Genomic DNA, 60,948 nt, shown 5'->3' with positions numbered 1-60,948 from the left:
GTCGTATTTTTAATTTGATTGGTTAATATGGTGAGTTACATTGATAGAATTTTTAGTTGTTGAACCATTGTTGAATGTCTGATGTAAATGTGGTCTGGGTATATTTTTTAGTATGCTGTTTGATTCAATTTGTTGATATAGTATATTTATACCCATGCTTAAAAGTGAGATTTGGCTATAATCTTTTTCATTGACTTTGTATGGCTTCGTGAATACTGAATAGTTTCCTCTTTTTTTAAAAGTAATGTTTTCAACAGTTTGTATAAGACAGTGATTAGTTGTTCCTTGAAAGTTTATTAGAATTACTTTAAACCTACCTAGAAATTTCATCTTTATTGCAGAGAGAAGAAATTTGAATACTGATTATGACTCTTGAGTGATTATTTGACCAGATTTTTTAAGCTTGTTTGATTTATATTTTTCTAGAAAATAATATATTTCATGTAGCTTTTATAAATTTATGGAATATAGCCATTCAATTTATTCTTCTAGGACTTTTAGCTCCATTATAGCTATGTTTTTTTTTCATTTGATCCTTTATCTTTGCCCCTCCTCTCTTTCTCTACATTTTCATATGGATCTATTTATTATATTTCAGAAACCTTCTGATGGTATTATTTTTTCTCTTGTCTTGTTAAATAATTAAATCCCACTTTCATGTTTATTATTTTCTTCTATATTATCTGGGTTTACTCTGTATTATTTTTAGCTTTGTGAATTAAGTGTTCACTGTATTTATTTCTTGTGTTCTAATATGTAAAGACCATAAATTTCCCTCTAAGCTCCTCTTTAACTAGCTGCATCTCACTGTTTATTTATAAGTAGTGATTTCATTTCCATTCTGATTTCTTATTTGGACCCTGGGTTGTTTAGAAGTGAGGATTTTGTTTTCCAAATTAATTTTTAAACTATCTTTTTGCATTGATTTCTAATTTCACTTCATGTTGGTCAGAGAACATTGTTTCCATATTATTAGTTTTTAAATTGTTTGTTGAAGATTCTGTTGTGTCTCAATATATAATTTTTGTAAATATTTTGTACATGCTTGAAAAGAATATATTTTCTATGTTGGATTCAAAGTATTACATATATTTATTTAAATTTACATACAAATTTAGATCAGCATTTTTATAACCTTTTTTTTTTTCTGGCTGAGCAATCAGTTTCTGAAACAGAGTATGTTAAATCTATCCGTGGTTTGAAATTGCCTATTCTGCCCCTTAATTACATCAGTTTTTCTACATGCATGTGGAGTTAGAAGGCTGGACAAAGCAAAGGTCATGATTTTGATGATGGATTATTACATGTATCATTAAGAAATTATTTCTCTTGTTAATAATTTCACATTAAACTATATTTTGTCTGATACTATCTTTTGCTAGACTAGGTCTCTGGTATATTTGTTATTATTTCTTCACATTTAATCTTTCATTATGGTTGTTTTTTCAGATGTCCTTATAAACAGAATAAAGCTGATTTTAAAAAATTAAATCTGCCTCTTTTCACTTAATAACTATCCTTAATTATCAGACACTTTATTAAGCTTATTCCTTTTTCTATCATGCCTAGAGCTCATCAATATTTATTTCATTCTCCCAAAATGACAAAAAACATATCATGCTTTTACTTATAGAGTACCTACCACACTGGCTATTTCAGTTGCTATGACTGTGAAAAACTTACCCCAGAACATAATGTTATAAAACAACACATTTTTATGTTTATGATTTTTGTGGTTCAGAAATTCAGACAGGACACAGAGGGGATGGTTTGCCTCTGCTCTATAATGTCTCATGTCTCAGTTGGAAGACTCAAAGGCTGGGCACTAGAATCATCTCATGGTTAATTTATTTAGAAGTCTGGTGGCGTATGCTGGCTGGGAGGTGCACTGACCTGCCTTTGCATATTGGCTTCTCCATACAACCTCTCTCTGTAAACTAGTTTGGGCTTCCTCGCTGCATGGTGGCTGGTTTTGCCAAAGCAAACTTCCCAAAAAGAGAGAGCAAGGATAATGCTCTATCCTTATGACCTACTCTCAGAAGTCACAGAGCATTATTTCTGTGCACTCTATTGGTCAGAGCAGTCACAAGCCTGCCCACCTTCAAAGGGAGGGGAAGTAAATTACACCTCTGGATGAAGAGTGACAAGTTTCTGGAAAAGCATGTGGAACTGAAAGCATTCCTACGCCCATTTTTGGAAAATACAATGTGACATCCATATCATTTAGAGTATATATGCCGAGTACTACTGAGAAGCATTTTACAAATAATATTTGCTTAACAATAAATTTTACCAATTATATGTCCACCTCTTTTCTTGTATTTCACTGCCTTCTCTTTGTAGAAGTGCTCCTTTGGCAGTTTGCTCAGAGAGGATCTGTGGGTGATCAATTTTTGAGTTGTTGAGATGTCTTAAAATATTCTTTTTTAACCAATGAATTTGGAAGAAGCTTTGGGTAACTATAGAATTCTGGGTTCAAAATTCTTTTTCTTAACATTTTCAAGATATTCTTTTTTTTTTCTTGATTTCAGTATTGCTGATGAAAATCTGACTTCAATGATTCTCATCCCTTTTGTAGGTTATCTCTGATAACTTTTTCTTTTCCAAGATTTACTGAGGTATAATTGACAAATCAAATTGTATACAGTGTACAACATGATGGTTTTTATATATGTATACATTGTGAATTGTTTACTACAAAGAAGCTGATTAACAACTCTATCATCCCAAATAATAGTTACCTTTTTTTTTTTCCTGCAAGCACAGTTAAGATCTACTCTCTCAGGATTGTTTTTTCACTCTTGAGTCTCTAAAATTTCACTACAATTTGTTCAAGCTTCACCATACAATGTTCAAGTCTCTCATTTATTCTACTAGGAAGGATGCTTTCGATTTAAGGATCTGTGTCTTTCATCTATTTTTTCCCCTCTAGTCCCTGTATTCTCTCCTCCCGGAATTCATGGATGTTAATGCTTTTGGACTGATCCTTTATGTGTCTCAATATTTCATTTAAACATTCCATCATCTCAGTATAGCCTAGTACTTAAAAGACTCTGGAACCAGCCCCTGGGTTCAAAGCCTGGCTCTCCTAATTATTAGATGTGTGACACTGGGTGAGTTATAATCCTTTCTGTGCCATATGTTTCTCATCAGTACGATGGGAATAATCCTACTGCGTTCCTGACAGGCTTGTTATGAGAATTATATGAGTTGTTTTAGATCTGTAAATAGCTTGGAACAATGCTTTGAAGACAGTAAGCACTATATATAGTAAGCTCTTCTTCTTATCTTATTATCATTCCCTCCTGCTGCCCAATGGACCAGCTCACTACACCAATCTTCAGCTGTGTCTACTCTACTGTTCAGCCCATGTACCAAGCTTTTATTCTCAGCAATTATATTTTTCATTTCTAAAAATCTTTAAGTATTTTTTGAAAAGTCATTTGTTCTTGCTTTATATATCCAATGCCCTCTTATCTGAAAATATTAATTTTACTTTATTAGCTATTAGTTGTTTCACTGAGTGTAAGTTTTCCTATTTGGTTTTTCTTTCAGAGTTTACAGTCCTTAAGTAGCTAGTGATAATTTAGTATGAACTTATCCTTGTGGTTATGATTTCCTGCTAGTTTTCAGTGTAGCCTTCTTGGTAGGAGAGATGAAAGCAAGTTGCTCAGGGTTATTGTCTGTGTTATACAAAGGGCCGTGGGGTGAAGATGGGCTGCCAGTTTTGGTGTCTGAGCTCCCTATGTCTGTTTGCTCCTCACTCTTAACCAGTAACATCAGACATTTCCTTCATCTCAAGACCTGCTCCTGGAGAGTAAACACCCGTACTGTAGCACCTGGCTTTTCACTGTATTTTATTACTCCATACTGTATCTGTTCCCCATTCTGTACCCAGGGTCAAACACAGTAGTTGGCACATAGTAAATGCTCAGCTCGTGTTTTTTAAATGTACAAAGGAAAAACAGAAATTTAACTAAATTTTAAAAGCTGCCATGGCTTGTTTTGAGACTTTAGGGCAAGTTACTCTAGCACACATTTATTACATGCCTCTGCTAAATATTTTATATACGTCATCTAGTTTAATAATATTCACCACAATTCAAGAAGTGAATTGTATTCATTAGGGTATAAGTTCAGATTCTGTTAGAGACCCAGGATACAGCAGCCTATACTTGACAGGAATTTATTTTCCCCTTATGGAACAACCTAGATTTAAGCAACCTAGGATTGGTATGGTGACTTACAGTGTTAGGGAACTAAACTCCTTCTGTCTCATTGCTCAGTCATTTTGAGTTTGCTACCCTTGGTTTATGGCCTAACATGACTCATCACTATACCTTAATTCTAATCAGTAAGGATGGGAGAGGGAGAAGGATAGGGCACTACTTTTCCTTTTAAAGGCATGACTTGAGATCTGCACACATCTCTTATGCTCATGTGTCATTGGCCAGAACTAAGTTACATGATCTAACTGCAAGGGAAGCTGAATCTTTATTTTAGGCAGTCTTGTGCCCTACTATATTTGAGAGTTCTGTTACTATAGAAGATAGTAAGAATGAAGATTTGAGACCATTATTGTTTATATTTTAAATGAATGTAAGAATACAAAAAAAACACTTCCAATTAAATTGTGACTATACTTTCTTATCATATAGAATTGTTATTGTGTATTTATTGAAATATAACTTTTTTATTAATTTAGACATGAACCGAATTAGATATTACTTCTGTCCATATATAAAAAGGGATATGTAAGCAAAATAAATCATTTAAGATATTTAAATTTTTTCTTCACATTCAGAGTCTATTTTCAATCCCCTTAACTCAGAAGTATAAATATCTGAATTTTTCTACACAGTGTTATTCTCTATACCATAAAGAATGCTTGTGACGTAGCATTTCTTTAAAAAGGGCCTCACTATTTGGGGCGCCTGGGTGGCTCAGTCGGTTAAGTGTCTGACTCTTGATTTCAGATCACGTCTGGATCTCAAGGTCGTGAATGCAAGCCCTGCATTGGGCTCTGTGCTGGGTGTGGATCCTAATTAAAAAAAAAAAATGTGCCTCACTACTATCTCTAGTATTGTCTTGACAGGCAACACCCATTCCATAGCGTTTGATGCCGACTACGACTAAGAGAAGCTAGTAACTTAGTACTCTTTCTGGACAGCCATGGATCTAACTAAAAATTGGGGTCTTATGAATATAGAAAAAGGGAAGAATGGATATTAGGAGACAACTAGCAGTCTCAGCAACAGGGTTATCGCTTCCACACAATATATACAAGGTAAATGAAACCCAGGGAGTGGACTAATTTGCCCAATGACACACAATTACTAAGTCACGGAGCCAGAGTCAAGCCCAGGCGTATCCACCTTTACAAAACTATTCTAAAACAAAAATATGGAATTGATGCAGCTTTAAGGAAATTGGTATACTTGTATACTGTGTTGTGGGAGTGTAAATCACTATCACATCTTAGGGAATGTGATTTAGTGAAAAAAATAAAAATTTTAAAAAAATTAAATGAAAATAAAAATTTTTTAAAAAATTAAAAAATTACATGTGTTCTGTTTAAACCCAACACTTCCAGGAATTTAGTTAAAGAAATATCAGTACAAATGTGCAAAGATACATACATAAGGTCTACATTAGTGGGTCAATTCTATAGGCTTTAAATTAAACACTGGTACTGCAAATAAGGATAGGGTATTGGTGGCAGGGAAGTTTAAATTTCAGAGCCAGCAGTGGTTAACACAGTGTCTGCAACCAGCAGTCACAGCAGCAAAGGCCCCACTAGACCAGTTCTATGGTGGGATTTTGGGAGTTCATCTGACCAGATAGTCTCTGAGATAGCTTCTCTCGCCATCCCAGAGAGTCTGTGAGTTGCCCAGTATTTTTCAGTGAATTCCTTTTCTCCTTAAACTGTTACACTTGTTTCTACTGCGTGTAACTAAGAACTGTAACTGATACAATGGCCTCATTTCTTTTCCTGTAAATTGCCAAGTTGTTATTGCCTTCGGACCTATGCTCCTGGTATTCCCACTGCCATGATCTCACAAGGCTGGTTCCTTTGTATCCCTCAGGATTTAGGTCATATATCACCCTGTAGAAACAGCTGAGATTCCCCCATCTAAAGAAGTTCTACACCCACACTTTTCATTCTTTATCAAATATCCATGTTTAATTTTCTTCACAGAACTTACTGCTAGGTGAATTATTTAGTTCACATGTATTTGTTTTCTTGTTTATTTTTTCTCCTCCCCATAAAAAGAAACTGCAGAAATTACCTTGCCCAGAAAAGTGCCTGGCACATAGTATGGGAACAATAATATCTGCAAAACGAATGAAATAATTTTATATCTTTGTCTTGTAATACTTACAAAATTGGGAACATCCTTTGAATAAACTGGGGCACACCATGCAATAGAATATTATATACCTATTTTTTAAAAAGATTTTATTTATTTATTTGACAGAGATAGAGACAGCCAGCGAGAGAAGGAACACAAGCAGGGGGAGTGGGAGAGGAAGAAGCAGGCTTCCAACAGAGGAGCCTGATGTGGGGCTCAATCCCAGAACTCTGGGATCATGCCCTGAGACGAAGGCAGACACTTAATGACTGAGCCACCCAGGCGCCCCAAATATTATATACCTATTAAAAAGATGATATTTTCTCTATCTTACATGGAAAGAATTCCACAACACTGCTAAATAAAACAGTCAGATATAAATGAAAGTAAATATAAGTTGGTATTTCATATGTGTAAAATACCTAGAAATAATCTGGGAAGATACTAAACCAATTGTTAAGAATAGTTAACTCAGTGTAATGGGAATTCTAAGGTGGAAAGAGAACCCCGCCCCCCCGCTTAGTTAATTATTGCAACATTCGTGCATGCATTGAGTCTTTCTTTTGGTTTCAAACAAACTGTCTGAAAAAATAGATTTATTAGAAAAATATTAAGGTTTGATATCCTTTGTAATGAAAGGAAAAGTTGAACACATAACCACTGACAGGACAGAAATGATACTGGGTCTCCCAGAAACTCCCAGAAACAGAGAGGTAAAAATTTTCAGATCTCTTTCCACAGTCTCTTACCTTAGCTTCTCTAAGTATCTCAGCTTCACTCTATCTCACTGCTATACTTCTGCTCCCCGAGTCTCAAGCTGGGGATGGTGGTTAAACATTAGAGAAAGCTGCCCCTTTCAGCTTTATAGAAGACTTCTTAGAACCATCATAGAGCCTGTGCACTTACCTGCAAGTTTGTCCTAGGTGAAAGAGGGAGTAGTAAGGGAGATGGTTTGTAAAAAACCACCTATATGATATTCAAACTGGTGCTCTGAATTCTCTTGCCTCCACAGAATATATTTAGAATAATGTAAATGATGCAAGATTCCAGTGTTGGACATACATGGTGAGAACTTTTACATTGTCAGTAGGGTAACTGACTCTGTCTTCTGGGTCACCCATGTCTTTATCTTCACAAAATCTATAAGCAACAGCATCTTTAAGCATTGCTGAGAAGCCCTCCACAGATAATTTGGGAGTCATATGTAACTCTGAATAGGGACTGCCAATAGCTGCAGTACTATATCATTTCTTATAAACCTTGGTTAAATCCTAACCACATTTATTTAGATTGTTGATATTTTCACAAAATATTTTTGCCCAAATCAGTCAGTCCTATCAAAATTCATAAGGTAATGTTTTAAAACTGTTGATGTATTAGAATAGATTACCTGCTGGTTTGTTTTTATTTCAGTGTCTTAAAAAGAATAAAGGAGTATTGCTTTCTCAAAGCAACTCAAATGTCAATCAACTGATGAATGGATAAACAATATGGGCATATCCATACAATGGAATATTATTTGGCCATAAAAAGGAATGAAGTACTAATACATGCCACCTTAAAAACATTATGTGAAGTGAAAGAAGCTAGGCACAAAGGAGCACATATTGTATGATTTCATTAATATCAAAAGTCTAGAATAGGTAAATCTATAGAAACGGAAAGTAATTAGTAGTTGCCTAGGTCTTGGGTGGGGGGCAGAAATGGGGAATTCAAGGACAACAGCTAAGTGGTGTGGGTTTCTTTTCATGGCAATGAAAATGTTCTAAATTGATTTGGGAGCTAGATGAATGATTCTGTGAAGATACTGAAAACCAATGAATTGTACACTTCAAATGACTTAATTTTATAGTATGGGAATTATGCATCAATAAAGCTGTTTTAAAAAATATATCCATACAAAATATAGAAAGAATGTATAAAACTCAACACCCAAAAAACAAATAATCCCATTAAAGAATGCAGAGCACATGAGCAGACATTTCTCCAAAGAAGATATACAAATGGCCAAAAAACACATGAAAATGTGCTGATCATCACTCATCATCAGGGAAATGCAAATTAAACTACAGTGGGACATCACCTCACACCTGTCGGAAGAGCTAAAATCAACACAAGAAACAAGGTGTTGGCGAGGGTGTGAGAAAAAGGAACCCTCGTGCAGACCCTTGGTGGGAATGCAAACTGGTGCAGCCACTGTGGAAAACAGTATGGCAGTCCCTCAGAAAGTTAAAAATAGAACTACCTTATGATCCAGCAATCGCACTACTGGGTATTTACCCAAAGAATACAAGAACAGTAATTCAAAAGGATACATGCACCCCTATGTTTACTGCAGCATTATTTACAATAGCCAAGATATGGAAGCAGCCCAAGTGTCCATCAATTAATGAATGGAAAAAGAAGATGTGAGACACACACACACACACACACACATATACAACAGAATATTATTCAGCCATTAAAAAGAATGAAATCTTGCCCTTTGCAATGACATGGATGGAGCTGGAGAGTATAATGCTAAGTGAAATAAGTCAGTCAGAGAAAGACAAATACCATATGATTTCACACATATGTGGAATTTAAGAAACAAAAGAAGAGCATGGGAGGAAAAAAGAGAGCCAAACCAAGGAACAGACAGTTTAACTATGGAGAACAAACTGATGGTTACCAGAAGGGAGGTTAGTGGGGGGATGGGTAAAAGGTGAAAGGCACTAAGAGTACATTTATTTTGATGAGCACTGAGTAATATACTGAATTTTTAAATCACTATATTGTAAACCTGAAACTAATATAACCTGTCTGTTAACTACCCTGGGATTAAAATTTAAAAATATACAGAGTGTTTAAACAAAAAACATGTATCCATAGACAATAGGTAAAATTGGCAGAACTGTGCTTCAATAAAATTTTATTTATAAAAATAGGTGGCTGGCCCATAGGCCATAGTTTGCTGATCTCTGTTCTAGAGTAGTAAAATCTCATTAATTTTAGCTGGCTACTGACCTACTAGGAAAAAAGGTATTGCCTTTCCCAGTCTCTCTTGTAGAAGCTTGTGTACAACTTTCGGGAATTGTCCTTAAACGGAAAAGATGTGCTATTCTTTACATATCTCCATCCTTCTGTTCACTAGAAGGCTAGAGCTCTAGCAGCCATCTTGGACCAGGAAATGACTTTGGAAAATAGAAATCACACACAGTGGGGCAACAAGGTAGTAGGAGCATGGAATCCTCACCCCATGAATCACCATTCTAACCCCAAGTTAATTTTACCAGATATCTTGAAAGAAAAAAATAAATTTATATCATATAAAAAACGTAATAAATAACTTATTTTGGTGCTTTCTTTACTCTGTGCTCACAGCTAAACCTAGTTCCTACTACTAAAGCTTTAAGGAATTAAAAACCAATTCTGCTTCCTAAACAGATCCAAGTAGATATTAGGGACATCCAATATCCAATTTTATGAACATTATCATCCAATTCTATGTGTGTGTTTTTTAAACAACATTTCATTCCTACATGTGCTCTTAGCCTAGAGGCTAAGAATTGATTATAGCACTTCATTCTGATTTTACTGGCCTTTGATGTACTGTCTTGCAACTATTTGGGTTCATATCTGTCAGAAAGATACAAGAAGATATATTCTCTGATTAACCAATCCTTTGTAACTTTTTAAAAAATGTCAAATATCATAAATACAGGCAGCACCATATAGAATAGTTCCATTGTTTATTAAATCCCTGTTTCATCCAAGTCCTGATTTTGGTGTACACAGGCTATTGTGGGTTTCTCTATGGGTCCAGTAATGTGAACATTATCTTGGCATTTCCTCTGCTCTACAGGACGGAAAAAAAACAAAAAAACAAAAAATACCACCACAGGCCTCTTGTGGGTTCAGCTTTACCTTGACATAATTAAGATAATGTCTGAAGAGCTCTAAAAGTGTCACAAATGATCTCTAAATACAATATAATGTTTACTTTTGTTCATAAAAAGATAAAGGGCTTCAGAGTCACTATAGCTTATCTTCTCCATAAGGGTATGAGGCATGAAACAGACCTAATATTTCAGACCTAATATTTTCATGATCCCCCCCCAAAACCCCTTTGAAAAGTATCTCTGTGTTCCAGAGTTACCCTGGTATGAACTGAATGTTTGTATCCCCTTAAAATTCCTATGTTGAAGCCCTCACCCCTCAAATGTTGCTATATTTGGAGATAAGGTTAAATAAGGTCACAAGGGTGGGGCCCTGATCCTATAGAATTAGTGTCTTTGTAAGAAAAAGCACCAGAGATACCTCTGACCCCCTCCTCTCTCCTCACGCAGACACTGAGGAAAGGTCATGTGAGGATATGGGAAGAATATGGCCATCTGCAAGCTGGGAAAAGAGTTCTCACCAGAACTTGAATTGGCCAGACCCTTGATCTTGGACTTGTAAGAAAATAAAGTTTTGTAGTTTAAGCTACCCCATCTGTGATATTTTGTTATGGCAGCCTGAGCACACTATACACACTCCGTAAAAATGGTGTGGAAAAGAAGGTCCTGCTCTAGCATCATTTTCCCATTACCTCCTGATAAAATCCACTTTAATACTGACATAATCATAAGCTGGCTTCACATATTCTGAACCTGATTGATATTTCAACTTGACTCTTATTCTCATGGGTGACTTGGCAGATTTTGGAGGTTCCCTGCTGGAGTGCCTTCTGACTACAACTCCTGTGACATGCAGAATGACCAATCACCCTAAGTTGCCTGGGACTGAGGGATTCCTGAGACTCAGGACTTTTGGGAGAGTTAACAGGGAGAGTTCCAAGCAAACTCGAACAAGCTGGTCATCCTATATGGGCAACATTCTATTTCCCCAGTTACTGCTCCTTCTACAGCTACAGATTTTCTAATCATCCACACCACACAGACTCTCTTGGTTGGAGCCCCATTTCCCTTCTGGGAAGTCCTGTTGGACAAGAGTCAAAAGAGCTCCAGGCCAGCTCTTTCTCTTATGTGGTACACATCTGGTGCACAAGAAACACTCGAACATCATTTGCTCTGACAAACTATGGGAGTCATAGCTGATCTCAATATAGCAAGCAACTCTCCTTTACTCCTCTGCCCAAACTTCTCACTGGCCTATTTCATCTACCCTGGGATTTCTCAGATGGGGGTTGGGCACTATTGTACTTCTGAAAACCCAAGGGACACATATCAAGCTCCCTGAGTAGTGGCATTGAAGCCCCACTCAGTAGACTTAAAGGGGCCTAAGGAAGCATAACAATAAGCAACATAAAATCCTCCTCGTGAAATCACCTCTTTTATAATCTTCTTCTAAGCCTTGAAACTGGTGAAAAGCTCCAATAATTGAAAAGCCAGTTTTTGGACTGTGGTTACCAAATATAGGGAGAAAAACTGCCCAAGGGCCCCAGATGCTGCTGCACTCTAAAATCTGCTGCCACGTTTGCACCAAGGATCAAGCTTTCCACGGGCTGCTCCGACCAGTGACTTGAGTGCAGCACAGATAAGGCAAGCTCCTTCCTAGGAGGACTCCTCTGATGCCAATTTTGGTTTGAGCATTCCCAACAGCCCTGCCAAATCTTCCTTAGACTGTACAGCAGTCTAGGACACTTCCACCAACCTCTCTCCACCTCCTTCACTGCGTCTGACTTCCATCAGTCTGATGGCTCTCCCAACCTTCCCTGGCTCCCTCCCCATTCTCTTTCACAAGTATTTCTTCTAATAAAATTCTTGCACATTTAATGTCATCTTAACAACTCATTTTTAGAGGGCCCAGACTAACATGATGATATTTCCTTTGAAAACAAGCATCTTGTCAGGACCTCATTTGGTGTTCATAGTTGTTGTATTATAATGCAGCAGGCAACACTTCCGGTTCCATATCCACTTATGCTACTAATCCTAGGATGAATGAATGATATGGTAAGAGGGAACACCAGGGAAAACTATGGGATTTTACTTTACAGTTCTTGTTGTTCAATCCACTTTAGGTTTTGTCAAAATATAGGTCTAATTTGTATGAGCATAAAGCTGAAATTTTGGTAAGAATTATCATAGTGGGTGCTCAATGTGTGAGTGGGGACATTGTATATGCAAATCTGTTTGAGTGGGCAACTGGCCTGGTGCCAGGACTTGGATGAAAGGGTTGTTACATGCTACCTTGGAATTTCAAAGCAACCTCAACCCCAATATCAGCATTTTCCTTTACTCCTTTACATTTTCTTCCTCCCCAATCCCTTCTCATTTTTCTCTTCTATCTTTTCACTATATTTCTTATAGTGCCACTGCTTGAGAGGTTGCTAAAAAGCAATAGTGGAAGTAGAATACAGAAATAGAATAGAGAAGCCTTCATTTTGCTTTTATCTGAACCTGATAAGTTATTTAAAGCTGTACCCCAAAGAAGGCAGAATAAAAGTAGCTTTTTATACTTGTTCTCCAGAATTTCAAGTGTCCCAAAACCTACTCTCCTCTTTTTTTTTTAAAGAAAAACTTCTGATCGTAGTATTTTTTTTACACAAAAGAATGTGAAAAACATCAATACCAAAACTGTATTTTGATAATATCCTGACAAAAAACAAAACAAAAAAACAACCAATGCTTTTCAAGCAAAAGAATTCCCCTCTGTAATTTGTATCAAGGACTGTCAATTGTCAAAATGTGACAACATGCCTTTGTCTTCATTATAATAGCAGGCAATTAGGAAGGTTTACTGTGGTCAATTTGTTCATTTCCCTATCTTAAAAAGAACTGTAGCAGATACGGAAAATAAAGAGAAGAGAGAAGAAACTAAAATAATTAAACGATCACTCTTCAAACATTATCATTCTTCATTCTGATGTATTTTTTTCTACGCATAATTTGTTTTTACAAAAATATTACCTTGCCACCATGGTCTCTAGCACTGGGCTCTGACCTACCCTGAGGATGGGGTGTCCCTGGGACTCCGACACCTAGGGATCTGAGAGGTCCTGTTCTATGCAGGTGCTGGGGGGTGTGGCTATTTCCCCACCCGAAGGCCTCTGTGAAAAACAAAAAAACAAAAACAAAAAACAGAAAAAAGAAAAAATGACCTGAGGGGCTATTCGCACTTTTTTATTTGAGAGCTGGTTATAGCTAACGCTGAATTAAGATCGAAGCATTGGTTCCTCAGTCATATTCTAAAGGAACGGAAACCAGGAGAAACAGCTGATTTCGTGGAAAGTCCCAAGATAATAGCTGTCAGGCCTTTATTATGGCTGGAGACTATTCGTCAATGATGACAGGCCTCGAGCCGTCTGAGCAGTCTTGACTTTACAAGTGCCTGACAGGAGTTAAAATGTTTCCCAGCGCCCAACAGTCAGTGCCAGTTTCCTCAGCTAACCGGCGGTCGAGGGCAGCAAGAACCCTCCATGAGCAGAGTCAAGGGGCAGGAGACCAAGTGAAAGCACAAGACATTGGGTTAGCGAAGGTGACCCTGGCACACGGTCCGGCCTTGTGTCCACCGCAAAGACCACGGTGGCTGCTGCTTGGTCCTACTCCATGGGCAACAATGCTGAGCTGAAGGTGAACGCCCTTGCAGAGTGTCCTGCCAGGATGCAAGCACCAGGGATTTGAGGTTTTTCGAAATGGAAGCATTACCGAGGAAATTTAAAGCACTGTCTCCACAGACAAACTGAGGAGTTAGGCCAGCTCCAATACGAGCTGTATTATCTTAGACAATCACTCGCCCTCTCCTAGCCCTAATTTCCCCGTAATGGAAACTATACCATTTCTTCCTCCTGGACCTGTTGTGAAGAGAGAACTTAAATGGCACGGCAATGCTGGTGTTGCGTACAACACGACACGTAAAACCCGTTACGAAAAAGTGGTGGTAAATAAGACCCTCAAACCTTCCCCGCCACCGCCTGCGTCTCTACCGGACCCGCTTCCGGAGCCCCTTCACCTCAGCCCAACGCAAATCCCTCCGCGCTTGCGTCACTTCCGGAAGACTCAGGTCGCGACTCCTCGAAATACCCGGATGTGACTACCATGGCTGCCATCAGTGAGGGACCGCAGTAGAGATCGAGTGAAGAGCTGCCCGGAAAGCGCTCAGAGTTGGGGCTTCAAGGAGGCCTGTCAAAGGACAAAAGATGAGATTACTGGGCGGCAGGGTGCCCCAAACGTCCTAGGAACTGCGCCTCCGCGCTTCCTGTTAGCTTGCCGCCAAGTTTTTCTAGAGGAGTAGCTCCTTTTGGCAGGGTGGGGCCTCGCTTCTTTCTTGGGCCTTCCTTGTGTGCGGGGCTTTTGGTTTCTGTCACTCGGCTTAGCCCTGGAGTTGGCGCGGGCAATGCGAGCCCTGGCAGTGCGGGCGCTTGCCGAGGAGGAAGGGGCGGGGCAGAGCCTAGGACGGAGAGAGGTGGGGCGCTGTGGGAAATTTGGGGCAGCAGAGTTTTGGAGCGCCCCACTAAGTGCAGGCAGCCTCGAGCTGCTGCCCGCATTAGAGTCTCGTTTCTGTCGTTTTGGCTGACGTGCACCTTGCCGTGGGGCTCTCACATTTGGCCATAGGGCTCTTCCCTGCTGACCCAGCTATGCTCAGCATTAGACTTTGATCCTCAGATAATATCCAGGATGTGTATAGTGAAGTATGCGATTGGTTTAAAAGTCCCAAACATAAGCAAACTAATAATGTTAGCTTTAAGTTTCAGAATTAATAGGGCAACTATACATGTTGATTATTGGGTTGGTTTTCTTTAAAGTTTTAAATTTGGATAACATGTTACTGCTTGTGAGATTTTTTAAAACAAATGCATTCTTAAAATAACTGTTATGAGAAAATATGCTAATGTTTAAAATACTTAGAAAATTGTTGCACTTTGCTACTGTGCAATTGTCACGATGAAACACGAAGACACCAGAATTGTACCTCATGATAAGACTTTAATTGTGAGAGGCTTCTGCAAATACAGTAATTCTAAATATAGATATATTTATTTCAAGTTAATTCTCTTTGCAGAGTGGCCTATAGGTATTTGTCTTCAGGTGAAACAGGAACAAATGTGAGTTGATTGGTTAACATTTCCTAATAGTTAGAACGACTTTTTAAGTGCTTAACTGTGTATCTGTTGCATTCAGAATCTCAGTTGAAACCATTTTTATTTGTCTGAAATATGTAATGAACTCATAATGTAAAATATACATATAGACTGTTATTTTTATTTAAAAAAATACAGAAACTAATATGTAAAGTTGACCCTATAAGCACGGTGTGCTAAAATTTGGATTTTCACTTAAACTCCCAAAATTAAAAGAGCTGACCAGAAAGACTTAAAAAAGAAATGTAGACATTTACCCCTTCTCTAAACATGCCATTGTTTGAACAGAAAACAAAATGACATTGGAAAGCCCCTGGGATTTACTTTTACAGTTATACTGTATGCAAGGCACTGAGTTGCTAATGGATGAGAAGGTGCTTTACAACATGTAAAGTAATATACTGATCATGAACAGTTAGTACTCTCACTTCTGACCAAATCATGTCTCCTTATGGTACATTTTAACCTCCAAAACTTGTGGTTCTTGTACAAGTATTAATATACATGATTGTAATCGTATTTTATAGAAAACAAAAATAAATTAACTGTTTACATTTTGAATATTTTTTCTTGTTTATTTGTTTCAGATTGTATTTATGCATTTGTACACAGTAGAGTCCTTAGTAACTTGATAATCATAGTTGGTGTCAATTCTTATTTTTTGTATGGTTTTTATTGCAGGTAGGTCTACTGGGTTCTTGGCACAGTACCATATGGACCTGGACAAAGCATTGTTAAGGTGGAAATTTTTATTGTATTAATCAGCTCAAACATTTGACCAGTCTATTTATTTTCCAGTATTTTAATCAATAACTAGATGTGGGCTTCATATAGTGAGCAATGTTTGTAGGATAGTAGGTCACTTTAAATTTCCTACCAAATGTAAAGTTTGATCTCAAATAGTTAAGTTTTACAGAGCACTAACTATATGCCAAACTCTGTGTTAAGTCCTATATATACATTATCTTGCTTAATACAGTATCATGAGTTAGGTCTGTTAAACTCCTTTTTTTACAGATGGAGAAGCTGAGGCAAAGAGGGATTAAGTTCCTTGTCCATGGTTCCAAAACTAGAGCCATATTCTAGAGGCTTTCTTGCCATATATTTGAAGACTTTTGTAGAAGAATAAGAATAGAAGTTAGAACCTGGACTCTGGTACTACCTACCCTGCTTTGTACATCAGGGCAAGTCATTTAACCTCTCTGAATTTCATTTTCCTCTCCTACAAGAAATGAACACTTTCAACTATTACATTTTACTGAATCTTGAATCATCAAGAATCCTTAAGAGTGCTTTCACCATTGTCTTGCATATTTTCTTCCAAGCCTCTGACACTGTTCCATGAGTTTTGATGCACATGCGCAGTCAGTGACATCCTTCCCTTGAGTGCAGCCTGGTCTGACCACATTGTAAGATGTGGCTGATTTCACAGTGTCAAAATGTAAAATAATGTCCATCTTGGAATTGATAACATATAGTATGTGATCTCTGAGCTCCTTTCAACCCCAATTCTATGACATTTGTGACTATCTAACTTATTGCTGGTTTATGTCTTTTTTAATGTGAATGATTCAAGATAAAACAAGCTTCTTGGTAGTGTAAAAGTTGGAACCATTCCTGTCTTTTTTATTTCTAAATCTTCAGTACCCAGAACAATGCCTGGCATGTAGTAAATGCTCAGTAAATATCTGCTGAATGAATTCAGCAAATCTTCATTTTGCATTACAAATACAACTTCTTAAAAAATTGTGTTTGACTTGAATTTGACATAAAACAGAATAGTATCAACACTACAAAAATATTTTGCTAACATTTTTTGCATTCAGGAGTGTATTGTTACAAAACAGTCATCTTTGTTTCCAAACATCTTTTCTGTGTTATTATTTGTCATCGAGTGTGTGGTACATTTTGTTCCTTGAAGAGGTATAGTAAAAATTGAAATGCTGGCATAGACTTTTTAACAAGGCATCAAACTTTTTTTTTTAACTAGCAAAAGTATAGGAACACTGATTAATATGCAGAGATTTTCATTTTAACAAAAGTTGGGAAAATGTTATTTGATATCTTTATTAAATTTTTATGTGTATTCTGGAGGTGATTAAACATGCCATCCTTCCAAATTTACAAATAATATTAAATATGTCTGAGTTATCAATGATGAAAATAAACTATAATTGAAAGATATTTTGAAACTCCGTGAATGGACAGAAAACTGTTCAAGTTTTGGGGTGGCTAAGTGTAAGATAATGTAACTAAAGAGATTATCCCAACTATATTTATAGTATGTCTGATGAGGTCTGTACTTTAAGGGGAAACAGTAATTATTATAGAGTTCTAGACTGTTTTCTGGTGATAATCAGCTACGTGTTCTGCCGTGGCCAGAAAAGCTAACAACATTTGAAGTATCATCCAAAAGGATTTGGGAAAATCAACAAAAAATATCTTACCCTGAAGCAACAGAATGGTCTATCTAAACATGAAGGTGTAGGCAGTTATTTTATATTCATGATAGAACTAGAATGTTCAAAATCCTTTTAATCCTTAAATATGACTATAGATATTATTTTCCTCACATAATTCTGAAAAGGCTATATGCCTATATACCAACTTTTAAAGACTAAAATACATAGCCGCTAAAATTTCTGCCACTAAATAAAGCTCTGTATCACATTACAGCATATTATTATTGAATGAACATTAATCACTAACTTCTCTGAATTTCCACTCTTAGTTTGCTTTTCTCAGGGCATCTTTTCATAGAAAACACAATTTTTATTCTTTATAAGTCACAGCTTGTGCAATAATGAGGAGGGAGTAGTGTTCACTTCTCTTAGTACTTACTCCCTTGCACAGGCTGTGTAAATGTATCCTTTCCCAAAGCCCCAAACTCAAAGGAGAATAAGGCCAAGGGCCCACAAGACATTATGAGTTCAGATGAAATAATTCATTTTATGAGGTTTTTACAGAAGTTTATGTGTATTGATTAAAGGCTTATTCCTGTACAGTTTTGGAGAAGTGAAGGAGTGATATTTATCACTAAATTTGGAACAAATATGTTCATTGAGTTCAATAGCTAAAGAATTTTTTTAAAGTACCTAGTGGTAGTGCTTTGTACCACCTCAAAAAACTTTTTCTTTAAAACTTCTACTGGGGCGTCTGGGTGGCACAGCGGTTAAGCGTCTGCCTTCGGCTCAGGGCGTGATCCCAGCGTTATGGGATCGAGCCCCACATCAGGCTCTTCCGCTATGAGCCTGCTTTTTCCTCTCCCACTTCCCCTGCTTGTGTTCCCTCTCTCCCTGGCTGTCTCTCTCTGTCGAATAAATAAATAAAATCTTTAAAAAAAAATAAAATAAAACTTCTATTTTCACATCTTTTTTTCTCCATCTTTTTGTTTCCCTATAAATAAATCACAGTAAACCCCCTCCCCCTTCCTGGTCTGTTAGCCTCCCCCACCCCCCACCAGTTGTAACTTCATATGACTTCATCTAGGATAAAATCCTAGGATACATTCATTTTGTTTTGTATACTTTTTCCACATGTTTAAGAATTTATATCAAGTATGTATGATTTGGAAAATCCGAGATTTGGGTAAAACAAATATAAATCAAAATAATAAAATCAGAAGGGAATGGAATACTTGAAAGTAAACCAGAAACAAAGTTTTAAAACCTTCTCTGGTTATTTACCTACAGCAAAAGTGAATTTGTAAGTATCACATTTAAACTCTAGGGCAAGTAGATCCCTCAAGTTTTTAGAAAAGGAATACAAATGCAATGTTGCTAATTCATTATTGTTGGTAGTTTGGTATGTTGAAGGTAAAGGATTTTACAAGTTCACTTAGCAACCTTATTCAAATCCTGTTTTTTTCCCTTTGAGGTCTCAACCATGACTTCTTTTAATAGACGTTGTTTAGAAGTGTTATGCTGCAAGTTGGTGAAGAAATATTGTATCTCCTTTCTAATATTTATTTTTAAATCTTTTTTTTTTGGAGGAGGGTAGGGGGATGGGGTAACTGGGTGATGGACATTAAGGAGGGTATGTGTTGTAATGAGCACTGGATATTAAATAAGACCGATGAATCACAGACCTGTACCCCTGAAACAAACAATACATTATATGTCAAAAAAAAGTCATTTTTTAAAAAAGTAATCTCTACACTCATCACAGGGCTTGAACTCACGACCCCAAGATCAAGAGGCAGATGCTCCACTGACTGACCCAGCCAGGTGCCCCAGAAAATCATTCTTTATAGTCAGAACTTAAAGGCCTGATGACCCATTTTCATAGGTAGAAAATTCTTTTTATGCTCTGCCTTCTAATTTGGTGACTGTGCGAAGTCTCTTGTTTAACAAATAACATTTATGAATGCATGCCTACACAGGGTTGAGAGACAGACATGAAAAGATCACTACACTTTGCTACAACCCTGGAAATACCTATATGAGAGTGACATTTGAACACATAAGCACGTGGAAGGATGACCTGTACTGTGACGAAAGTATGTACATGGTAGAGGAAGACACAGGTGATCTTTCTGAGGTCTGGAGAGCATGTTAAAAGGGGGAGAGGACCTGCATAGAACTGTGATACTTAGGATAGCCATGCTCCTTTGAGGAAGCACTCTAAATAATTTGGTGGCTGTGTTTCTTAACAGGGACAGTATTAACATAGGATAGGACAGTTTATCACTATACTGGACTCCTAAGCGATATGAAATATTTAGCATCCTTGGCTGTATGGTCTTTTCTCACCAACCAGCCTCAGTTTGCATCATGAGGAGCAGTTGGCTTCCTCGCTTTTCAGTTCTGGCCTTTATGCATGTTCACACAGTCAGACTGCATCGCTTTCCGATGCTTTCCATCCATGTGTGTCATTCTCATTCGTTGCATACATTCTCCAATGACTTTGGTACCTGACTTACAGTTTCTCTCCCCCTTCCCCGAGTCCCACCTTTAAGCCAAGGTTACATAAAATTCCATGTGGGTAACCCAGCCGATATCCTGGTCTCTTGATTGCTTGAACTTCTCAAATCAGTGACCTGCACCTTTTCCATAAAGCCACCCACTCCCTGGACCTTGTCATCACTTACGTCAACTTCACCCTTAAAAGCTTAAAATAAACTCTTCTACTTTCTGCCCATTTTCCCAGCTTCCTAACTGAATGACTTCCAGTGCATCTATACTTCAAGAACTCCAGGCCTTTGACTGTGTTACTCTGTCTCCCCCATCAGTTTCTTCCCCTTTTCGCTTCACATCACTTCAACCACTGCACTCTTGCACTCTTTCCTTTTGTTAAACCTGTTCAAGAAAACCCAACCGTAGGTCAGAAATGATGATAGTAGCTAACATACATGTGTGCCTATTACATTCCAAACACTTCTCTAAGTTGACCCGGATTGTCTCCTTTAATCTTCATAATAGCCCTTTAAGATAGGCATTATCATTATTTTCATTTTGAAGATGAGGAAACTAAAACACAGTTTCTGTCTACTAAGTAGTATCTCTAGAATATGAACCCAAGCAGTTTGCCCCCAGAAACTGCGCTTTTCATGACCACTTTAGACTACCTTCCAAACCAGCTGTCTTCTGTGCTGCCATTCTTGGACTGCTGAGCTGTTCTAGAGCAGAGTGGGTTTGGCTAGATGGAGAGTGTTGAAAGTACTAACCTTAGCCCTTGGTTCAGTAACTACCCCTCAGGGTAAGTTTCAAGCCAAGCGGGGAGCATAGAGGGAAGTAGCAGTGATTAGGTATTTAATGCCCTCAGCTACTTCTGAGTGTCTTTAGCCAGAGGGAGGGGAAAACTAAAGAGATCCATCAGTTTGGGAGTTGGACATGACATGTCACCTCTGCTTGATGACCAGGTAACTACTGAACTTGAGAGACTGGGCTTAGCTTTATCTGCAATGGAGTAGACAGGAGAGAGTCCTCCATCAGTTTTTGTTGGGGGGGGAATAGTCACTCTCATCAGTTTTTCCTCTGGATTTCTTTCTCTAGATGTCCCTCTTTTTGTCATGGATTTGTTGACCCTGACATTATCACTTTAAGTGACAGGATAAAGCTCTTGAGAGCTGATTGCTCCAGTTAATGGGCTTACCTGTGTAGCCTTCTAACTAGTTATTTTAGGGCTTTGGTTTTGACGGTGATTTTTGGTTCCCTGTACAAAAAAACCTTGCCTCTTGCCATCCTTAGGTTCTTGAAAGGCAAACTTTTATTTTCTATGTATTTAAAATAATACCAATGACTTCTTACCTTTAATATTAAATACACCATAATTTATGTATGTATTACATACAGAAATTTTATCTTCACCACAATTCTGAATCGGAATCTTATTTACTCAGTTTCAAGAGAGAAGGCAGCCTCTAGTGAGGTAGGGATTTTTCTTAGAAACCCCTTTCTGCTTCAAAGACTTTTGGAGAAAAACCACACATCGGAGAACATTAAATCCACTCTGGCCATTTAATGATGAGTAAAAACAGATAAAACCCCTTCCATGACTTTGCCTGGCAATTCTTCCCTGTTTCCCATTCTCCACAGGAGCTATTTTAAACTTCTGCTCACCCAAGACCTTCCCTGTTGTGTCTACCAACCCGTGTACTCCTTCACTCAACAGATTATTTTACTTCTCATTTTCTCAGAGAAAATAGAAACCATAAGATGGAATCTTTCTCAAATTAGTATCACCAAACCTTCAAACTTACTTGATTGGTACCCATTCTTTTTCCTTCCTTCCTTTTGCAATGAAGAGGTAGCCCTCTTCTGATGCAAGGCTCTGGATCCTTTCCCAGTCCTGCTTCCTAGTACCTCTGTCCCTTTACCTATCTGGGGCTCCTTTGCATTGGCATTTAGGTAGTTTCAAGTCTTTTCTAACCTTCCTATAGGAACTCCTCATTCTCCATTCTGTTTCTTATGTCTTTACAGATATGGTTTATGAAAGAGTTGTCTCTATCCACTGTTCCTTACTTTGTATTTGTATTATTCCCAACCAACTGCAGTATTTTACCCCAACTGAAATTATCAGTTTTAAAGTTCTCTAACTACCACTCTGTTTCTAAATCCACTATGCACTTTTCAGACCTTATCTGACTTGACCTTTCTTCAACAATGTTAAACAGCTTAACAATAACCCACAACCCTCCAACCAACTATGACTTTTCTTCAACAAATGACAGTTGAACCACTCTCTTTTCTTGAAATCTTCTCTTCCTTGGCTTCTGTGACACCATTGTTTTCCTGGTATCAAATAACTTACCTCTCCAGCCATTCCTTCTCAGTGTCTTTAAGGGCATCTATTCATTCATTCTCGTTGTCTTACTCATATATTTATTAAGCATCTGTTACATGCCAGGCACTGTACCAGGTGCTGGTGACAGAATCTGACATAAACTCTGGAGTCTTTCTCCAGAAAAATGCACTCCCAAACATATACCAGAATTTAGCATATATTTTCAAGGGTTTCATGATCACTAAATACCTTTTTATCATTGTATAGTAAGAGACCTTGCTTTGGAACTTCCAATTTCCTTAGTAGAAGCTTTTACAAAAACATTAAAAAACAAAACAACCTGATTAAATTTTTAAAATTTAATCAGAAAATGAAAACGAAGGCAGTTTTTCCCAGAAGAAAGATTTTGTAACTATTGGATATCTCCTCTAAGATGTTAGGATTAAACCAGTTCCTCCAACCTAACATTTGTGGACAAACTGTTTCCCTGCCCTCCAACCCCCCACTCCTATATGCCTTGATTGGTGTTACAAGAATAAAATCCAGGAAAGAGTCTTAACTCATCCTTGAAAAGGAGAAAATGAAGTGATAGAGCTGGCATTACTTTGAAATTAGATTGAATAGGATTCTAGTTTCTACTAGGGTTCAAATGATGCATAGGATGTCAGCTTCAGACAATGGGGGCAAGCAAGAGGCTAAGTAATTCCTCACTTGATGAAGCTATTTCTAGTGACAAGAAAAGGAAAGGGTGCTGGTGTTGATATCTTGTGGTCACAAGTAATAGGACATTTGCCTTCTGGGCACTATCTTTTTATGCCATCCACAGTCTCCCACCAGCCTCCAAAATGTGTGGGTGCTGAGAAGATAGCTCTGTCTTCTCATTACATGTTTTTAAAGGAAGAATCTTTTAGTCACAGATTCCATAGTGGAGTTCTTTGATCACAGGAAACAACCAGGAAAAACAAACAAATGGTAAGATTCACATTTCTTTTGGGACTATTGTGTATGAGACAAAATGTTTGCCAACATTTTTTTTTCATACAACACATATATTGAGCATCCATTGCTGTGCTCCACTCTGGCCATGTAATGACGAGTAAAAACAGATAAAACCCCTGCTCATAAAGCTGTAGTTTAGTGTAACAGATCACCGTTAACCATATAACTACACAGAAATATAAAAATGCAAGTTTAACGGGTAGTGAAAAGAATTACAAGGTTATCTGAGAGTCTATATAACAAGAGAAGTTGACTATGTTAGCGAAGTCTTAAAGTGATGCTCGGCTGAAGATGAATGTTATGTAGGTGAAGAGGGAAGGAAAGTGTTCCCCAGAAAAGGGGCTGGAATGTGCAAGAATCTCTGATAGGAGAGAACATTCAGGAAAGAGGTAGAAGAAAGGCTGGGTGGCTTCAGGGGAGAGAATGAGGAAGAGATGAGGCTTGAGGTCGCACTTGAGTTTTGAGAGGACTTCCTTGGCTGAGGTTGAAGAAAGGATGAGAGCAGGGCAGAGTGCTGGTGAGAAGATGAGTCACCCAGGTGTGAGATGATGGATGGTGGGGGTGGAAGTGTAAGGGAAGAAGTTGATTTGTATTTGGTGATTCATCTTGAATAAGAATACTGGATTAGATTGGATATATATTTTGTTAATAGTTTAGCAGAAGCTAAATTTTGATTATTCCTTTTGGCAGTGAAATAAGAATTACTGTTTAAAACATATATATATATATATATATATATATGCTTTTAAAAAATTAGGGAAGACCACACTGGGATACAGGTTAGGCCCTCCTTGAAGCTTATTATGTACACTGAATATGAACAACTAAAGCCTCAAATTGGAGAAAATTGAGTCATGGGCCTTTGAGATGCAGCCTCCAGATTGAAAAATATCTCTATAATTTTAAGAATAAAACTATTTATGTATGTATGTGTGTGTGTATGTATTTGAGAGAGAGGGAGAGAGAGTGTGAGGGGAAGTGGGGAGTAGGGAGTGGGAGAAGGAGGAAGTAGGTCCCCCACTGAGCATATTAATACCTTGGGCTCCATCTCAAGACCCTGAGATCCAGACCGGAGCCAAAATCAAGAGCCGAACACTCAACTGACTGAGCCACCTACGTGCGCCAAGAGTAAAACTAATTTTTATAACGAAGTTTGAGATTATTTAGTTTGTTTAGATGGCCTAATAGAACATTCGTTTGTTAATATTTTAAGTGGTTCTTTTATCCCACCCCACCCCTTCTGTAACTGTTCTTATCTGTAATTTAATGTATTTGACTTAAATGCAAATTTAGACTTGATTCCTAAAAGAAAAATACCTGTGGTAAAACTGCAAGGAGAGAGTGTCTATCTTCCTAGCCATTGTCCGTGATAGTGAAGGTTTGTTGCATTTCTCACTTGAGGGCAGCCAGCGAGTGAGATGTACAGTTGCTGTGTACTAATTGCTATAGGACAGCCCTAGATTACAGCACTGGGTCGGGTGGTATAATTAGTGGAATTTTTTGGGGGGGGGGTCCAGCTGCAGGGCAGTTTTCAGGTTTGGTTGCCTCTGCTCTTCGGCCCAATGATGTCATCAAGGACATAGGCTCTTTCCAGCTCTTTCTGCCATCTTTTGTGTTGTATTGCGTGGGAAAGTGTATAATTATGATGTCAACATCAAGCTGGAGCAAGACGCTTCCATAATTCACAACATTCCGCAAATTTATCTGGCTTCTTACAAGCTTTGCACTTTCTCCTCTGAAATGGTCTGTGACACCACTTTTGGGGTTCCTGCTCTGACCCTGCCCATTGCATACTGCCAGGGGTCTCCACAACCTCTTTTTTTGATTATGAACGAATTTATTCGTTGTTGGCTACTTTTAAGGACTTGCCCCAGGTCCTGAAACCCTCCCCGGTAGAATTCTAGACTGAACAGATTCAGTTTATAGCTTTATAAATTCCATTCTCTTCTGCAGTTGTGTGTCTCCCAAGAGGCTTTACATTAAGGCCCTTTTCTTCTTTCCTACCACCCACTGATCACCGATAAGGGTCCCACGCTTTATCCTGGACTCGCATAATTGGCTCAAAGAACCTAGATCAAATATAAATTTCCCCATTGTTCCCATTTTCCCAAGTACCATTTCTTTGAAGGTGTTTTCCTTACCTGTCTCATTGTCTCAGGACTAGAGTCTTTATATTCTTTTTTTTTTAAGATTTTTTTATTTACTAGCGCATGAAAGAGAGAGTGCGCACACACGCGAGAGTGGAAAAGAGCAGGGGCAGAGGAAGGAGAAGCAGACTCTCTGCTGAGCTGGGAGCCTGATTTTGGGGCTCCATTCCAGGACCCTGGGATCATGACCTGAGCCGAAAGCAGACACTTAACTGACTGAGCCACCCAGGTGCCCCTAGAGTCCTTATATTCTATTGTGATTTCTCTCAGGGATTTATCTTAGTTGTTATTTGAAACTAGTATTTAAAAAAGTAAAATTTTTTGAAATTCTAACTCCACTGAGAGGCAAAATGAAGTGGCCTTCCCTCTCTCTGCTCTGGTAAGGCTTATAAAAACAGATTGCTTTGTTTCCTGAATCCCTCCTTGGCTCCCTCAACAATCCTCATCTCCTGGGTATTGCTTCAGGCTTCCTGTGGAAGGAGACTCAGAGAAGCTTTTCTGTTATTACATAAGAACTGTCCGCTCCATCTGCCATCCCCAGATAAAACCATTCTGCCTCCATCTCCACATAACTTCCTTGGCCAGGGCACAACCTCCCCATCATCCATGTTTTACCTCAAAGGAGAATGCAGATGCTGATTTTATCGAACTTTGTGCCTATGCCTCAGATTGGCTGGAATGTTACTCTTTCAACTCTGAGCAACTATGTTTCTTATGAGGAAGGATGACCACTTTGATTTAGCAGGAGACTAAAGGCGACTTAATTGCGAGCAACTACATCCTGAACTTCCAACTGATTAGGTCCAGTTACCTTGGTGGATCAGGTTTCCTGCAGGGATTTAGATCAAACCAACTGACTTCATTTTTGGTGCTGGTAAATGTGTTTCTTTTGCCAGTTGAAGAATCCAAGTGGGCAACTTGCTGATTGGTACCTTCAGAGGAACTGAATAAGATGGTATGCATGATTTTTATTCAGTTTAAAGAAATCCAGAGGTCCAAGTATTAAAGGCCTCACTTCCAGGAGCTTTGCCCTTGATGTAGGACAAAAGTTGGGCCTCCCCTGGCTCAAAGATGCCCCATGGCAAGGAGCCTACAAAGAGGGCTTTGTTCGAGACCACTTCCTTGTAGGATCAGAAAAATCTGTCTGGCAAGTAAGCTTTTCATCTCTGTTCTTCTCGTCCATGTGGATTTCTTATGGCTGCATGGATTCTCAACACCAGTGCTTCTCCCTGTTAATGGGTCCTGAAGATGTGGGCACCCTTTTTAAAAATCAAACATTAATATTCATACAACAAAATGCACAAATTACACCTGTATAACCACCACCACGATCAAGATACAGAATATTAGCATTACCCTAAAAGGGGCCATGTGCCCTTTCCCACTAAATCCTCCACCACCCAAGTCCCTGGCCCAAGCAGCTGTGAGGAGTAACACCCATGAGATGAGGATCTATCAGTGTGGAATAAACCTGTCTTTCCTAGAGTTTTGAACAAATGCAGTTACGGATTTCCCCACTATCCGAAAGCATTCCTATGAAACCTTTCACAAGCCAAAATGGTGTAAAGCAAAGTAGCATTTACCATTAATTTATATGGAAGATGGTTTGTTCCCAGACCCGAAAAGGGATGCATCTTGCTAACAGAGGCACAAAATAAATCAGGATAAAGAACATGCTCACAGACACAGTTCAAAGCTATGGCAGCTTGATGCTGAGATGCTGAGTGTAGTTCCCAGGGAGGAAGCTTGGCGGGGCCACTCTTGCAACTTGGGGTACGGGCTGCCCCTGTAACAGCTTGCTCCAAACAACCACTGAATGCTATTTTTGCTTTACACCTTTTCCATCAAAGTGAATATCCTCTCTGGATTTCTTTTGGTTAGTGACAACAGGTACTCACGTGGGTCTTTCCTAAAAGCATAGTGTAATACGAATTTTCAAAAAGTGGGGAACATGTCTAGAATGTGTTCTCTTTTGGGTCTGGCTTATTGCATTCGGTGTTACGTTTTAGAGGTTCATCCGTGTTGTTTATGTATCTGTAGTTTGTCTCTGTTGCCGAGTATTATTCCACTGTGTGGATGTGCCACAGTTTGTCTATCTATTCACCTATTGATGGGCATTTGGATTGTTTCCGGTTTGGGGCTAGCTTTTGTTTGGGCATATGTTTTCATTTGTTGTGGGTAAACACCTAAGAGCGGAACGGCTGGGTCTGTGGTAAGTGGATCCTTAAATCTATAGTAAACTGCCAAACTGTTTTCCCAGAGTGATCGTGTCGTTTTATATTTCCACCATCAATATCTGAATTCCTGTTACTCCACATTCTCACCAAGATGTAGTCATTTTAAGTATAGCCATTGTAGTGGGTGTGTAGTAGTATCTCATGGTGGTTTTAATTTGCATTTCTTTGATGACTACTGGTGCTGAGGATTTTTTTATGTGCTAATTGGCCATACTTCTTCTTTGGTCTAGTGCACAAATAGTTATGAGCAACTGATTTTACTAGGCAGTGTGACACCTCATCTCCTGGCCCACTTGTATTTCTAGAATGGGTACCAGAGTTGCACTGTTCCTACCCAGCCACACAGCCTCTTGGTGCTGTACCTCCTCCCTTTCTCTAGGTCAGAGATCAATCAACTTATTTTGTAAGGGCCCAATAATCAATATTTTAGGCTTTGTAGGTCATGGCAACTTTGTCACAACTCTTCAGCTTCCACAGTCTTTAGATTGTTTTTCAACCATTTAAAAACGTAAAAATTATTCTTAGCTTGCACACCTAAGCTTGCCAAACACTGCTCTGGATGGTTCCCATGATCTCACCCTGTCTTTAGCGTGCAGTAGACTCACGTAGTTAGAGGAATTTGGGTCCAGCTCCCCCACTTGCTGGTCTGTGTCCTTGGGCATCTCTGTCCCCCTCACTTTTAAAGGAGACTTTCTGGAAGTCCCAAACAATGCTTCCACTTTTATTTTGTTGGCCAAAACTTAGTCACATGGGCATGCCTAACTGGAAGGGGGGCTGGGAGAGTCATCTTGGCTACACGACCATGTGCCCAGTTAAAATTTGGGGTTCTATTACAGAGGCTGAATGGGTTTTGGGGTAAGCAATGCAGTCTGTGCCATACATTCCTGTCCACAGCCCTATCCAGATATTCTCTGAGCCCTAGAACAGGCTCCTGAATTAAACGAGACACGACCCTCAGTCACAGCTACCTGCGTGCTAGTTGCCTTGTGGAGCAATAATGTCTGTTATGTTGAAAAAACAAAAAACAGATTTTCAAGTGCAACGATGTTCAATACAATCAGTGAAAACTGTTAATATGGACAAAAATGTCATCCCCCAAATCTTTAGAATGTTATCATTTCAGATCTCTTTTGTCTTTCTATTTTCTATACTCTTCCAAAATTCTGGATCAGATTCTGCGGTTTCCTCTATTTCTGGGATGACAGTGCTTTGGTGAACAAAATGTCGGCTTAGACTTTTTCTACCCTGCTATTCGGTGAACATTCAAAATAAGTTGGTATGATTATTTTAAATATTTTGTTTTGTTTTTTGGGTTTTTTTTCCTCCTCCCCTAAATGCCTGTCTCCACAGCACCTGAGCTTTTAAAAAATTGATAGTGGTAACGTTTGAGTGGAGGGAGCCTTAGTTGAGGTTTTCATGATAGACCTAATCTTATTCAAGATCTTTGACTCCCCGTCTATTACTTAGATAATACTTAGATACACGGGAAACTCTTCCAAAGTTATAGAAACAGTCATGCAGGAATGGCTTCCACAGAGCACAGTCCTCTTCAAATGCCCACAGAAGGGGCGTCCCAAGAGTTTAGACATACCATATTAAAAATATTAGGGTGGAAATGGGGCCTTAGATTATATGGATTTAAATGGTTAAGGCCTTCTGTTTGGATTAAAATAACATGCTTTTATACTGTCATGGAACAAACAGAACATGTTTTGTTTACAATTTATATACTATGATTTTATCATGTTCCCAACAGTTGGCAAAACTGCCTTGCTTTTGTGGAAACAGTGAGAGCGCATGTTTGTCTGTTGGGATCCCCTCCTCCTAAAGCTGTTTTATGCTGAAAATGTATCCTTTCCATATGGGAAAAACATCACCATCTTCTTGAGGGCTTTATTTGAGGGTGTTATTGTTATGTTAGCCAGAGACCTCTGGGTTTTAATGTAAGTGGTTGGGGTCACCTAGAGTGTCTATAGTTATAGAATGAATTGATTTATTGTGAAGTCCATGTATTACAATTTTTGAATCAATAAACGACCGTTCTTGAAAGCCTGCTGGTTTTTTGTTTGCTGCTAAGCCATACAACATCTTTGGGCACTAAGAATGGGATCCTATTAAAAAGAGACCTGCATGAATACTTTCTATGGCTTTCATCTAGAATCTCTTTGAAGCATGGTGAAGTCTACTTGATCTGAGAAGATTTTTATTATCGGTAAAAAAAAAACAACAAAATGTATTTTTCCTAATTGTAAAAGTAATCCATATTTACTGTAGAAAAAGAACACAAAGTTACAAAGGAAAAAATTAAAATCATCCACAGTCCCACTACCCAGCAATAACTATGTTAAACCCTTTGACAGGGGGCGCCTGGGTGGCTCAGTCGTTAAGCATCTGCCTTCGGCTCAGGGCGTGATCCCGGCGTTCTGGGATCGAGCCCCACATCAGGCTCCTCCACTGGGAGCCTGCTTCTTCCTCTCCCACTCCCCCTGCTTGTGTTCCCTCTCTCACGGCCTGTCTCTCTCTGTCAAATAAATAAATAAAATCTTAAAAAATAAAAAAAAATAAACCCTTTGACAAATATCCTTTGAGATGACCAAATTAAGTTAGTTGCCTTTGAACCAGTTAGACATACCCAGTGGCCTACCCTAAAGTGATTTGTGAATAAGGGAGGGCTTTGAGCCTCTCTGTAATCCAAAGACCCCTTTCACTTGGCACCTCACTGGGAGGAATATCTGTAAAACATGAGTCTTCCTAAATGAACTAATTGCTAATACTGCAGCACATACCCAAACAGTCCTTTATGTATTTCTCAGGACCTTTTGGAGAACCTAGTTTCTAGGATGACACATTATTTTGTGATGCTTTGATAATAGGACCAGTAAAGGTTGTATTTCCTTAAGGGCATGAACAATGTTTCCCTTGGCTGTGTGAAAAAAGGAAGAAAGGTGTGCAGTTGGAGGATATAATCCCATCATCTCAGATTATAAGCCACTTCCCTGGCATCTGAGAACCATGAGGCACCTCTGAGAAAAGCAAAGACAAAATATTTGCTGAGTCACTTTCTTGCTTTCTATGTATTGGGATAGGGGTAGTAGTGGTAGCTGGCTAGGAAGACTTCTGGGGCAATCATCTTTGTATTCCCTCTAGTGCCAGGCACAAAGCCTGAAGCCTCATAGTGCAGTAGCAATTAGTAAAAGTCGCAGTTGTATTAAGAATAATCAAGGTCAAAGAGCACTTGAGGACAACAGCTCACATCACATATGCCACTTAACCATGTAAGAGATCCAGACCTTCTGGATCTCTGGCCCTGTAAATTAATATCTAAGAATGGAGGTAGGTACAGGAAGGATCTGCAGACTGACATGAGGACATGGCTGTAATCTGTGGACACATGCCACCCAGCCCTGCACTTTTGTACTGAGGTGACTTTCTGCGGCAAAAGGATGTCTCTTCTGCTGTCTTGGGAACTTTCTGGAGAAGACATGTATGTACAGTAAAAGTGCTTTGTTCCTGCAGCAGTACACCCTCCTGACTATCTGCATCAAACTGCCTGGAGTGCCTTCTAAAAAGGCAGCCTCCTGATTCCCAGTACAGATTTACTGAATCAGAATCCTCTGGACTAGAGGTTTAAACGATTCTTATGCACCCTGTTGTTTGAGAACATGGGGTTAAGCAGTGTTTTCAAGCTTAATGTGACATAGTAGAGTTAGAAATGTTTACTAAAACAATACTTATTCCTACGAGGGCATTCATATATTCTATTCCATTCTATTCTATTCAGTTTGCTGACTCTGATCCAATAAGTTGATTTCATGACCCACTAATGCTGAATTAGGAAACTGAATTCAATGACTTTTAATGTTTCAACATTAAACATTCTGCAACTGGGAAGAATTGAACAGCATACAGAAAACAGCATACAGAAAAATAAATGTAAATATAAAAAAAAATGTAATCCTCTTTTTCTTTCCTCCTTTCAGATTGTAGCCAACATGAAGATTGTCAAAATTCATGGAAGCCCAACAGATGACATACCTGGGCTTTACTCTCTTGCGAATGAACAATTAAAACTTTGGGCTTCAGTTTTCATCATCTATAATACAAAGGTAATATTCCCCTTTACATTTCTTTTTTCTTTTTTTTTTAAGATTTTTTTTATTTTTATTTATTTGACAGAGATAGAGACAGCCAGAGAGAGAGGGAACACAAGCAGGGGGAGTGGGAGAGGAAGAAGCAGGCTCACAGCGGAGGAGCCTGATGTGGGCATAACGCCAGGATCACGCCCTGAGCCGAAGGCAGATGCTTAACCGCTGTGCCACCCAGGCGCCCCCCCACCCTTTACATTTCTTAAAACTTTTCAGATGAGAGGAGTGCCTAGGTAGCTCAGTCAATTAAGTGTCCGACTCTTGATTGCAGCTCAGGTCATGATCTCATTGTTGTGGGATCAAGCCCCAGATCAGGTTGTGCACTCAGCGAGGAGTCTGCTTGTCCCTCTCCCTCCCACTTGTGTGCTCGCTCTCTCAAATAAATAAATAAATAGATAAATTCTCTTTAACAAGATTAAAACTATGAGGAAGCTCTGTGGACTCTAAATTCATACACTGATCTAGCTAATGTAATGCAATTAATGTAATTATGTCCTTTTGTGTTAATTGTTACTTGAAAATGTTTGGACATGAGGCCACCTCTCTCATAATACCTGTTGCTTTCTGATCATAACTTACACTCTCCTTGATCCCTGGTGGATGGGCTTTAGAGGAAAAGGTGCTGCAAAAATCATGTGAATCTTAATGCAAATATTTGGTTCTTGCACTTACATTCTTAGTTGCTTTCATACAAGAGAAAATGTCCTGAAAAAACACACCTGGGAGAGCAATCTAGATCTTTGGTCTTGAGATATCTTCTTTTTCTTTAAATTTATTTATTTATTTTAGAGAGAGAAAGAGAGCATGGGGGGAGACAGAGGAAGAGAGAATCTTGAGTGGACTCCCTGTTGAGCACAGAGCAAGATGTGGGGCTTGATCTCATAACCCCAAGATCATGACCTGAGCTGAAACCAAGAGTCAGATGCTTAACAACTAAGCTACCCAGGCGCCCCTCTTAGATGTTTTTAAGCCTCATAACCAACACCCCCTGGTCGTTGTTGGGAAAGTGGTAAAATACATCTTCAATAGAGCATTTTTAAAATCATTTCAAAACATTGGAAAATGGTTAAAATATATTGTATTCGTAAAATTTAATACTAACAACTCTTCTAACATATATTTGGATATACTTTAATTTGGATATATTTTAATTTCATGAAAAATATTGTTTTTGATGTTATTGTGGAGTAGAAAGTTATTTAATATACTGATCATGTAAATATGTGTGTAAAGATGCCAAAAGAAATGATTAGTTACACCATTTTGCTTTGTATTTTTCATTTTCCAAGTTTTCCATGTTGACCAGTGAGAAAAAAGTAGTGAACACTGATAGACAATAAAGACTCCTCATAAGACCCTGTAAGCACTGGTATAATGGTAGCATTACTCTATGCTTTGATATATCTTGGAGACTGCTTCTATCAGTTTATATAAATACTTTGTTCTTTTAAATGCCACTTTAATAGTAAAACAAAGTCCCCAATTGATGAACATTTGTTTATAATCTTTTATTCTTACCAGCAATGGCAAAATGAATAATTTGTACCTATCTCATTAAATATATATAAGTCTACCTGCAGGATAAAATTCTAGAAGTGGAATTTCTGAGTTAAAATCTTTTTCCATTTATAGCTGTGATACATATTGCCAAATTGCCCTTCACAGAATCTGCTTCATCAGAGACTCCCATAAGTAAAGTAGGATAAGGCCTACCACCTCACCAACATCGTGATCAAACTTTAAAATGAAGTTAGGCATCTTTTCTTCAGAGACATCAGTATTTCTTTCTTTCTTTCTTTTTTAATTTTAATAATATTTTTTTATTATGTTAGTCACCATACAGTACATCCCTAGTTTTTGATGTAAAGTTCTATGATTCATTACTTGCGTATAACACCCAGTGCACCATGCAATACGTACCCTCCTTACTACCCATCACCAGTCTATCCCATTCCCCCACCCCCCTCCTCTGAAGCCCTCAGTTTGTTTCCCAGAGTTCATAGTCTCTCGTGGTTCATTCCCCCTTCTGTGTACTGCCCCCTTTCTTCTTCCCTTTCTTCTCCTACCGATCTTCCTACTTCTTATGTTCCATAAATGAGTGAAACCATAAGTATTTCTTTTTCTGGGAACTGCCTGTTTATATCATTCCATGTTTATATGTTAAGAAAATTTGCTCTTGCCTGGAGATTAATTGCAAATACTTGACCCATGTTGTTGTCTTTTAACTTTGATTATGATGATTTTTGTCATGCAGAAAAAAAATTTAATCTATATAATTAAATTTTATTGCTTCTAGTTTTCTTATACATACTTAGAAAAGTAATCCCCTCCTTGAGATTATAAAATAATTCTTCCATAGGGGCGCCTGGGTGGCACAGCGGTTGAGCGTCTGCCTTTGGCTCAGCGCGTGATCCCAGCGTTATGGGATCGAGCCCCACATCAGGCTCTTCTGCTATGAGCCTGCTTCTTCCTCTCCCACTGCCCCTGCTTGTGTTCCCTCTTTCTCTGGCTGTCTCTATCTCTGTCGAATAAATAAATAAAATCTTTAAAAAAAAATAATTCTTCCATGGTTTCTCTTTGATCAAAATTTAAATTTTTGATGGGGATCAATTTTATTTTTCCAGATTGCTACCCCAGTTGACCCAACTCAATTTATTGAATAATCCATACTTTCCTCCACTGACCTGAGATGCTACCATTATCTCATATTAAATTCCATATATGGTTAGGTTTATTTTTGGAATTTCTGTTGTTCCACTGAACTATCTGTCAACTCATTTGCCAGTAGCACAGTGACTTATTTACCGCAGGTTTGTTATATATTTTAATATGTCAGGGAGCTTATCTCCCCTCCTCATCCTTTTTCAGAATTTTCCTGGTTATTCTTGTTCAGTTCATTTTCAAAAATTGGCTTGTGAGGTTAATTTACAGATTAATGTAAGAACTGTCATCTTTATGATGTTGATGTGTCCTAAGAATATGGCATGACTGGGGCGCCTGGGTGGGTCAGTCAGTTAAGCATCTGTCTTTGGCTCAGGTCAGGATCTCAGGGTCCTGAGATGGAGCCCCTTGTCCTTCTCTCTCTGCCCCTTCTCCCCACTTGTGCTCTTTCCCTCTCAAGTAATAAAATCTTAAAAAAATATGGCATGACTTGTTCAAGTATTCTTTTGTGTCACTGACAAGTATTTAAAGTTTTCTTCGGGGGAGGGCGGTGGGGAATTGGGATAGGCCGGTGATGGGTATTAAGGAGGGCACATATTGCATGGAGCACTGGGTGTTATACGCAAATAATGAATCATGGAACACTATAACAAAAACTAAGGATATACTGTATGGTGACTAACATAACATAATAAAAAATTATTATAAAAATAATGTAAAAAATAAGTAATGCAATTATACCATTTTTTCCCATATATCTAAATAAATAATTTTTCTGGCAAAAATAAAGTTTTCTTCATACTGATCTTGCACATTATATTTATTGCTAGACATTTTATCTTCTTTTGGTGGCCATTATATTTGAATATATTTTTCACTAAATCTAACTGGTCCTGTCTGTATATATGAAAGCTATTTTAATTACACACCCAGTCAATTGACTGAATTCACTTATTGTCTGTAGTAATTTTCCAGTTGGTTATCTTGGGAGTTTCCAGGTATACAATCATATCTGCAAAAAGTGGCAGTTTTACCTCCTCCTTTTCAATTTTTAAACTGTTTTCTTTTATCTAGCTGCATTACAGGCATGGATCAGGTTTTTTTTCTTTTATAATTCTTTAATTTCTGCTTTTATTTCTTTCCTTCTGTTTTTGCTTGGTTTACTTGTTCTCGTTGTCGTTTTAACTGTTTTGTTTTTGATCCTATTATCTATATTTTTTTCATTGCATTTTCATGGAAGTATGTTTTCTATAATGACTGTATGATGTTAATTCTACATTTTGGAATTAATTGCTGTTTTCTTTATGGAAAGTCAAGTTTTGTGAAAGTTCACATTAGAGTTTAATATTATCAAAGAAAACTTAGATATAATAATTATTAGTACACCATTTACTTGTGCAAAGGAAACCAGTAATAAGTTAATTTCATCTAATGAAGGCAAAAATGGGACTATTTTTGCAGTTTGGAAACCATGGATTTTCTTTTCTTTGGGTGAGCTGCCGATTAGCTGGCAGCTAGCAAAAAGGCCAGTCAAGGCATTGTGACCATAGGCACCCAGATGGGTCAACAAAGAAAGCAATTCCAGTTGTTAAAAACTTTTGAGAAGACCGAGAGTTTTGCTATTGGCACAGGTGACACTCTGTCAAGTGTCCTCTGTGATCTTGTCCGCTGGGTCTGTACCATCTCCCTTCTCAGAATCTCTCCATATAGGTCAGTTAGATCAACCATATAATGTTATTAAGATCTTTTAGACCTTTACTTATTTTTTAAATTACCCATCTGCCAGGGACCAAAAGAGATGAATTACAGTTTCCTACTCCCTATGTTTTTCTTTTATTTCTCCTTATATCCTCTGTTGCTTTCACAAAGTATTGTTGCAAGATTATATGATTCACAGATACTAACTGTTCATCTGTACTGTGAATTATAATCTTTAGCATTAGGCAGTGCCCCTTTTCTCTGGTTGGTCTAATACATTTGGGCCTGAATTCAGCCTTGTCTGTTATTAAGATGTTGCTTTTTGAGGGTTGTTTTTTTTTTTTTTTTTTTTTTTTTTTTGGTTACTCATCCTGTGTCTTCAACCCTTCAGAATCATTTTATTTTTGTTGTAGGTCTGTTAGATAGCATACTTTTGAGTTTTGCTTTGTGATTCAGTCTGCTTTTTCTCTCAAGAATTGAGTTTAGGGGACACCTGGGTGGCTCAGTTGATTAAGCATCTGCCTTTGGCTCAGCTCATGATTCCAGGTCCTGGAATCAAGTTCCGCATCAGGCTCCTTGCTCAGGGGGGAGTCTGCTTCTCTCTCTGCCTGCTGCTCCTGTTTCCCTCTCTCTGACAAATAAATAAATGGAATCTTAAAAAAAAAAATGTTGAAGTACCTTTAAAAAAAAGAATTGAGTTTAGCCCTTTTACATTTGATTTGTATATTTGGTCTTCTGTCCTATTATTATAATTTTTGTATTTATACCTTCTAAAAATATTTTACTATATAGACTGCTTGCTCTGTTTTCTGTATTTGATAATTAGGAAGGTTTGTATTTTTGTTCCTGTAGTTACCTTTGTAATATCCTGATTGTATAACAACCTCAATTCTGTATTTATTCAGCCAGACTTTCAATCTTTGTAATTCCCTTCCATAAGTAATGACAAATGATCAGCTGGATTTCATTAAGATAAAAAACTTAGGCTCTGTGAAAGACAATGCCAAGAGAATGAGACAAGCCACAGACTGGCAAAGACACATCTAAGAAAGGATTGTTAGCCAAAATATAAAAGAGGGGCATCTGGCTGGCTCAGTCCATACAGCATGCAACTCTTGATCTCAGGGTCGTAAATTTCAGCCCCACGTTGGGCATAGAGATTACTTAAAAGAAAAAAAAAGTGGAATACCCAAAATGTACAAGAACTCTTAAAATTGACAATAAGAAAATAACCTGAAGGGCGCCTGGATGCCTCAGTCGGTTGGGCATCTGACTCTTGATTTCGGCTCAGGTCATGATCGCAGGGTTGTGAGACAGAGCCCCGTGTCGGGCTCTGTGCTCTGCACTGTCTGCTGGAGATTCTCTCCCTCCCTCACCCTCTCCCTCTGCTCCTCCCCCCACTCGCACGCATGCGCTCTCTGAAATGAGTGAATAAAATTAAAAACAAAAACAAAAACAAAACCTGTTAAAAATTGGGCTACAGACCTTCAGATACCTCCCCAGATATACAGATGGCAAATAAACATATGAACAGTTGCCCCACATCATTTATCATCAGGGAAATGCAAATCAAAACAATGAGATACTATACACTACATGCCCCTGCACACACTACACACCTATAGAATGACCAAAATCCCAAACACCAATCCCACCAAATGCTGACAAGGATGTGGAGCAACAGGAACTCTCTTTCACTGCTGGTGGGAATGCACATGTACTACCACTTTGGAAGATAGTTTGGAGGTTTCTTACAAAATTAAACATGCTCTTAACCATACAACCTAGCAACCTCACTTCTTTGGTACTTACCCCAAAGAGCTAAAAACTGACGTCCACAGTAAAACCTGCATACATGTTGATAGCAGTTTTATTCATAACTGTTAAAACTTGGAAGCAGCCAAGATGTCCTTCAGTAGGTGAATGAATAAGTAAACTGATCCACCCAGACAATGGATTATTCAGCACTAAAAAGAGTTAAGAAGCTATGAAAAGACGTGACGGAAATTTATACGTATCACAGAGTGAAAGAAGCCAATCTGAAAAGGCTATGGACTATATGGTCCCAACTATATGACATTCTGGAAAAGGAGAAACTATGGAGACAATAAAAAGATCAGTGGTTGCCAGGGGTTGGGGGTGGGGAAAAGGGATGGCATGGGGAGGGATGAATAAGCAGATTACAGAGTTTTAGTAGTGAAAATACACAGTATGATACTGTAATGATGGATACATGCCATTATACTTTTGTCTAAACCCATAGAATGTCCACCACCAAGAGTGAACCATAATGTAAACTATGGACTTTGAGTGATTATGAATTGTCAGGTAAATTCATCAGTTGTAACAAACGTACCACTCTGGGATAGGACATTGATAATGGGGGAGAATGTGCATGTGTGGGGTAGTGGGCACATGGGAAATTTCTGTACCTTCTTCTCAATTGTGCTCTAAAAACTCCAAAATTGCTCTTAAAAAAGTCTTTAAAATAATAAGAAGAATGGCAGCTGGGTAGGGATAGGGTAGCAGTCTACCCCTACTTCCCATTGGAAAGCTGGAGCTTGGTATTGATGCTTTCCACCTACTGTATTTTTTACTTTTTTTTTTTTTAATCTGAGGAATTATAAAATGGATGTTGAGTGATTCTGAGTTCCAGACTATACCACTGTAAATGCTCCAATGTGATAGTTGTATCAAGCCAAATGTAAGCTGCTTGAGGTTAGGGAGGTTAAGTCTTTCACCATGTGCTTGACGATCCTTGATGGATATCGACTCGTTACATGGGGTTCAGAACTGCCTCCACGTAAAGCTACTTGCCCTGGTTTGAATGCTTGTTTTCTTAAATTCAGCCTTAAAGAACCTTGTATACTAACTGACTCTTGAGGTCTGTTGCTACACCCTGGCACTGTGCCACAGCAAGGGACAATACAGAGAACTAATTCAAAAAATGCTTTTTAGGGGTGGAAGTTCTTAATCCACACATACAAACCTGTTAAAATTTTACTCTTCAAAACAATTTCTATCTGCTGAGTTTTAAGTGGCAAATGATACATATACTTAGGTGAATAGACCATTCTCACTCACTGTTGACCCTGTTCCTCTCACACCCCTGACCATCTTGTGTCCCTACTTTTCTGAGATCAGACTTCAAATTTTCTGAAGTATGTGTTGTTTGATAAATCAGAAACTGCAATTGCTAATATACTGATTTTAAGCTTAAAAGGTCAAAAGCTGTGTCCATCATACTTTCGTGGGCTTTGATGCTTAGTATGAATAAATAATCAATGGACAAGAGTTTCCTACGACTTCAGTTATACTCTACACCTGGATGGCTTTTAGTAAATATAATTAGGATTCCAACTCTGACTAATATGATGACATGGTTCACTGAAGCTACAAATATGTATCAAATATATTAAAACAAAACACTAAAGCCATTTTACTGAAAACTAGTTTTATTTTAAAATTAAGTGCATAGCACTCATCTAATTCCATTGGTGTAGAATTTAGCACCATATTCGCTATTTGCAATTAATGTCACAACACAGATACATTTTGGTTTGCAGTCTGTACTTGAGTAGTGTTTATTTAGTGGACTTTGGTAAAGCCCTTTATACATATCATTAATCTCTTCACAGTACACATTTAATGATGGTCCAGTAATCTCAAAAAAAAAAAAAAGACCTAAAGACTAACCAATAAATTAAACAAAACAAAACCCACACAACTCCCCCCACCCCCATCCCCCAAGGCTAGCAGTTGTGAGTTGTATTTATATTGAAACCTAATGTTTTAAAAATAGTTCTGATTCTCCAACCACCCCATCCCACCCTACCCTGGGTATGCAGCAATAGTAACCAATTGATTATTTTATTCTACCCCCCCCCCAAATTAATCCAGTGTTCTTTAGCTTTTTAAATACAAACTGGGAAAGTGTTATAAGCTTTTTAAAAAGGCATATTCCTCTATAACAAGAATGACAATTAAACCAATCAATAAAAGCATTTGACAAGACATTAAATTACCATAGGCACCGGTTGTTGTTTCAAGTTGGGATCTCTATCCCAATATCTTACATTCATAGCATTACTGAGGTAGTTAAAATACTGAAAATTGGACTCCAGGTGCTGGGTTCTGAATGTGAATGTGAAAGATATATTCTCTTTTGAACCCACTTTCCCCCAAATTATTCAAGCTCTCTTGAGGTAAGAACTATCAAAATCCAATTAGCAGCCTTCTGTAAAGAGGAAAAGTGATGATACTTTCAGAAAACAATTTTCAGGCTTGAAAACTGCCATGAGTGAGTGTTCTTACCTGAGTGGTTTTCTTATCTACCAGACTAATAAATCCACATCATGCCCTATGTACTCTAATTATAAAAGTTACCATTCTTTTAAGGAGAGGACATTCTAGGAATTGACGCTGGCAGAAGCCACCCACCCACATTTATCCACTGGAGCCATCTGGATCAGTCCACTACTGAGTTGAGTCCCTTCCCTTCCTAACAAAAGCCATCGGCTTGATTACTGAGACTCCTGCTGCATACCCACAACATCTTTATAATAAGTTTGTCTTCAATGCATATTGTGGCAGTCACATACCTGCCATGCAGTTTCCCTTCTATTCAAGTGCTATCTTTAAAAAAACACAAACAAAAAGACACACCTTACTATTTTTAAATCAGAAAGCTTCCCTCCACCAAATCTCTCTTCTCCCACAGGTAAGAGCACAATGTATAGTTTCAGTTATTATAATGCTTGCTTTCTTTTTACTTTTTATTCCCTCTGAACTCTTTCCCCCCAAATTGCCCTTGCTGTAATGGCGATTTATTGCTGTTTTCACTCATTACTGACACAGTGAAACGTCCCAGGGCAGTTCTGGGGCCAATGTAATGCAAATGGCTACTGCAATCTAGTATTCGGTTCCTTTGCCTGATGCACACTGGCTGGATTGCAAGGCTGCTTTTTCAACTTGTCCTCCACGTAACAAAGTGCTGCTCCAGCACAGCCTGAGAACTACCCTGGCCACATTCCACTTCAAAATAAACCTACAGGACTTTATTCTAGTACTGACATTTTACAGTTATGCCTTCCCTTGAAAAAACCTCTAGAGAAACATCAAATCTGAGTATAAATCACTGATTGCACTGAGAAATGCAAAACCTATATATGGATTATGAATGATAGGAACCATTTCATTCGTTCTAAACTACAATTATGTTCTCAGTTGAAAACACATCCTAGCAAGAGTATTTTCACCTATGTTATAAAGGTAGTTCATACTATAACATTCCCAAAGCATGTTGCATTACAGTTAAGTGTTTCCAAGTAGTATAAATTCCCTGAGTTAAATGTGTTTTAATCCTACGGGATTTGAGGTTGATCACTTAGGGCAAAAAAAAACAACAAAAATTTATGACCATTATTTTAAGAGATCTACTCCACCCTTAATTTTAGTACATAAATCCAGATACCTATATATTGTGATAGGAAGTTATATAGACTCATCTAAAAAAAATTTTTTTTTACTGCACAGATTGGTATAGCATAGCAATTCATGAGTTTAAACTTAGTCAAAAATTCATTTGTAGATCAAAAATGTAACTCAAAACTGCAGAATAAAAAAGACCTCTTCAAAAATTAATACTGTAACTTTCCTTCATAAAAAGACCATTTGGCAAGTCCACAGATAAACATTAGTCTCTGACATATAAGCCAACATTTGGCCCAGAGCCCACCACAGGTCAAATCTCAAAATGGCGATTTACAGTCTGTCCAAATTTTCTGTTGTATTGAATATTTTTGAAATATTTGGACCATCAGCCAGGGCTTGAAAATTTTGTCATATAGGGATGTGTTTTAACAGGATTTGATATACATACTTTTAAAGTGTTTGCAGTGTTTGTTCAGTCCTCCCAGGTATTCCTGGTGCACTGAAAGGGATATTCCGTCTTCCTGATGCTGGTATCCGAAGAGTTCTGATGTGATCTGGATCCCTTTCCTTTTGAAGAGAAGATTACAAAAAGCTTGCCCCAGAGCTTCAAGTCACAGAACAGTCTGGGTGAGGAATTACCTTTACATAAAATCACCTCTCAAAGCACGGAGTAATGCAAGGGTAATGTTCATTTATCTGATAACTCCGGTTATAAGAAACATTCAGACAGGGCTTAACTTCTACTGGTATTGCCAGTGACATCCCAACACCAGTCTGCACGTGCCCAAGGCCCTGCACACTGGTTTGGAAGCCAGCAGGACCGGTCTGTAGTGTGTAAGACGAGGTGTGTGTGGTAGATCCAATCTGCTGGCAGCTCGGCTGTTCGGCTACAGGATGGCGGTACTGCAGCGGGGTGTGGTGCGTCTGATGGAGATAGTGGGGCTGCTGAAAGTGAACTGGCCGAGAGGGCTGGGAGGCCGACTGCAGCACGCTCAGCTGCGTCGGCTGGGACCCTGCCTGTCCTCTCTGTTTGTTTGCCTCTTTCACATCGTTATCATGTGCGCTGTATGGAGAGAGAGAAAACTGTTAATAATGGTACTTCAACTCTTCAACGGCTCACTTCGCAGATGGCCCCACGGCCTACATAGCAGTCGCTGTAACCATAATTTCAACAATGGTGAGATTTCACTCTTACCCTTCTAAAAAGCTCCTTCCTTTGGCACAAACTTTGGCAACTCACTGCTGGTAGCTCTGAGGACTACTGCCTGCTTGGGAAATATATCCACAACAAGGACTTAAATACCGCTGCCACTTTGGTAACACCCTGGTGGCCCCACAATTCAAAGATGTATAAAGAAGGCAGGCCCTGCCTGGAATGATCTGGGTTATGGGCTCACTCATGTAAGAGCATACCATGTACCCAGAATCATGACAGGTGACAGCCTCTCCCTGGAAAAGAGCCAAGGCACAGCCTTCTACCAAGCACTGCTCATAAAATGGCTTGCTCAGGGCAGCCAGCTACTGTCAGAGCCAATATCCTAAAAGCTCTGCACTTGTGAGAAGTTGTTTTTGGGGCCCCTTATCCATGAAGAAAAATACTGAGAAATCACAAACACAAGGTTAAGGAGGCTTACATCAATAGCCGTTCAATGCACTGCACTAAAAAATCCCAGGAGTAAGCAGTAAGACGATGCAGTCTTGTAGGCCACGTTGGAGAAAGACGAAGTATAATCCTTGAAGAAGCCACACATGCAGCAGCTACTAAAGAAGGTGCATAATTTAGAAAGGCATAATCTGTGGAGACATCAAAAATGAACTTAAGCAACAGAATACACAAGTCACAAGCTCACATATCACCTACTGGCATCCACAATGACTCACCTTGCAAAGATACTTCCAGGAAATAATCTGCATACTTGGCCATGTAGAGTTTCGTTTTTTCCAAGCAAATCATTGGCCAGCCATCATGAAGATCTGTTTCGTGTACTGCTTCAGAGAGATAATACTCAATGAAATGGGCAGCTGTTGGAAGGCAGAGGTTCCACTGAAAGGTTTCTAGTAATAACAGTTCCATATGTAGCAAATTTTGCTTTGTTAATACTAGATTCATATTAGTCATACAACCCAGGCTGTTGAGCTGTTCCAGCTTAGGCACACTATCTTCTTTTTCTTCAAATTTACCTTAAGAAAGGGGGGGGGAGAGAGAGAGAAAATGTTACACAAGTGATCATTATAGGTCTAGTTACTTAAATGGGATTTGCTGTCTCACTGTAAAGATTTAGATCCAAAGACGTTCTTTCTCCTACCTTGGGAGATACAATTGTGCCAGAACTCTGGCTCTCATATTCTGCATGTGTCCTCTCCTCATACCTATATCCCCTGCCCCTCGCCCTCCTCTAAAAAAAATGGAACATGTACACATGTTGATCTATGTCACACTGCAAAATGAAAATAATCCTATGTGCCAATGAAAAATTAACTCTCTCAAATCTCACCAGCCAAATATTTCCAGGAAATTTCTTTTGTGGGGGCAGGCAGTGGTCAGTGGAAGAAAATTAGTTTATTTTAGAATAGAAGAAAGTGTAAAGAATTTAATGTCATGGAGTTATCTGAAATCAAAAATAGCTAAGCTTCAAGTGTTTCATCTTGGTATATTTTCAGCATAATCTCAATTCTGGAGAGACAGTGGGAGAAAAAAACTGGGTGAATATCGAATAAGCATTCTCATTCCACAGAGAAACCTCCTCTTCAGAATTTAAAACAGAAACTTAGCTAAGTCTGTTACCAAAAAAGGGAGGGGAGGGTACTTTTTACCTGCTTTTATATCCCTTCCTGAAAGCAGTACAGAGTAGACAATCAGATGGCTGAACTTCATTATTCTAAGGCATCAACTTTTTTCAGGAAATACTCATCCATATGTACAGCTGAGGAACAGAATTCCCTCTCCAGCCTCAGGATAATGTTTCTATAGGTTTTGTACCTATAGGTTTTGTACTTCAATTTTACCATACATAAATCATTCATTTTAGGTATCTCTAGAACTTACGGCTGGAGAAAATTCAAACTATCAAGTACCAGTATGGTTTTCTAGATTGTCTTTAAGTCTCTATGGGTTTGTTCCACAGCGGTCCATAGAAGAAGGAAAAGCCTTCTACCTTCTAGTATTATGTTCTATTTTATGTTAAAGTTTAAAACAGTCATATTATATTGCAATTATTTCTAACTGTATGCAATACAATCTACATATAGATTTCTCACAACAGCTTTTAAACTTGCTCAAAATTACAGTTGTTAGACTAATGTTACATATTACTGTATAAAATTTTTTGTTTTACTGTTTTGATAACTTTTTCAACATATTTGGCTTCCTTGCAAATCTTGTAATTTTATTTTATCCATTAAAAACATATTTTGGAGAAGAGCCAGAAAGACTGCCAAGCAGTAGAAACCAGATAAGCTCCCCTGTGAAATTTCTCTTCCAGAAGGGCTGGCTTTATATCACACATCAGAAGTACTACAACAAATGGTAGTGGCCCTTGGGCCAGACGTTCAACATACTGGAGCCACTGGGTTGTTCAAAGTCAGCCTACCTCAGGGCTGGGGGAAAAGCACTGCTGACTACCTTGGTCTTTGCTTGGAGGATGGGAGAACTGGAGTAGAAGGTTGTGTCTCCTATGCCAGGAGAGTCAAATCTCATGACCTGAAGAAAAGTTGGAGCCCAAAGAGAATTTTTCTCCCGCCTCAGAAACTCTGAGCTGCTTTAGATCTAAATTGCTCTTAACTAAATACTGCTGCAGGTAGGAGCTGATTTAAAAAAAAAAAAAAAAAGGTACACAATTCCCACTTTAAAAGAATCTAGACAGCCCTTCCCAATTCAAATTGCATAGAGAGGAATTTCCCAAGTTTTTCCAATATGATATACTTAGTACAGCCCAAAGCACTAAAGTGGTCTTTAGGACACGGTCATCCAGCATTATCACTGCATAAAGATACAGGAAAGGAACCACTGTTCTCAGTGTCAGAGTGGAGAATGTCCTAGGAATTTGGTTCAATCCATCTGAATGAATCATTAAGGTTAAGTACCCTGCCATTTGTGCAGCAGCAGTAACACTAGCAGTATACTTCAAAGGAATATCGTAAAAACTAATGTGCTTATTTGTATCATGCTTGAAGTTCCTTTGAAGAAATTAATACACCATAATTCACTGTTTAATTCAAGGATCAAAAATGTTCCATATTATCTCCCCTAAACTTTCAACATTGAAAACAAAATTGTATATGACCAATTTCAAAGCTCAAAAAACCAAGATAGTGAGGTTGGCCAATTCATTTAAGGTCAAATAAGCTGAACCAAATAAAAAATGGAAGCCAAAAAGGAAGACTTATGTTTGAATTCCCAAATCGGTACTTCTAGATCAAAGTACTGCACCGAGTTATATGGGAATGACAAATATCAAAATAGACATCGATATTATTAAAAAACATCGACAGGGTTTCTGTATTTATAAAGTACTTGGCTATTACAAGTGTGAAAGCCTTTGCAACTTGACATGCAGAGTTAACAATAACCTTGAACTACATAAATAACCATACTTGGGATTTTATTCAGGCTTATGTTTTTTTGGAACTTTTTCATATATATAGTGATATAAATACTCCAAATCATGGATATTAAAGGATTTCAAAATGTGTGACAATGTGAGTTCCTGCATTCATATTCATAGTTTTTGTTGTGCTGAAAACTATGTGCATGAGTATTTTAAATCCACTTATCTTCAATACCACATAAAGATCACAAAGATCAGTTTCTTCAATTGAAAGGAAATACCAGAAGCCATGTGATTATATTGATAAAGGCCTCAAACAGGAAATAAGGGCACAGGAAATTCACATCTGCTTCCCAGAAAATAAAGAATTAGACGCCACAGAAAAAAAACATCAGACTTTCTTCCCTTTATAGGAAATGCTCAGATCAGCCATGGAAATCAGCACATTTTCAAAGCTAGCAGTGAACGGCAGGTATGTGGCAGAAGGGCAAGGATCAAATGCCACACAGTAAGCTCTGCCAATCCACATTCAATTCTGTTAGTACTGAGCAGGAAAAAAGTCATCCTTAATATATACTAAGAATTTTCAAAAATTTGTAAGACTACCAATAATAGAAAACCAGGTAAGGAACAGGAAAAGACAACTCATGGGGCGGGGTGGGGGGGGAAGGTTCTATTATCATTAAAAATTGAGACATAAATTAACTATGAGATAAAATTTTCACCTTTCAGTTAATAAAGTAAAAAGCTTTCGTCAACCCATTACTGCTAAGCAAGGAGAAACAAACACTTATCACAGATTTTTACTACTAACAGCCTGTAATCTTATTTTTGGCTTCATCTTGATTCTGAGATAATTTCTTAGTTACACAAGACCTTGAGCAAATTATCAAAAGCCTCATCTCCAAGACTGCTTTCATGTTCTCCACAAGTTCAGTGCTGATCACAGAAGCCAAGGCAAGCCAGGGTATACAGGACAAAGAGTTGGAATTTCAGAATTTCCCAGGACAATCAGAGACTTTTCTAGAAAGAGCCAGAATCTTTATGGCCAGGGAGCCCGATTAAAGATTACAGAACAGTTTATGGAAGAATTAATCATTATGATGCTGACTTTTAGGTTTCAATTTCCTATGTGCTTTTAAACATCTTACCCACTTGATCCTCACAACAACTTTGTCAGTTAAATGTCTTTATTTTCATTTTATGGACAAGTAACTTCAGACTTAAGGGTTGCTGAAATTCATATTGCTGACAAGAAATAAAAACATAGGAAATTCATCACTGTAATCCCTACTCTAAAACATGGCGTACCCCTCTCCAATCATGGAAAGTCTGTAGGCCCTTTCTTCCGACTTCCAACAGTGCAGACACGGGCAGCTAGGTATGCATATTACCTAGAATTTACAAGCTGTGCTCCATCTTTGGCCAAACTACTGACAGCCTCCCATCCTACTTAACAAGTGGAATCCAACTGTCACCCAGTCCTGTCAGCTGTAAGCTGTTCTTCACTTTTACACAACAGGCTGCCCATCCTAAAGCAGGTAGCAGCTGGAGAAGGACATACAGAGTTCAATCATTCTGGGAGGAGAGAGCATTACTTAAATAAAGTTTATGAAACCTAAGTTGAGAGCTACCAAAGATAAGAAGAGTTTAAGAATGTAAAAAACACTAGAATGTACTCCACAAATAAAAACAGACATCAGATACTGAAAACAGGCTACCAGTTTATAAGCATCTTAAGTACTTTTGTTGTAGTAAAGTTACAGAGCAGAGGCAGGAGAGATTGTAGCCAACTACTAAGAGCCAGCCTCTGTGATTCCCGACCCAAGCACAGAGCTGACAGCTTGAACTCTTGCCCACTGCCTACCTGGAAGGGCCGAGACCCTGGGGGACACCTACCTCATACATTCTTCAGTGGGAAAGGAACAATGGAAAAACAATTCTCTCTCAGGGAAAGAGAGGTTAAGGGGTGTCAGTAGAACAAAGGGAGGAGGTATCTGACTCTTTCAGTAACAGCTGATCAACAATTCATATTTGAACCACAGCAAATACAAATCCTAAAGCCTAGTTCCTGGAAAATGTACAAAATCATCTTCAATAAAATAAATTGATCATAATCTTAAACTAACAATAATAGATAATTAAAAAAACAAGAACAGTTGAAAACTCCACTCCAATCAACCTAAGATGGTGTGCAAATAAAGTATCCTTCCCCCAAACTGTACAAATTGCAGAAACCTGGCACTAATGCCAAGCACTGTGTGGTGGTCAGAGATCTTATTAGATTATTTGCCTAGAATCCCCAGTGAACTTTGGCAATAACATGTAGTTTATGAATATCTAGTTTAGTATCCCCTAATTTATTTGAGACGTTACCAGTAAGTAAACTTTAGTCACAAATGTAAGTCGGTCTATGAACTGACTCTACATAATTTCACAGTCCACCAGCAAGAATCTCCCACTTGGTCTGCACCACACTTTTAACAATCTCGGGCATAGAGCAGATGGGGCTTGGTAATGGTAAAAGCACGGTGATGGCCACAACAGGCAAAAACCATTTTTCATTAATGATCCAAAGTTTTTAAAATAACCTAACTTGTGTTATGTGATTTCCAGTATCTCTCCTCTATAAACTTATCCCATTATAAACTAACATTCTGTAGGATAACAAGAAACCATTCCATTTGTGGATTCTCACACATCCGATATGTCAAGTATGGGTTTTTCTAGCCCTATGCAAACTATGAAACCACAAAGGGCTTCACAGCCAGTGATGAAACACATACAGAACTATACGTGAGATTGCTTATGAGAATGACACTCTAATTAATTAAAGGTTAAAGGCTGATTATAAATACAAGTATTATCTCTCCAGCTTTCTGGAGAGAGGAACAGGTGATGTGTCTGAATCTTTGAGGACAATAGATTAAAGGAGAAATATAGATTTTCAGGAAACAGATGGTATTTTGGTAAGACTTTGGCTCAAGGTGCATGGGAATAGGCTGGGAAGATGAGACTGGAAAGGTGGCTGGGTCCAGACAAAAGGTTATAAATGTTACATTAAGGAGTTTCTATCTTAACCCACAGGGAGTGGGAAGTCATTACCCACTGTATTTATTTGTATTCAGCCTGGTCCACAAAGGATTTGAAATAACTTAAAAAAGACCTCCAAGGAGACAAAATCAGTAGTCGAGGTCATCAGATCAAAGGAATAATAAGGGTAGAAAAAGAAAATCTGAGAAGAAATCAGTACTAGAAATGATTACACAGGCCTGCATTTGGTTTTAGGTTTACTTGTAGTCAAAGAACAAAGTTATTCTAGAAAGAACTCTGGTGGCAGGGTATAGGGGGGAATGTTCCTTAGCAGCCACACAAGATCCCAAACCCTCAAGTGGGGTTAGGGATGAAGGCAGTAGGTTTTTCTACATCCTACCTTGAAGTGGGGTTTACATTCCTATTGTAATGTCATAAATAATATAAAAAGAAATGAATTCAATTTCAATATCAAAAACAATCTTTCTCACATTGCTAAAAGAAGAAAAACCCGATTTCAATTCCTTTACTCACCCTCCTTCTCTTTGGTCAAGGTACTAACAATGAAATTATTTACAGGAAGAAGCTAAAAGAGGCACCAAAGACCCACCTGCAGTACATTCTGCATCAGGTAACAAATGTGGTTTATCACAGTCTACCTTGCAGCCCACCACGGTACTGTGCCTACTGCAGAAGCATTTGTAGCAGTTGCCTGTGAACCTTTAGTTCATTAAATCAACTCATTATGTACTCAGCAGAAGGTATTCTAACAATACAAGAGTATAGTACCTTTTTAGAGTGGGTTTCTCAACATAGTTCCGCTGACATTTTGGGGGCTGTCCTGTACACTGTAGATATTTAGTAGCATCCCAGCCCTCTACTCTCTAGACCTAGCAGCATCCTCCCAGGTTGTGACGACAACCAAAACCGTCATCACCCAAAGCCAACTACTTCTTGTGGGGCACGGTTTTTCCCGGTTGAGAACTTTAAGGCAATGGTTCTCAACTGGAAAGGTACATCAGAATCACCTTTGAAATTCGAGCCCCATGATACAGATTCTGAGTCAGTAGATCTGGAGTGGCCTAGACTTTTGTACCAGAATCTTCAGGATGTAGGGCTTAAGAATATATGTTTTCAAAAGACTTCAGAGCCACTTTTTAATGACTAGTTAAAAATTATTATGCCAAGAAGCACTTTCAACATAAACTTTCTGATACTAGTAAACTGGAATGAATGGAATTTGGTGATATTTCACTGAGCTCTACATAAATTTTTATTATAAACAATGGAAATTTCCAGTCATGTAGATGAGACTCATACTTACTTGCTAAAAGCAGACAGGAAAGTGCAACTAAATGCAGCTGCTGGATAGAGATGTCATATCGATCCATAAATAAGTCCAGCAAATAGACAGCAAGATGTCGGGCAGAAGGGCAGAGGGTGAAGCGATTGCTCACAATGGCAATCAGGTCAGCAAAATACCTTCTGAGACTTAGTTGAGGGGACTGGCCTTTGTAGGAAGGCAACTTCAGCTCCTATATCAAGAGGAACAACATTTAGTCTAACATAGCCTGTAGGAGTAGTACCCGCACAACGCAAAGATAACTTCCCCCCAATATATTAGTGTTAACAAGTGCCTAAAACACTTTTCTTGAAGGAAATACAAATATGAAAAAGTTGAGTGGAAGGATAATGAATAGTATTAATTAAGAGCACTTGTTTTAAAATTTAAAACCAAACTTTTCGGGGCGCCTGGGTGGCTCTGTTGTTAAGTGTCTGCCTTCGGCTCAGGGCGTGATCCCAGAGTCCTGGGATCGAGCTCCGCATTGGGCTCCCTGCTCCGCTGGGAGCCTGCTTCTTCCTCTCCCACTCCTCCTGCTTGTGTTCCCTCTCTCGCTCAATGCTCTGGCTTAGAAGGTAACAGTGAAGTGAATATGCTCCTGGTATGTCAATACTACATTACACTTGCAGAGGTGTAGAAGATAGAGACTAGTATTCATCCACTAGTATCTTCTAAGCATGTTTCCGTTTTAGCAGTTTTATGATGCTCTCCTTTGCCATTACCTTTCATACACCTAAAAATTTTCCCCTCATTGCTGTTCGATCTCAGAATTATATGAACCCATTTTTTTGAAATTAGAAGTTTTCTATACTACTAAAGAATTTCCACAGCATAGAGAAAGACAGGTTCTAAAATACTTCATGAGATCAGCACAATACTAAAAATAAACCCAACAGGTATCACAATAGCAGGAAGTTACACAGATATGACCCCAAAAGCACTGGCAAAAAAAGATAAATAGGACTTCATCAAAATTAAAGACTTCTGTGTATCAAAGTTCACTCTTTCAATAGAGGGAAAAGGCAATCCACAGATGGGAGAAAATATTTGCAAATCATATATCTGGCAAGAGGTTAATATCCAGATTATATAAAGAATTCTTTTATACATGCAATCCAACAACAACAAAAAAACCAAGTTGCTTAAAAATGGGCAAATGACTTGAATAAACATTTCTCCAGAGAAGATATATAAATGGTCAATAAACAGATATAAAGATGATCAACATTACTAATCATTAGGGAAATGCAAATCAAAACCATTATGAGGTAACATTTCACACCCACTGGGATTGCTATTATCAAAAAAACACAGGGGCGCCTGGATGGCTCAGTCGGTTAAGCATCAGACTCTTGATTTTGGCTCAGGTTATGATCTGGGAGTTGTGAGGTAGAGCTCTGAATTGGGCTCCATGTTGGGTGTACAGCCTGCTTGAGATTCTGTTTCCCTCTCCTTCTAGCCCTCTTTTTCTCCCTCAACAAAACAAAAAACCACGAAAACAGAAAACAAAATTAACAAGTGTTGACAAGAATGTGAAAAACTGGAAGTCTGGTATAACGGTGGGAAATAAAATTGTACAGCCACTGAACAATGGTATTTCAATTCCTCAAAAAAATTAAATACAGAATAACTATATGATCCAGCAATTCCACTTCTAGGTATACACCAAGAAGAACTAAAGGCAGGGACTCAAATATTTGTACATATATTGACAGCAGCATTATTCACAAAAGCCAAAAAGTGGAAACAAACAATCCATCAACATATGAATGGATAAACAAAATGATTTTAGTTTAAGATGAAAAAGTTCTGAAGATAGAGAGTGGTGAAAGTAGCAGAATGTAAATGTACCTAAAGTCACTGAACTGTACACTTAAAAATGGTTAAAGTTTTATGTTGTGGACATTTTACAATAAACAAATACAAAAAATAGAAGTCATATATCTAACTTAATGAGGTATAAAACTTTAGATAAAATGTTAGCCAATGTAATTTCATAGTATATCCAAAAAATACATCATCATCCCAGCGGCGCCTGGGTGGCTCAGTCAGTTAAGCGTCCAACTCTTGGTTCTGCTGAGGTTGTGGTCTCAGGGTGGTGAGATCAAGCCCCCAGTTGGGCTCCACGCTCAGCATGGAGTCTGCTTGAAACTCCCTCTCCCTCTGCCCTTCTTCCCTCAACTCTGCTCTCTCTCTAAAAATTTAAGTCTTAAAAATAAAATTGTAGTACATCCCAGGAATGCAAAGATGGTTTGGTAANATGTAAATAAGTCTTAAAAATAAAATTGTAGTACATCCCAGGAATGCAAAGATGGTTTGGTATCAGGAAATCTATTAAATCACATATGATTACTCACAATCATCTTTTTTTTTTTTTAAAAAGATTTTATTTATTTATTTGACAGAGAGATAGAGACAGCCAGTGAGAGAGGGAACACAAGCAGGGGGAGTGGGAGAGGAAGAAGCAGGCTCCTAGTGGAGGAGCCTGATGTGGGGCCCGATCCCACAACGCTGGGATCACGCCCTGAGCCGAAGGCAGACGCTTAACCGCTATGCCACCCAGGCGCCCCTACTCACAATCATCTTGATAGATGCCAAAATAGCATCTGGACAAAGGTGACCCTGGGAGAAATAGTATCAGACGTGTATGTCTTTGACGAAGGAAGGAATGTAAAAAAAAATGTCAAATTTAAGAGCCAGCATCTCACTTGGAGATTAAACAATAAAAGGATTAGCATTCTAGTGTCTGCTATTACAATATTACTTAACATTATTCTGTGAACACTAGCTAATCCAAATAGAAAAAGGAAAGAAAAGGTTTAATGACTGGAAAAGGAGAATCAAAGTCACTTATAGGAATAAAATTCTTTTTTGGATGATAGAATTTATATCCAAGAAAACCAACAGAAAAAATAAACAGTAAGTATTCAGTAAGATGGCTGTTTACAAAATTAATATTAAAAAATCAATAGCCTGAGGGCACCTTTGGCTTAGGTCATGATCCCAGGGTCTAGGGATCCAGCCCTGCATCAGGCTCCCTGCTCAGCGGCAGGGGGGAGCCTGCTTCTCCTTCTCCCTGCCACTCTCCCTGCTTATGCTCTCTCTGTCAAATAAATAAAATCTTAAAAAAAAAATCAATAACCTGTTTGTATATTAACTGGTTAGAAAATAGAAGATTCCATACAAAGTAACTCTAAAAATTAAAACACCTAGAAAAAGTATTTATATTTCAGCACTCTATGAAGGTAACATTAAAATTCTGACGGGGAGTATGGAAGACTTGCATACATGCAAAGACGTTCCTTTTTCTTGGATAAAGAAATCAATTTGGTAACAATGGCATTTCAAATCAGGAGAATAGATGAATTTAATAAATGTTTCTAACACATAGGACGGAGTTAATTTCTCTATTTAGAGGAATCTTACACATCGATAAGAACAAGGCAACATTTATGAACAGTTTATAGGAAAATTAAATACTGCCAAAAACATATAAAATGATGGCTCCTCTCATTCAAAACTAAAGAATTACATAGTTTTTCACTTCCCAGATTGTATTTTATTAACTTTTGCTTTTGCTATCAAGAGTGGAAATAGGAACTACCATGTATTTAATAGGTCAGGTTGACAACTGATGTAACCTTTTGGAGGGCAATTAGGTAATATAAATTTTTTAGAATGCAGATTGCATACTTTTCAACCTAGCAATTTACTTTACATATAAGGAGGTCCTTTGCAACATTGTTTTTAATAGCAAAATAGTGGGAAAAGCTTACTGTCCAACAATCTAGATGAATCTCCAGAGATTTATTGCTGAGTGTATAGAGCCAATCCCAGGTCACATACTCTGTAATTCCACATACACAACATTCTTAAAAGGACAAAATTACAGACATGAAGGACAAATTAGTGGTTACCAAGGGTAAGGGGGAGAATAAGGGTGGAAGAGAAGAGGGCGTGGCTACAAATCATAACATAAGAGATTCTTATGGTGATAAAAAAATATTCTGTATCTTGACTATATCAATGTCAATATCCTGGTTGTGATAATTGTACTAAAGTTTTGTAAGATGTGCCACTGAAGGAAACTGGGTAAAGGATATAGGGGATCTCTCTGTATCATTTCTTACAACTGTATGTAAATCTACAATTATCTCAAAATAAAAAGTGCAATTAAAGGGGCGCCTGGGTGGCACAGCGGTTAAGCGTCTGCCTTCAGCTCAGGGCGTGGTCCCGGCGTTATGGGATCGAGCCCCACGTCAGGCTCTTCTGCTAGGAGCCTGCTTCTTCCTCTCCCACTTCTCCCGCTTGTGTTCCCTCTCTCGCTGGCTGTCTCTATCTCTATCGAATAAATAAATAAAATCTTTAAAAAAAAAAATTCAATTAAAAAAAAAGCTTGGCATTCATCCACAGGGAACTGATAAACCACAGGACATCAATTCAATGTGGACATTAAAATAAAGGGCAGTTGATCTAAATGTGTTGATACAGAAAAAAACATAAATAGAATGTGCTGAATGAGGTTGGGGTCAAAGAATGGTACAGAAGAGCAAATATATATTCTGACCTCTTGTATCAACAACAAAAAATATCTGCATATATACTAATTTACTGGATATCTTTTCAGGAAAAAAACAACAATGGTGGTGACTTTAGGGGATCAGGAACAGTGAGGGTTGGGGAAAGCTCATTTTAAACCTTATACTACCTGAATTTTTTTTAACCATATGCATGTATCACTTAAAATTTCTAAAAAATATTAACAAGAGTTACGTGGGAGATAGACTAATAGGCCATTTTAATTTTTGTACATGTGAGAAAAGCATAAACAAATGCTATTTAGGAAAAAAAACCATTGGCTTGTTTGGTTCTTTGAAGAGAAAAAAATATATTAATTTCCCCAAATAAAAGGAACATGTTGATTTCTCATGCAGCCCCCAGGATCTTCTCCTTTACTGTTCCTGCAGATCTTTAGAATGCTGTAAATGAGTTATAATTTTAAACTCCACCTTTCTTTGCTGTCATAATATGACATTTATTGTGCATCTTTTATGTAGCAGATACTGTGTTAACCCCAGGGATAAAAGCTGGAAAACAGTCTCAAGCCGCTCTTGAGCAGGTAAACCAAAATACAGAGATGATTAGGATATAATATGGCAATCACAGGGTATTACAGGAACACTGAGATGGAAGATCTAACCCAGCTCAGGGGATGGAGTGCTGGGAAAAAAAAGCCAGGGTAGGCTTTCTTTAAAAGAGGCCTGAACAAGGTCTTAAAGCTCATTGGGAAACAGCTGGAAAACATTATATTTGGTGGACTTTATTTTTCACTATATTAACTGTATTAAATGTGGACAAAACAAAGGCAAGAACACCAAAGACCAACAGGAGATTTTTAACACTGTGTCTAATACATTCTCTTTATGGCATTTTTAAATGGTAAAGTACAAGTGCTTACCAGATGGCTATCAGATTTAGTTCTCCTTGTCCAGGTACCGCCCGCAGTTAGGCAAGCATGAAAAAATGACCTACGCTTCTCTCGGCTTACGAGGTTTTGTAATATTTACTCCTAATCCTCCAGAATTTTACACTCTTGTTCCTCTCTGCTTCTCGGAATCCCATAGGACCAAAGCACCATGACCTGGACTTGTCATCTCCATCTCCAGTCTCAAGTACTAGTCAGCTCCCCACCCCAAATGCCATCCCTTTCCCAGAACAGATTACCGTCCAGCTAGGATGGAAATAAAGGCATAGAAGGAATACTCACAAATGTAAATACAATACTCTGTGGGATATTTTCTGAATGTTTCTCAGAAGCTATCATTGTTCCCATCTGTCACAAAGGCTCCTGAAAATACTTCCCAAGCATCCTAAGGCACTAGTATATACAGAAAAACATGAGAAAACAGAGGAGAAGGACAGAGGGGTGTAAGAAGACAGCTGCTTTGTGGGGGCTTTTTTGGGGACAGTGTAATTATATTTTACAAAAACAATACAGCTGGTTTTTGGGGTTGAAGAGAATTTCCATTTGCTGTCATTTTTACCCTTCTCTAGTAGATATAATGCTGGTCAAAGCAATTACTCCTCCACACACCTTGGATCTAAACACACAATACTTCCATAGTGTCTGAATGGCAACTGCCCAAAGGAAGACCTAAACTGAGATAATCTGAGTTACAGGCGATTAGACTCTGTAAAGGCAGATGATGCCTTTCTCATTCACTATTACCATTTTAACACCTGGCATAGCAGCTGGTATACTGCAGGTACTCAAATATGTTGAATAAATAAATAAGCATAAGACTATCCAACTAAATCACCTAATTAGCAGCTTGGAATTAACATTTTTTTTAAATGAAAAAAGTTTATTTTAACTTTCCTTGACTTCAGTGTACTACAACCAGGGTTCTTTCCAGTTTCACGATGTTCAAGTTTTACTGATTAACATAAACTATTCAAAAAGTGTGGCCATTGTGTCAAATGTGGCTTACACAGTGCTTAAAGATAAAATAAAGACAACCCAGGGTACCATGCCACAGGTGGTCCAAGGTAATTTTTAATAGCATTCCCTCAGACCCTGTGCTATCTCATCCTCCGATAATTCGTAAGCAACTTTAGTACAGGGTTGTGTCTTATTCCTTCAATCCTCTCCAGAGCCTAATACAAAAAAAGTATTCAACAAATCTGTGGGGAAGAAAATCCACTTCCAACCTCAACTGACAAAATTAATTCAGGTAATCATTCAGGATTAAAATTACACATAAAATAATCGAAAACCATGGAAATCTGTTAAGAAAAATCTTTTGAAGGGCGCCAGTCGGTTAAGCATCTGCCTTCAGCTCAGGTCATGATCCGGGGGTCCTGGGATCGAACCCCACGTTGGGCTCCCTGCTCAGTAGGGAGTCTGCTTCTCCTTCTCCCTCTGCCCCTCCCGCTGCTGCTTCTCTCTCCCACTTTCTCTCTCTCAAATAAATAAAATATTTTTAAAAAATCTTTTGAGTTTTAGGTCACTAAAAAAATAAAAGTATCATTAACATCAAATAATTAATTGCACCACATATCAGAGGGAAAAAATGAGCTGACACTTAGAAAAGGAGAACATTTAAAACTAAAAGACCACATCTTAAAAAAAAAAAAAAATCAAAAGTATATGGACAGTTTTCAAAGTGGAAAACCTGAAACTCTCTTCCTAACATTCAAGAGAACCACTCCACAGTTGAGACTTTTTTGTGGTAGGAAAAACCTCTTAGGGGGCTGAGGTGTATTTAGTCCATCTAAGAGGCTCAATGTCAGAACTAGTAAGCAGCATTTAGAAATCTCAAACCTTAGACAAGGGTACAGTTGTAACAATTAAAGTCAGAATTAGGTTTTCTAATCTAGTTAATCTGGTTTAAAAAAAAAAATCCAGACACAAGTTCATTATCACCCCAGGATCTCTCAACTCCAACAGTCAGCATCCCTTGAATCAGCTGTTTTGCTTCTCTCTCATTTTCTATATATAACAAATGGCTCTCTCCATCCATGGTGAAAATGAGTTAAGTCAGGAATAGTTTTGGATCTGGTCTCTCTTCTGGTTATCAAAGAGGCAGAGATAACCCCTTAAGATGAGATGTGACAGAGTAAAATCGTACTTAAGAGCAACAATACGCAGACTGCATTGTGCCAGAAAATTGTATTCTCCCTACCAAGCTCTATTAAATATACTAAGCCTACTTTCTGCCTTACATTAGCTGGAAGGAGCAGTTAACTCCTTCTACCTTAAGGCATTCTGAAGAGCCCGCAAATCTGAGGGTCTCAGGGAAAATAACAGTTATGGCTTTAGTGCTTCTATATACCAAATACTGTTCTAAAGCATATGTACGGTATCAGCTCATTTAATCTCACAATCCCCGCCCCCCCAAGGCACGTTCCATTATTATTATTCATTCCACTGATGAGGAAATTGGGAAACAGTAAAATTAAGTAACTCGTCCAAAGTCTTACGGCAGGTTAGTGGACAGGCTGGGAAACTGACGTACAGATGTGACATAACAGCCTAATGCAACAGCAAACACAGAACAAGGAGGGCTACTCTGCCCAATAAAAAGCCAGCACACGTATCTGTTTAAACACAGTATCAAAGTCATGTTTCGCCTTCCCTCTCCCAAATACGGCTCCCCACACCCTTCCTCATTTAAGTTGCAGGTTCTTCTGATACATGCAAGGGAAGAAACTAAGAAGTTAATTAACCTCGAGCAAATAAGCAAACACGCCCCTTCTGGTCTGGAAACTAGAGACCGCACTTCCCAGGGAGCCGCATTTTTACTAACTGGCACAAAACACTGCAAGGAAAGTCAGGCATCGGGATTACCTTGTATCGAAGCGCTTGATGAATGTCTGCGGCCAGCTGTCCCCGCCACCACTGTCCCTCCAGCTCCATGGGACCGGGCGGCGCGCCTGGTCAGACGCGGCAACTTCAGTCTGTAAGACACACCCCAGACGCGGTCACGGCCAGCACCCTCCACACGACCCTCCGCGCCCCGTCCCCGAGGGGCGTGACCTCAGGCCACCCTGGGTGGCTGTTCCTCTTCACCTGACTCTACCTAAAGCTAGCACCGATCCAAACCAATCCCCGACGCCGTGCATAAGGCCCGAGCTACCCAGGCAGGAGGAGCGGGCTCACGCTGAGAACTGTCGGACTGGGTGCCGGGCAAAGGGGACCAACTTGGGCCCGAGTTCCCAAGGCGAGACCCCGGGTGCGCGCACGGGAAGCCGGAGGCGGAGGCCCGGCTGAGGGCTCCCCGCGCCGGGTTCGAATTCTCCCGTCGGCCCCGGGGAGCCGAGAGACTGACACCAGTCGCAGACCCCCTGAGGAGAAAACCTCCCGCGGACAAACCGACGGGCGAATGCCAGCCTGGCTCCGGGTCCCGGCTGCAGACGCCCGGGTGCTCGTTTCTCCCGGGGGGCCTTCCCGCGGTCCCGCCGGGGCCGGCGCGCACCCAGGCCGCCTCCTCCTCGTCCGGAGCAGCGCACGGGATCGCGCGGCCCCAGAAAGGCGAACAAAAGGCCGGGCCGGGCGGGTCCGGTGTCCCGCGCCCAGCACAGGCCTGCCGGTCCCCACGCGGCCTCCCTTACCTGGAACCGCGGCCCTCACAGCCCCAGCCCCGCCAGCGTGCCTGGGACGCCGGCCCCGCTCATGATGCGGACAGTCGGCCGCAAAGCGCGGGCCTCAGCTCGGGCCCAGCGCCGGGGCGCTCGCGCCGCCCATTGTTAAAGGACCGGCAGGCGGCTCCGCGTACAAAGCCAGCGCGGGGGCACATGCGGCCCCGCCGCTGCCAATCTCGTCTCGCGATACAGCCGGGTCACCCCGAGCCATCCAATCGGCGGCCGGGCCGGGCCCAGGTGCATCGCCCGGCGGCGGCTCGGCGGCCCCGACCGGGACCCGGTAGTATCCGCCCGCGCCGCTTCGGCGCGACCGGGTGCTTGGCGTTGCTCGACAGCCCCGCCACCACCTACGGAGAAGCCGGCCCGAGGGGCGGGCAGAGGTCGGAGGAGGGCGCCAGAGAAATTTCAACGTTGATCATTTTTCCGGGGGCCAATCTGGTCATGCCACTCACCTGCTGAGAACCTTCGATGGCTCCCGATGCCCACGGAGGAAAGTTCTGAAGCCTCAGCTTGGCGTTTAAAACTCCTTACAATGTGGATTAAGTCTGCTTTATCTCACATCACAACAGCCCCGTGTACATCCTAGGGACTGCTCAGTGGGATTATTAATCCCTCCACAAGTGTTTTAGCCGTTTCCGAAGCTCTTAAACGCGCTTTCTCTGAAATTATGCTGTCTCTAAATTCCACCTCAAAGCCAATTCCCGCTTCTAGAAACGTAATTTATCATTCCCCCTCATTTCCTCTGCTTTAGAGATTTCGAAGAGTTTTGAATAGAGTTGAGATTACCTATAGTAACCTAGTTTGTCAAATCCAAAGTGGATGTAATTAGCCATCTGTGGTCTTAAATCAGGAAACTACAAAACTGTGGAAACACTCCAACATCAAGTAAGGTGTTGTGGTACTTGGAATATGATTTGCAGA

General features: G+C 39.0%; 1 protein-coding gene, 1 long non-coding RNA gene and 1 other non-coding gene across 5 annotated transcripts; 2 read left to right on the top strand and 1 right to left on the bottom strand.

Moving 5' to 3' along the window:
- The first annotated feature begins 13,247 nt into the window (after nt 1-13,247).
- On the top strand, nt 13,248-13,336 carry LOC117802868. Its single transcript, XR_004626382.1, has one exon. It is a non-coding gene; the product is annotated as a small nucleolar RNA SNORD88 (small nucleolar RNA).
- Nucleotides 13,337-14,695: 1,359 nt separating this feature from the next.
- On the top strand, nt 14,696-32,141 carry LOC117802727. Its single transcript, XR_004626225.1, has 3 exons — nt 14,696-15,381; nt 16,099-16,156; nt 32,005-32,141. It is a non-coding gene; the product is annotated as an uncharacterized LOC117802727 (long non-coding RNA).
- Nucleotides 32,142-39,957: 7,816 nt separating this feature from the next.
- On the bottom strand, nt 39,958-60,266 carry CCNJ (cyclin J). 3 transcript variants are annotated; one of them, XM_034663039.1, is made up of 6 exons: nt 59,998-60,266; nt 59,234-59,343; nt 50,866-51,076; nt 43,843-44,142; nt 43,596-43,722; nt 39,958-43,024 (listed from the first exon to the last, which is right to left on the bottom strand). In XM_034663039.1, exons 2-6 carry the CDS (start codon nt 59,300-59,302, stop codon nt 42,613-42,615), a joined length of 1,119 nt encoding a protein of 372 aa, XP_034518930.1. In that variant the 5' UTR covers nt 59,303-59,343; nt 59,998-60,266; the 3' UTR covers nt 39,958-42,612. The 3 variants fall into 3 exon arrangements, with proteins under 3 accessions (XP_034518930.1, XP_034518931.1, XP_034518929.1); XM_034663040.1 differs by having other exon boundaries at nt 43,596-43,719; XM_034663038.1 differs by having other exon boundaries at nt 43,596-43,755; nt 59,998-60,243.
- Between the last annotated feature and the right edge of the window lie 682 nt (nt 60,267-60,948).

This window comes from Ailuropoda melanoleuca, chromosome 6 (genome assembly GCF_002007445.2).
Source record: "Ailuropoda melanoleuca isolate Jingjing chromosome 6, ASM200744v2, whole genome shotgun sequence".
NCBI classification, from domain to species: Eukaryota; Metazoa; Chordata; class Mammalia; order Carnivora; family Ursidae; genus Ailuropoda; species Ailuropoda melanoleuca.
This window is presented reverse-complemented; position numbering and strand designations above follow the sequence as displayed.

Excerpts from the sequence above, each read along its gene's own strand:
- CCNJ (XM_034663038.1), bottom strand. The coding sequence starts at position 59,302 with ATGGAGCTGGAGGGACAGTGGTGGCGGGGACAGCTGGCCGCAGACATT. Across the intron at positions 51,077-59,233 it reads ATCAAGCGCTTCGATACAAG|GAGCTGAAGTTGCCTTCCTA; the intron begins GTAATCCCGATG and ends CTCTTGATATAG. Across the intron at positions 43,756-43,842 it reads CCTGGAAGTATCTTTGCAAG|ATTATGCCTTTCTAAATTAT; the intron begins GTGAGTCATTGT and ends ATGTCTCCACAG.